The sequence below is a fragment of the Prionailurus bengalensis genome, chromosome E2 (genome assembly GCF_016509475.1).
Source record: "Prionailurus bengalensis isolate Pbe53 chromosome E2, Fcat_Pben_1.1_paternal_pri, whole genome shotgun sequence".
Lineage (NCBI taxonomy): Eukaryota > Metazoa > Chordata > Mammalia > Carnivora > Felidae > Prionailurus > Prionailurus bengalensis.
Window position 1 is genome coordinate 38,045,636 of NC_057352.1, and position 72,089 is coordinate 38,117,724.

Consider the following 72,089-nt stretch of genomic DNA (forward strand, 5'->3'; position numbering starts at 1 on the left):
CCCCTCCCTTGCTCATGCTCTCTCTCACTCTCTCTGAAAAATAAATAAATAAACTTTAAATATATACATTAAAAAAGAAGTGTTTCCTAAAGTCAGACCCAAATTTATTCATTTTTACCTTGCATCTGATTCATTTGATACAAACAAAACAAACACACACAAAAAAACTCACTTACTTTTGACTTTATTTGACAAAAATATCCACTATCAAAAGCCAAGTAGTGTGTTTGATAAGGTAAAGTTTCCTATCAGACTGAAGCAATGGACACTAACAAATACCATATACATTTTTTTCAAGTTTTCACCTCGTTGTTTTGTACACAATGCCAATTACACTTATTTCAGATACAAAGTCCTCAAAATAAGGAACTAAATCTGAGTTATAATGCAGAAGGATTCACTGAAAATTGTCTCAATGCTGGGAAGCAGTGTTTTGTCTCATCACACCTTCCCTGTCCTACATTTCTTTGTTGCTTTGCTTTTCTCCTCATTCACATTGTGCTTAAAAAATATATATGTATATATGTACATTGTTTGGGAATAATGAGAAAACTTTGCTCCTACCAGTTGGCTTGAAATTAAAAAAAAACACACATACAAAAGTACATTTTTCAGTTCATAAAAACCTCTCTAATGAGACAGATGAAAATATGAATTGCTTCTAATGAGCTCAGAATTGCATCTACTTCCCTTGGTTTAATTTTCTAAGTGTTCAGAGATATTTTTTGTTGTGCTTATTATAAAACAAGAAGTGGCCACTAGGCTGTGATAAACCAATTTGTGAGATTAAAGTGCTGAACTCGAACGGTTTCATTAAATTCTAAGTCGTGAGTTGAAATCAGAATTTTAAAAGCCTCCTTTACTTATTTACACAAGACCCACAGCATTTATGCAGGCAGAAAGTCGCTCCAATTAATACCAACGTTGTGTTGATGAGGTCCACAAGTACCCCTTAGGAATGCTGTCTTTTCACCATAGCTACCCTTAATCTTTCTGCACACCCTCCTCCCCAAAAGTGCAGAGCTTAAACTTGAATGACATTAAATCTAGACACCTCATGGTACCCCAAGCCTCTTTCCCAGTTAGCACTCACTTACGCATGTTTAAAAACAAGCTCTTATATGCCTTATTTAATATGTGACACCGGAAGAGTTTTAGAAAACTGGTTTCTCAAATTGAAAGGGCATTGATCATTGCAATGTGCTCTGTTTCTTATATAAAGATGAACAGAATTACAGTAACTATTATTTGTATGCAAACAGCAGCATCTAGTTAATTAGTGGTGCTACTTAGAAATTATGGGTTTCTCAAAAAAACTGCAGGGTGTAATAAAATAGAATAGAAGATCATTAGCTTTCAGTAATGAAGTTCAAGGAAAATAAGTACAGCCCTGACTTTCTTTAACCCGCAAGAGCCAAATTAAAATATATAATCTCAGTATAGGCGCATAACACTTAACAACATTAAACGCAGTATAAATTTTAACATATATATCTAGACACAGGAATATATTTAAAGGTTCTATAAAACACATTATCGAAATATCTTTGCATTCTCAATTTCATACATTACCATACTTGGTGACCACCAGTGTTAAGGGAAAGTTATTTGTATCACTTGAAATAATTGAACTGTCTTGATGTACTACTCATCAAGACCCCTAGAAGCCTGTCTTATTCTTACTTTTTCCAGAGACATAATTTTATATTGTCTATGTATATGTTTACCTAATCCCCTAGGAAACAGAGAATTGATTCTGTCTCTTTCTTTATGGTTTTCAAGTCCACTCTCTTTCCACACTCTTATGAAAAAACTAAAATAAGACGTACTGCACACCAGTGTTTTCTAACCTGATGTCACCAGTTGTTAAGTTAAGAGTTTCTTTGTCATCATGCTTCTTAATCCCAGTGTTAACGTATATAGTACAGGATGTGTAACCCTGGAGCATATTACTTAATTTCTATATGGCTTAGTTTTCTCATCTCCGAAGTGAGACACCCACTACACAGAGATGAATCGAAGATATAATTCGATAGGGATATAGAATGATTAGTACAGTGCCTGACAAGTCCCTGGCACTGGGCAAATGTTAGTTACCATCTGTTTCCTTCCCTAACCATGTTGTTATCTGAAAACCATAGGCTTCTGCTTCACATTGTTGGTGAGAAAAATGGTCAAGCAATTTGTCCTTCACTGGAGTCCAAAGTGTACCAAGTGTGTCCTGATGGATTATACACTACAAATAACTCACAAAAAATTTAAAATGAGAATTATTGTTTTCAGGAATGTGAACCACTCAAAGACAGACTCATGGAGGTTATTGTTTTGGTTTGTGTTTTAAAGGCTAATGGTGGTATTTGGTTCCCCAAGTATCCTTTAAATACACACCACAAACAAACATACAGTTTTGGAAAATGGTTCCAGAGAAGACACAAAGGGTTCTGAATGGTGAATGCATCCTCCTGACAAGGGCTGCAGTATTAAGCCTAGTGCAGAAGTGTCTTTGTGCCCTCCCCTTGGCTTCTGCCAACATTGCTAAGTCAAAGGCCCTTCACATAATTTCAACACTTGAGGAATTTCCCTCACACCTGGAGAACCACTAATAAGCAGGATAAAACACCAGAAAATGCATTTGCAAAGTCAACTCTGTCATGCTTCATCAGGTTATGTTATAATAAGCTCCTGCTATCAAAACTGCTGCAGTGGGAAAACCGTTGCAGAGTGAAATCCGGACAGCAAAGAGTGGTTTTCATATATAAATATAAAACAACTAGACAACTTAAAGGAAAAAAGGAAAAGTAAAACAAATAAATATTGAGCCTGAAAGATATATGGAAATGTCATGATACAAAAATAGCTTTTTTTGTTGTCGTTCCTGCAGAGGTGGTTGTTGTTTTCAGTAAACTGATAGAAGGCACACACACATCTCAGCGGGAAATAATGAGCCTTAAGACATTAACCTACATGTAAATCTGTGGTGCAGAGCAGAGGTCTTACTGATGCAAAAGAAAGGACAGGGGAAGAAGCAGAAACAGGCCCTAGACTTGTACTCTTTTTCAATTTGCTTTTATATATTCAGTTGTAATCTAAGAAACTATTCTTCCACCCACCCATAAGCAACTTTTCTATTTCACTTCCTTTAGGTTTTTTTCCCCTAATGATATCTTACTTGGGATATTCCATTAAGGAACATATGTCTGCCTCCTACACTAAATACTATATGTGCTTGGCTTTTAAAAACTTTTTAAATGAAGATTGTTGGCCAAACAATTAGCATTTAAAAGCTGGACTGACCTTACCTCTGTGTACCATTGTGATTAGTTTGGACTCTAACATCAGGTATATCACCGAGCTGCCTTAGATGCCAAGATAAAACACCTCTAACTGTAGCCCAAAGGACATTGGGTAATAGTGTGATACTTGGGCAGTGAAACATAAAGGACAAACTGGTGTGATTATGTTTGATTTGTGTTGACTTAGAAACTGGGAGAGGTCCCTCAGACCTGAGAGTACAGGCAAATTAGGATAGAAATGGCCTGTCTGGTTTGTCTCCTTTTAACTGCTGTGCTATTTAAAAACCTAATTTCAGTGCCGTCTTTCTCCCCAGTGAGATTCTCTTAAATTTTGTCAGTTACAAGGTTCATTTATTAACAATGGCAAAAACATAGAATGTGAAGAAAGAAATATTTGCTTTTGTTATTAAATAGGCTATTTCTGATTTTAATTTAAAGCATATATCATGAGGTTCATAGCTTTTCCAGACCCTCTGCTTATCACTGGGAACACTGAGATGAAAAACACCTTCTGCCTTCTGTGTGTGTGTGTGTGTGTGTGTACACGATATTGAATCAGAATATGTCATACCCAACAATTGTAGAACTGAATAGATATGGCTTACTTACCTGTGCACAGTGATATATATTTTATGATATATAGTTTACAATCTCATATCTTATTTAAAATCATATATATTGGGGCACCTGGGTGGCTCAGTTGTTTAAGTGTCTGACTTCAGCTCAGGTCATGATCTGGCATGGCAGTTCATGGGTTCGAGCCCCACATCGGGCTCTGTGCTGACAGCTCAGAGCCTGGAGCCTGCTTCAGATTCTGGGTCTCCCCCTCTTCCTGCCCCTCCCCCTGTCTCTCTCTTTCTCAAAAATAAATTTAATTATTTTTTAAAAATAAAATCATATATAAAAATTTTATATAAAATTTCATATTAGGGTAATGTAACAGGTCTATATGGTACTTTAATAGTGAGTACACATCATTACAAATTTACCTAAACCCATATAATGCAACACTAAGAGTGAATCATATTGCAAACAATGGACTCTGGGTTTTAGCATATCATAGGCTCACCAGTTGTAACAAATGTCCCACCCTTGTGGAAGATGTTCATCATGGCAGAGGCTATGCACATATAGGAGCAGAGGGTGCAATTCAAACATAGCTGTGGTGATTGATGTTTATGTTCCCATTAACATTGTTATGAACATCAACATTACTAGCTTGGAGTTACTGTTAACCTGTTTACAAAATGTGATTTCTTATTTTTATTTTTTTCTTCTAAATAGATAGATAGTTACAGATAGTTTAAAAAAGAAATACAGTGGAATACTTCATGAAAGCAAGAGTTTTCCTTCAAATTTCAAATGTAAATACAATTAAACTATATTAACAGAAGTTACTTTACCCATATAATCAGCATTAATTATGTCTGCTTGCAAATAGCTCTAATCACAAGGAAGACCTTAAGAATTGCTTTATTGAAATGCACTGACAGAAATGATATTAAAATCCAAAATAGATATAAATTGGTTACCTACTGCAAGAACTTCAAACACAGAGAGAAAAACTAGCCACATGTCAAAGGAGCTCATAGGGAGAGAAAGAAAGAGGAAGGAGGGAAGGGAGGAAGGGAGAGAGGGAGAGAGAGAGTGGAGGGAGAGAGGAAAGAAAAGGAAGGAAGAAAGAAAGAGAAGGGAAGAGGGAATGAAAGAGGGAAGAAAGGAGGAAAGGAGGAAGGAGGGAGAAAAAAAGGAAAGAGGAAAGGTAGGGAGGGAAGGAGTTATAATACAGTGTAATAAGTACTATTATAAAGGCTGGCAGAAAATGGCATGAGAGCAAAAAGGAGGGACATTAAGCTCAGTTGGTGATGGACAGGCAGTGAAGGCTATGCCATTTTGCCATTCTGTAGTAAGTCCCATTAGAATACTTGAAAATGAATTTAAGCTGTAATATCACTTCATAATTAAAATAAGGCTGCAAATAAAATACACAACCAGTAATAGTTCATGACTCTGTGTCACAAATGTTGACATCATACATGCTTTTTTAAAATTTTCTTCCTGATTTTTTGTTGAATTCCTGGTGGGTATGTTAGCTAAGGAGCGAAAAGCTGAATCCATAGTTTTTCCATGCTATATATTTTTCATGAACCTTCAGACTAGTGAGAGTCTTATAAAGAACCAGTATAGGTTAAAAAAGTAGTGTGGGTAAATGCTCCCATGTGATTTCTGGGGCCCAATAACCAATTTATAGTAGCCTCCCCTTATCCACAGAATATATGTTCCAAGACCTCCAGTGGATGCCTGAAGCTGCTCATAGACCAGAGCTCTATATACACTATGTTTATTTTTTTCTTATACGTATGTACCTATAATAAATTTGTAAATTATAATTGGTAAATTAGATACAGTAAGATTAACAGTAACTAATGATTGGGGTGCCTGGGTGGCTCAGTCAGTTAAGTGTCGACTTCAGCTCAGGTCATGATCTCACAGTTGGTGAGTTTGAGCCCTGTTTTGGGCTCTGTGCTGACAGCTTGGAGCCTGGAGCCTACTTCGGATTCTGTGTCTCCTTCTCTCTCTACCTCTGCACTGCTCATTCTCTCTCTCTCTCTCTCTCTCTCTCTCTCTCTCTCTCTCTCTCTGTCTCTCTCCTTCTCTCTCTCTCTCTCTTTCTCTCTCAAAAATAAACATTAAAAAAATTAAAAAAACAATTAATGACAAAATAGAGCAAAAATAACGATATACTTTAATAAAATTGATGTGAATGTGGTCTGTCTCCCTATCTCTCTCAAAATATCCTATTGTACTTATCATTGTTGTGATGATATGAGATGATAAAGTATCTACAGTGATAAGATGGAGTGAGGTGAATGACACATACATCTTGACAGAGGATTAGGCTGCTATTGACCTTCTGGTGATAGGTCAGAGGAGGATCATCTCTGTAGTTGACCAGGTGTAACTGAACTACCAAGGCAAAACCAAGAAAAAAGGAGGCTACTGTAGGCTAAAAACACTGACCTACCATGCAAAGGAAATGTTGCTGAATAGAGAACGAGAAAATCCCCAAGGTCTTAAAAGCTATGAATTTAACTATAATTTACTGATTGATTCTGGATTCCCAAATTAAAGTGTACATGCACATCTCTTTAAGCAAAATTTCCTAAAATTGTCTTTAAGAAAAATTCAGCAAGAAATGATTATTTTAATTTTATGGTTATCTAAATCACCCAATAATTGTCCCAACCAAAGAGAAAGTTCTAGTAATGACTGTACCAATGATTTTCCTATCAAGGAACTATGAGGCCAAGATGTAAAATACTTAGCAAGCAAAAATAGGGGCTTTTATTTACTCTCATGAAAATTTCATGAATTTGACAAATATTACTTAGGTTTCTTTTCTCACCCAATTCATGCAAAGCAAACTCACAATTTCAGCCAGCTGGAAACTTAATGAACATTCTGCAAAATTCTAAATTAGCAATAAACCCAACTTGGAAACAATTCAATAGGAAGACAAAGTGATGAAGTCAGCACAATTGGGTGAATTTCTTGACTGGTTTATATCATTTCTTTGGGGGGCATTTTGGAGGATTCATTGGTTTAAATTTGTTTTATTGAAATCTATTTTCAGCTACTACTAACAAAAGCTGGAAGAAATACCTCCTTAGGTATTTTTTAAAAAATTATCATTGTTTTCAACCCCACAGAGGATTTAATTACATTTGGAAGTCTAGGAACATTTACAAGGGTCAGGGGCATTTGGAGATCATGTGTATAGCTTTAAGATACTTCATTTTAATAATCTAATCTGTATATTGATACAAACACTTTTTGTAACAATAAGAAGAAAAGGTTTCTGTAGGTTCTGTGAAACAGTTATTGGTCCTATTAGTGATTATCTTTATGAGTAGAATAAGGGGATATTATAAAATAAAGTGCTAACTGGCAAACATTTTCAGGCTTATGGACTTCTCCAATGACAGCAAATTTGTTGAGCATCTAATGTGTTATTTATGTGGTATGTTCCCCTACGTTACATAAATAAAGCAGTACCCTGATGGGTAGAGTAATTTTTCCAAAGCTCTATGTTAGTTAAATGAATAACTTATGAAAAAGTCTCACCAATGTAAAAGAGCCATGATTAGAATTGAATCTGATTTTGAACATATGGATGTGAACACTACTCTGTACTTACCTCTATTTTATACTAAAATGATTAAGAAGAATCAGTTTACAGACCTTAATCAGGAAAGAAAGCCTTGGTCTAGAATTGGAAGAAAAGGAGCCATGAGTAAAATGGACACGCAAAGATTTTACATGAAACTTAGTGAGTGTGCAATTATTGAAAATAAAGAGAGAACAATAGATTTCTGTACTTCAGTGACTGGACACTTTTAATATTAAATCTTTTCACACATGGCCTCCATACCTAAAGCACTGTCTGAATTAAACTAAACTCTCAACAATTCAAATGAATCTATTTTGAGATAATTTAAATAGAAAGTTTTTCTTTTAAAATAGAAGTTCTTAGAGAAACTACAAGCTGAATTCTTCTTACAACTTTAGATGGAAAATCAGTGAAGCTTACAAATGTAAATGGTTTTTAAACTATATTTTTAGGAAGAGGGTACTTTCAGGGGACAGAACAAGGCCACAAACAGAAATAAACATGATTACTCTCCAGTAATGCTTTATCCTCAAAGCTGGGTGTCTCTGAATGGTGAGGCCAAGATCAATGCTTCATAAGCTAGATATTTCCTTAAAGCTGCCTTCTGGCTACTTGTTGCAGGGTCGGGTTAGAGGACCAGCAGGACACTCATATCTTTTGAAAACTTGGTGAATTCTGAACAGATCGTGTACTAATAAAAAGAAATCTTGTGGTACTGTGGGACTGCTATATTTTCTTAGCAAATTATTTGGCAAAGAGGATAGAGAAAACAAATAGAACACAGAAATTTCAGTTTTAGCTCTGGCCATACTCACTTACTGTCTGTAATATAAGCATTAGAACACATCTCTATGAAACTTGGTGTAGCAGACATCATCAGTGTCCCCCTCCCATTGTTCCTTTGGCCAATGATATCTTACTATGGTCACCCCCTGTTCTTTGCTTCAAGACTTTCTCTGGTGGAATCCTGACATTCTGAAGATTTAATGCCCAGAGAGCACATTTCAATCAATAACAATTGAGAGTTGATTCCTAACTGCCAAGCTTCCTGCCTGTAGGTTTTGCATACCAAAGATCTCAGCAGGAAGTGCCTGTGTCCTGCAGGATAAGACACACTTGGCTCTATTAAAAATCTGTTCATTAATGTACCCTATTGGGTGTTTCTTCCATCCCAGTCTCCTGTTTTTGCTCCCTTGCCAGAGCTTTCTGGGATCAACTTCTGTGTAAATTACGTAAACATGACTCCTTTTCTCAGGCTTTGCTTTAACCTAAGACATTTAGTTTTTTGTTTGTTTGTTTTTATGTAAAAATTTCACTAATCTGATAGTTCCCAGTTTCAACTCCCAACATGTAAAATGTTTGGAATTTGTCACTCCCAACTTTATAACAAGAGTAAAGATGAAAACAAAAACAAAAATAAAAGAAACAAACAAACAAAAAATTCAACTACTTTTTGGGCCTTTGAAAGACAGAGGTCTCAGGGTAAGCTGTTAACCCAAAGCCCTTACAGATAAGGTGCATTAAGTGAATTTGCTTACTTGGAACAGAAATTATGTAGCAATAACTGTAAAAACATTGAAGCCTTCATTTGAAGAACTGCTGGAGGAAAGTAAGAGACTCCTGCATGCTACAGCTTTAGGAGGGAACCTGCTCACACCTTTGTGAGTTTTACCTCCTGGGAACCCAAGAGATGCTCACAGAAAAGAACCAAGAAAAAGACCCTCTTGGAAAGATGGGAAACAGTACCTTGTGGAAAATGTCCAAGGATTCTCCATAACAGAAGCCCATTTTCCATGGGAAAAGACTTTACTGGAGCCTTATTCTACCTAAGAGAAGGGTATTTCTCCAGTTCCAAGCAACTTCAGAATTCCTGTCTAACTCAAGAGTAGAGGAAGCTACAAAACACGTGTAAAGTTCATGCCCCAAGGTCACAAGTTCACTAAAGGACTTAGACATCAAATTATATAATGTCTCACTTACCCCATGCCTCTCCACCCCAACAATCTGACTCCAGTATAATGATAGTGGATTCGTAAGACACACTGTCTCTGAGAAGGAATAGTTTGGGAAGTCAAAGTTCAAGAGCAGAGACACAAAGACAATAGAAGAAATTTAAGCCTCTTGTACCTAGGGTCACAAGTATATAAAAAGCATTTAATTGTGAATGGTCTCCATGCATGTTTTAAGAGACAAAGATTGTCAAGTTAGATTAAAAAAACAAAGACTCTGGGTGCCTAGGTGGCTCAGTCAGTTGAGCATCCAACTTCAGCTCAGGTAATGATCTCGTGGCTCATGAGTTCAAGCCCCATTTCGACCTCTGTGCTGACAGCTCAGAGCCTGGAGCCTGCTTCAGATTCTGTCTCCATCTCTCTGTGCCCCTCCTCCACTCATTCTCTCTCTCTCTCTCTCTTTCTCTCCCTCCCTCCCTCTCCCTCTCCCTCTCCCTCTCCCTCTCCCTCTCCCTCTCCCTCTCCCCCTCCCTCCTTTTCTCCATCCCTCCCTCCCTCTCCTTCTGTCTCTTTCTCTCTCTCAAAAATACATAAACATTAAAATTTTTTTAAAGACTCAACTACTTATTATCTACATGAAACCCATTTTAAATTTACAGACTTTGATAAATTAAAAAGTAAATGATAGAGAAAGAAATACCATGCTAAGAAATCATAAGAAAACTTCAATAGCTGCACTACTTGCAAAGTAGATTTTGTAATCAACAAGGTTATCAGAGATAGAGAGCGACATGTAAAATGATAAAGGGGCCCATTCCTCAAGAAGATGAAGTAATCCTAAAGGTGTATGTGTGTAATGATACATGGGGCAAAAACTCATGAAACTCTAAGGAGAAATATATAAATCCACTATTATCATTGAATACTTCTCCATTCCTCATGCAATAATTGATAGACCAAGCAGAGAGAAAATAAGTAAGGATATAATTGACCTTAACAGCACTGTCAACTAGCTTAATCTAATTGATATTATGGAATATTCCATTCAGTAAGAACAGAGTACAGTCTTCTCAAGTTCAATTGGAACATTCTTCATACTAGATCACATTCAAAGTTATAAAACACCCTTTCAAAATTTCAAACAATATAATTTATACACAGTATGTTCTTAGACTACAACAGAATTAAAATATAAACCAATAACCAAAAGATAGCTTGAGAATCCACACATATTTGAACATTAAACATATACTTTTACATAACACATGGGTTAAAGAACACATCTCAAGGGAGTTCAAAAAGTATGTTGAACTGAACAAAAAATACAACTTGTGAAGATTTATGTAAGGAAATGAAAGTATTTAAAGACGATTTTATAGCATAAACACATATATTAGAAATAAAAAGAGAAAGACCCAAAATCAATAACTTCAGCTTCTGACCTTAGTAAACCAGAGAAAGAAGCTTAAGCAAGCAGAAACAAGGTACTAATACAAGTTAAAGCAGAAATTAACTAAATAGAGAATAGGAAAACTGTAGAGAAAAACAGTGAAAACAAAATTTGTTCTTTGTAAATATTAACAAAATTGACAAACCTTTATCTAGATTAAGAATAAAAAATTCAAAAAAAAATTACTAGCCTGAGCGGTAAGACATCATTACAGGTGATACAGAAATAAAAAGGATTTTAAAAGAGCACTAGAACAATTATATGCTAATAAGTTAGATAAAATTAATAAGTTCCTACAAAGATGTATACTCCCAAAAAAGCACAAGAAAAAATAAACAATCTGAATAAACCTACAAGGTGGCAGATTTATTTAGTTATCAAAAAACTACCCACAAAAAAAAAAAAAAAAAACCTAGGCCCAGATGTCCTCTCTGATGAATTCTGCCAAACACATAAAGGAGAATTAATAACTATCCTGTATAGAATATAAGAGATGTAACACTTCCCAGTTCCCTCTGATGCCAAAATCAAAAACATAGTAATAAAATAAATCTGCAAACAGACTGATATCCCCTTGAATGTCAGTGCAAAAGTCCTCAACAAAACACTACCAACCAAATCCAGCAACATGTGAAAAAGAAGTTACACTCCATCTCCAAGTGGGATTTTTGCCAGGAATCAAAGGTTGGCTTAGTATTCTAAAATCAATTTTTAATACATTATATCAATATGTATTACATTGTATCTTAGTGTAATACATTATAGAAGTAGAATAAAAAACAAACATAAAATACAAATGGTCATCTCAATAAGCAGAAAAAGCATCTGCCAAAATCAAATATTCTGATAAAAACACTCAACAAACTTGGAAGAAAAATAAATTTCCTCCACCTGACAGAGAATATCTATGAAGAACCCACAGCTGACATAATATTTAATGATTAGAGATTATCTATTTTCACTTCAGATCAGAAACAAGACAATGATGTGTACTTATAATTTTGATTCAATTTGTACTAGACGTTGCAGCCAGGAAAATTAGGTAATAAAATGAAAAATTAGCTGGAAAAATGGATCCAGATTACAAAGAAAGAGGTAAAACTATTTTCACAAGTGACATGATCTTGTATATAAAAAATCTTTTAAAAAACTTAAAGACTCTCCTAGGAAACTATTCTAACTAATAAACAAGCTCAATGATGTTGCAGGATATAAATTCAATACACAAAAATCAATTGTATTTCTATACATGTGCAATCAACAGTCCAAAAATAAAATTAGGAAAAGAATTCCAATTAAAAAGCATAAAAAAAATATTTAGGAATAGATTTGTAAAAGAAAAAACTTGAACTCTGAGGAACTACAAATATTATTAAAGGAAATTAAAGAAAAGCTAAATAATTGGGGACAATCCCATAAAGCATCCCTGTTCATGGATCATAAGACTCAATATTGTTAGGGTGGCAATATTTTTCAAATTGATCATAAATTCAATACAATTCCTTTTAAAATCCTAGTAGACTTCTTTTTAGAAATTAACAAACTGATTCTTAAATTCATATGGAAATTCAAGGGACTAGATAAACTAAAACAATCTTGCAAAAGAAAAACAGGATTAGAGGACTCCCACTTTGCAATTTCAAAACTTACTATAAGGCTACAATAATGAGGAAAGTAAGGTATCTGTGAGAAAAAATAAACTGAGATTAACATTAACAGAATAAAGAGCCTAGAAATATATCTGGATAGTGTAGCCATCCAGTCTTTGACAAAGGAACAAAATTAATTAAATGGAGAAAGGAGAATCTTTTTAACAAATGGTGCTGAAATATGGTGTATATCCTAAAAAAATGAACCTTACACTTTTCTCAATAACTAACTCAAAATAGATTATAGACCTAAATGTAAAATTCAGAAAAGCCTTTAGAAAAGATATAGGTAAAAACCTAGGTGAGCTTAAGTTTGGTGATAAGGTTTTAGGTGCAATACCAAAAGCTTGAGATAAAGAAGATGGGTAACTTGGACTTTATTAAAATTAAAAGTTTATCTCTGTAAAAACATGGTGTAGACAATGAAAAGACAAACTTAGGGATAAAAGATTGGAGAGACACATATCAGATAAAGATCTTTTATCCAAAATATATCTAGGACTCTTGAAATTCCATTATCAGAAAACAAACAACCCAGTTAAAAAATAGAGAATGGATCTAAATAAGCATCTCACAAAAGAATATATACAAGAGGCAAATAAACACATGACAGTATGTTCAACATTGTCTGCCTTTAGAAATTGCAAATTGTTGGGGCACCTGAGAGGCGCAGTCAGTTGAGCATCTGACTCTTGATTTTGGCTCAGGTTGTGATCTCACTGTTGTGGGATCCAGCCCTGTGTTGGGCTCCATGCTGCACGGAGGCTGTTTGGGATTCTCTGTCTCCACCCCTGCCCCCGCTCGCTCTCTCTCAAAATAAATAAACATTTTAAAAAGAAAAAAATTCAATTTTTTTATTGAAGTATAATTGACATTAATTTTAGATGCACAACATGATTCTATATTTGTATGTATTATGAAATGATCACTGTAATAAGTCTACTTTATCTTGACCCATTTCTTGCATTTTGCCCACTCCCAGTCCCCTTCTCCTCTGACCACCAATCTGTTCTCTGCACCTATGAATTTTTGTTTTGTTTTATTTGTTCATTTGTTTTTTAGATTATGCACATAAAAGAAATTACATGGTTTTTGTCTTTCTCTGACTTATTTTATTTAGCAAAATACCCTTAAGATCTATCCATGTTGTCACAGATGGCAAGATCTCATTCTTTTTTATGGCTGAATAGTATCCTGTGTGTGTGTGTGTGTGTGTGTGTGTGTGTGTGTACACTATGTCTTATTTATCCATTCATCCAGTGATGGACACTGTACTAGAAGTGGAGTTTTTGGCAAGGCTATGTCTCTGCCTCTTCCATTCCTCTGGATGTGGGCTTTTCATCCTTTGTTACAGAGGAATTGTTTACGTAGTTTTCAGGTCTTTTTCAGAAAGAATTATTCTATAAATAGCTGTTGATATGCTGTCTCTGAGAGTCTAGTGTGTTCCTACTCTGCTATCTCGAACTGCCCTCCAGGAATAAACAACAATGATGTACCACCACCACCTATTAGAATTACTAAAATCCAACAGACTTACAGTTTCAATTTTTGGTGAGAAGATGGAGTAACAGGAAATGTCATTCATTGATAAGGGGATGTAAAATGGAACAGACACTTCGGAACACTGTTTGGCAGCTTCTTACAAAACTATAGTCTTAGCATACGATCCAACAATTGCCTTCCTAGTTATGTGTGTAACTAATTCTAAAACTTATTTGCACACAAAAACTTGCATGCAAATTTTTATAACAGCTTTATGCATAATCACCAAGAGCAGGAAGCAACCAATATATCCTTTAATAATTCAATGGATAAAGAAACTATGGTACATCCATACAATGGAACATTATTCAGTGATAAAAAGAAATGAGCTTCATGCTATGACAAGACATGGACGAAATTAAAGGCATGTTACTATGTGAAAGAAGCCAATCTGGAAAGGCTACATAATTATATGACATCCTGGGAAAGGCATACCTACAGATACAATGAAAAGACACTGGTTGCCAGGGCTTCAAGCAGAGGGAGGGTAGGGTTGAACAGATGAAGCATAGATTATTTCTAGTGCAATAAAACTATTCTCTATAATATTGTAGTGATGGATCCATGACTGTTGGCATTTGACAAAACCAAAATAACTTCACAGCGCAAGGAAAAGGAAAATTAAAAATTAGTAATAGTAGGAAGCAAATTGACATAGGTAAATTAAAAATATTCAGGAGGTTGAAGGAATTCACACTGGAATGTAGTAGATGACAAAACGGCAGAACTGCTTTACGAGTTTATGAAACAACCTTAATGAAGGGTGGGTTAAAAAGTTGCTTTGAAGGGTACCTGGATGGCTCAATCAGTTAAGCGTCCGAATCTTGTTTTCAGCTCATGTCATGATCTCATGGTTTACATGAGTTCGAGCCCCATGTCAGGCTCTGTGCAGATTCTCTTGGGATTCTCTCTCTCTCCCTCTCTCTGACTCACCCCCACTCGTGCTGTCTCTGTCTCTCTCAAAAATGAAAAAATAAAAGGTCCTTTGGAAATGAGTTGCGTCTATAAGACTAAAATTAAAGAAGTACATGTAAGCACCATACTCTAGTTAATGAAGATGTTTGCCACAGGGACGTGGGAAACAATTTGGATACACGTACGCACACATACTGAGATTGAACAATTAAGTTAATGGTTGATACAAGCCAAATTTCTCACTGAGTAACAGTTTACAGACAAGCAATGGTAGGAGACTAGAATGATCTATGTTGTAATGGCTTAGAGTTGGAGACATCATTATAAACCCATATTTAGCTTAACATAAATACAAATGTTTCCATACAAAAATATTCATAGATATGTGTATGTATATATGGGTCAGAATGTACATGTATTTTCTTGCTCTGTCTGCTGAGAGAATCTAGACAAAGTGTCAAACCAGTAGCAGTGAGCAAACCTAAAACCCAGACAGAATCATTCTCAAATAAAACAAACCAGAGCTTCTTGATAAATGTCTGCTTTTAGGACTGTGCAAGAAATATACAGAATGACTGTTTAGAAAACCTTCACATCTGTATTTTCGCCTTTACTCCCCACACTACTACCAAATTCACAATACCCTATAAAAACACATGTAGTGGGTTTTTCCCCACATTAGGTAATTCTCTGACAGCACCTGGGTATTCCAGTTTGTGGAAATATATAAACTGGTAGACATGAGAGATTTCATTTTGAGAAAAGCTCCATTTTTCTTTCTAAAACAAATGGCTAGTGACCTCTTGAACTGCACAAAAAGACCCTTGGGCTGGGCCAGAAGCAGCAATTGTTTTACAAACAATTATTCACAAAATCAGTAGAACAGTGGACATCCTGATCACAAAACTGGACTTTCTGAAGACAGAATAGTTAACTAATGCATACTAGGAATAGTTTCATTTTTACCACCAGTAAAATAGTTGATCAATGTGTGACCAAAAAGTAGCTTAGCTTCCTAGTTCCAATTGACAGTTTTCAAACTCTTTAATCCTTGTCTTTTAATTGCCCAACCCCACCCCACCCCCAAAACTTCTTTCTCATAAAAAAAAAAAAAACCTTGCTTTTACCCTGTGGTCAGGACACTTTTCTGGTTGCTCTTGGAATCTGTGATCCCCAAGCTGTAATTCTTTGACTCCACATCAATACTTGTTTGCTTCTATCTGTAGCTATTATTTACGGGTTGACTTACCCAACTCAATTCTGACATTATCTACCTGATCCCACGTTAGATCCCATAGGTTAAGGGCTCAGTTGTATAAGATGGGCCTGATTCCCCCACCCCCAAAACCAACCACCACTACGACCAATCTGAAGTCCCAGTTGCCACTCAAAAATCTAGTTTTTCATCCACAGGCTACAGATTGAAGATTCCCTTTCCTTGGCTTCAATTAATTTGCTAGAACAGCTCTTAGAACTCAGAGAAACATTTTACTTACTAGATTACCAATTTACTATAAAAGGATATATCTCATGGGAGCCTGGGTGGCTCAGTGGGTTAAGGGACAGATTCTTGATTTTGGCATGCATTCTCTCTCTCTCTCTCTCTCTCTCTCTCTCTCTCTAATCTGTTTAAAACATGTCTTCTCCCCCAAGAAATCCCTCATGGAAATTACCTGTGCATATCTTAACAGAAACTGTTATAAAGATTTTCACAGTAGATAATGAATGGGTAGATGAATATGAATTCATAGTTCCTGACTATTAGATGGTATAAGACCCACTTACTGGTTGTCCAGAAATTTGCTAGTTTCAACAATGAAAATCTTACATTCTGGGAAACCCCTTAGCCCTGGGCTAACTAGGACAGTTGTTCATGCTGGTGCAAGGTGTAACTACCTCTTGGGAAATGGCTTTATAAGTCTAAATGGAAGAAATGATGGAACCAAGGAAAGGAGGGTGAATATTGGCTGCTCAATTGCTGAGAATTCTATCTTATGAATCCTCACGTTCCCTGGTGGAAAACTGAAGCCAATATCCATGTGTGTGTCATATCTTATCATGCTATTCAGAATATCTTTTATAAAGAAGAATTTGAAACTTCCTAGGAAAAAAGTAGATATGACACAAAGAGACAGTGTTGTTTTTGCTACTTAGAGCATTACTAATTGAGTAAATTAACTGAAGATATTAAAATACAGGGGATTTCCAAATAAATTGTAGTTACTTCAGCAGATTATTTGCATTGATGAGCATTAATAAAGTCAGCTGAAGCTGATCATTGTTTTCTAATATAAACCATATTTATAAATATGTTTTAATTTTAATAAATTTCAGAGACTATATTCTGGCTACATAGATTTTTTAAAAATCCTTTGAAGCTAAATTAATATCAGTGGGCAGTACAATAAAAATATATGAGGCACAATGAGATTCTTAAATTTTTATCATCGTAGGAAAAACTCTTTTTTGAAAATGATTACAGAAAATTTAACTTTTTGGTTTTCCTGACTAAACAACATTATGCATATGCACTTGTTGTTTATGAAGTACATATACTATTACCAAAATTGCTGCTTGAGTTTAAGAAACTGATGAAAATTAAGCTCATAAAAATTTAATGCCATGAAACTTAAGTGCGGAATACATAGTTAGGATGTAGCTTCTCAGAAAAACTGCATTAAACCTTGAAAAAGAAACTACATTCATTTTACCCACTAATTTTGAATAGTCAGAGTTTCTTTTGAGCAAATATGTAGTTCTTCTGCTCTCAGAGCCAGAGTGACAGTAATTCTGTTATTAAAATATCAGGACAGGCTTCAGGTCACCAGAAAGGATGAGGCAAAAGTTCTTGAGAGGATTGAGGTAACTAAGCAGTTTCCTCCATGGCGATGCCATTGTGTAACCTCATTTTGGATGTTCAATGTGGAGTCATGCAGAACCGATAGAAAACTGACAGGATTTGGGGAATACGATCTTTTGTGATGAACCAGACCCAGACACTTTAGTTTTGCAAAAGTGCATTTCTTTCCTCCCACAAAATGCAAAATGCATGAGAAGTTAAACTCTTTGTATGGTTTTTCCATAAAATGTGAATAGATGAGTTGATAATTCTGCAGCCCAGTTGTGAAGGCAAAGTTGTGAAGAGTTACACAGAGGATTACTTAACTATTAATAACTATTAAGTAACTATTAAGTCCCGTCTATTCCATCAGATATTGGGTCAAAATGTTAAAGTAGATGGACGAGTCATATAATTGTAATCATAGTCATAAGTACTATAAGGTTTTGAGGAAAGAAATAGTAAGAAAAGAAGGGAAAAAATGTCCTGTAAAGACAAAATGTACTTCTTTGTCACTTATAAGAGATATTTTAACATTTAGAACTAATCAAATATATCTACTCCTTAAAAGTGATACAGCTCTCATTTATTCACTTTATACCATGGGCCAGATGCTATACTAAGCATATTATACACATTATTATGAAATATTCACAATAGGATTCAGATAAAAATATTAATATTTTTATTCGTCAGATTATGGAAGTATTTGGAAAGGTTTTCATTTCCTAAAAAATGTACAGTAGTAAATGGCAGACAAGGTATTTAAAGTAAGGTTTACTTTTTCCAGTGCAAACTCTTAGCAATTACATTCAGCCTTTTCATTGAAACAATTGAGACAATAAAATTCCAGGATGCAGATAAAACCATTCTTTCTTTGGATGCAAAGTGGGATTTGTTGACCTCCCAGTTTCTTAATACTGAATCGATTAAGTTCTGTGGCTGCTGAACTGAATGGATAAATTTTCATATGAAATAAGACTTACTATACTGCTGTCCTAATTTGTTTGCTTGGCCAAGGAGTGTTCTCTGTAAACTCAGAACTTCCCAAGAGTACAACAGCATCTAAGTTTATATCCACAATGTCTAGCATTATACGAAGCTCACAGTATATGCCCAACACATAGTTTAGAAAATCTCAACAACAAAATTTCTAAAATAAGACCATCTTGAGAAGGTAATCCAAGACACCTAGTTTCTTTCTCTACCCTCTGCTTGTGTTTCCCTTCCTCATCCTGTCTACCCAAGCAATCCCATTTACAGTTTAAAACCTTTACTTGTTATGCCTTCTTTTGTGAAGATTTCCCTGGGCATTGCTTGCTTTCTGTACTGCTTCTATAACTTGCACAGGATACAACTATTCCATGTGTTGTACTGTATTTTGGGTATGAGAAATACTATCCAGAAGTTGAGACCGTAAGCTCTGAAGACAGATATACTTGTGTTTGAATCCAGGCTCCATCACTTACTAGTCCTTGGATAGATTACTATGCTATGTTTACTGCAGCATCATTTACAATAGCCAAGATAATGAAGCCACCTAAGTGTCCATTAATGGGTAAATGGATAAGAAAGATGTGTGCACGTGCGCACACACATATATATACACTGGAATATTATGTGACCATAAAAAAAAGGATGAGCTTGTGCTGTTTGAGACAACATGGATGAAGCTAAAGGATATAATGCTAAGTGACTTAAGTCAGACTGAGAAAACATATACCATATGATTTCACTCCTAAGTGGAATTTTTAAAACAAACAAAATGTAGAATCCGATCTGTAAACACAGAGAAGAAACTGATGGTTGCCAGAGAGGTAGGGAATCGAGAATGGGCAAAATGGGTGAAGGGAGATGGGAAATACAGGCTTCTGGTGCTGGAATGAATAAGTCACAGGAGTAAAAGTCACAGCATAAGGAATATAGTCACTGATATTGTAATGGCAATGTATGGGGACAGATAGTAGCTACATTTGTGAACATAGCATAATATATAAACATGTGGAATCACTATGTTGTACATCTGAAACTGACGTAACATCGTGTGTCAAGTATATTCACTTAAAAAAATACTACTTTGAATCTTTCCCTGTTTATCCAACATTATTTCCTCATAAAGTTGAGGGTTAAACCACCTAGAACATGCTGAGAGTTAGCTGGAAGCATTAGGGGCAGCGGTAGCAGTAAGTTTAATATCTTAACCCTGACCCAAGTTTGATCTAAAAACTTCTAATGCAGGCTTCTAGTAGAACATTTGATGATGATAGACATATTCTATACCTCTCTGTTCAATATGATCACCGTGGCTAAATGAGACTAAGGAAGTGAATGTTTAGTTTTATTTAAATAGTGTATGTTTAAAGAGCTATACATGGCTACTGGCTACTATGCTAGAGAGCATGCTGTTAGGAGGACAGGGAGTGTATACTACATTTTATTTCTGGCACCCAGCATCATGCTATGTGATACAGAGCAGATTCTCTAGAACCCCCTGTGGACTGTGTGAAAGAAATGATATGTGTGATGATTAAGAAAGCATGACACTATCTATAGCAAACTGGATTTTCATCTTTTCTGTAAAGAGTCTCCTCAGTGGCCACCCCTTTATCAGTAAATTTAAACTGTGGTTACTGTTAACCTCTTTCCTGATTCTTTGTGTACTGTAATTGTCCTTCACTGAAGCAACAGGCAAATGCCATAAACAATACTGGGCACCTTATTATATAGTCTTTAAAAAGTAGAAGACCTAACATGGGTGGCTTCTCATGAGAAAAATATGTGGAACAGTTAGTGGCAGAATGTTTGCAATTTGCTGGACTTGGTTTGGAATCTAACTCAGGTACTTTTTAGCTGAGCAGTGTTGGACAAAATGCATCATAATGTGTCTGAAACTCAGTTTCCTCACCAGTAAAGTAGACACAATACCTTACCTATTGCAAGGAGTTTTAGCGAGCATTCAATCAGCTAAGTACTGAAAAAGGAAGGAGGACAGTACAAGAGGTAACTGATGTGTGATCTCTTTACTTTTCATTATTTCCATCACCAAGTTCTCACTTGAGAGACACTTAAAATATTTCATGTTTTATCATCCTTTTCTCTAATTGGCATCTCCTTCCCCATTCTCCTCATGGTCACATATATCCCCTCTCTCCTAACTGAGCAGTTTGGATACATCCCCCACCCCCAGCACCTGGTGATAAATTTAATGTTCCCCTTTGCTTTGTCCCTTGGCTTTAGACTATTGTGTTTTCCCTCTTCCTCTGAACAATGATTTTCACACTTAAAATCTTCTTCCGTTTAAATAAATCCCATTCATTCATTCATTCATTCATTCATTCATTTCTCCACCACTGCCAGTTCTCTTTGCCCTGATCTGTTTTTGTTTCTTTTCTAAAGTTTGTTATCTCCTTCCATTGGACAGAAGCAGCAGGGAAGGAAGGGGGCTAATACAATGAAAGAGGTTACCTTGCGTTAAAATGGTACGTGTAATCTATACATCAATTAAACTACAGTTCACACTTCAGGAGTAGCAAAGCCATTTTCTCCAGGTACCACAGCCAGTGGGGAGTGGAGCTGAGGTCTGAGCTCCATGCTTCTTCCACTTGGAAACACTGCCTTTTTTGTCCTCAGCCTCCCTGTACTGGAGCTGCTGGTCAGGCTCCCATTTAGAGTAGCTGCAGCAAGTCAAGGGAGAGGGAAGAAAGCAAAGCCAAGCAGCTCAGCAGGAAGAACAATAATAACCTGACTTAGATTTAAATAATGATGACCCCTCTGGGACAGATTCCTAGCCTGGAGAGTGATTATGTAAATGAACTCTCTGTGTATTTCTGAAAGTAACATTTTGAATGGAAACCAAACACATTCACTGACTTGTGTGTTGATGACTGTTTTAAGCTGGTTTCCATAAAAAAAAAAAAAAAGGCATCACACTGCCTGCCTTTTCTGCCTTTTCTTCAAAAACACACAGCCAAGGGGAAAGGGCAAGTGCACTAGCATTTAATGAATCCTCTAACATGTCAAACACTGCCTTAGGCACTTTTAAATATGCTGTTTTATTTAATCCTAGTAAACGCCCTGAGCACTAGGTTTTGTTAGTCCCATTTTTTTTTTTACCTCAAGAAACTAGATAAGAGAAACTCATAAAGGCAATATTGAGCATCTAATTATGTACCAAAGAGCAAAACTTTTATGTTAGCAATATTTAATATTTTTAATGCTAAAATACTATCAACACTGAGACCAAGTAAAAGACAATAGGAGCAAAGGAAAATTATACAGTGACTTCAGTTAGAAATATAAACACAAAATTCCCTTACATGTATCAAAAGCAAGTCTATTGATGTACTGGAATTCTAATGTATTATGATTTATTACTTTTATTCCAAGATAAATTCAAGCATGAATTATTTCAAAGACAATGTGTTAGTGTGATTTACTATACTGACCTCTTAAGATAATAAATTATAATCTTACCATACTTAGAAACATTTTCTTCATAACTTGTCAAGGATGCCCTCTTCACTGATTCTAATCACTGTTTTGCTGAAAGTCCTAAGCAACAAGATAAGAGAAAAGAAAGCAGTTTGCAGATTGGGAACGGAGAAACAAAACGTCATTACGCATTACAGACATGTATGGACACACACAAGTACACACACATATCATGTTTTCTTATTTGGTTCATTTCTCCTGTCGTTTCCTTTACCTGAAAATTATCTTTTGTGAAGTTTGATAATTTGGTCAGATTGCTACTTCTTCCTCTACATAGAATTCTAAGAAATTCTAAATTATTGTAACTAATTAGACAGTTCAGAAAGATTTTTGGAGACATCAATATAAAATAATCATTTTCATCTCTTATTTAGCAGCAAAAATATAATTTTGAAAATATGTTGTTTGATATATCAACAAAAATAGTAAGAACTTAGGAATAAATTTATAGGAAATGACTATATCTCTATACAGATTTAATAAAAGGCATAAACTAACACAAAAAAATGAAAAAAAAATTACAAATGTAAAGACTTTTTCTCATAAAGATGGGAGTGTTCTCCAAAATGATCCATACATTTTATTGTAATGCCAATCTTATATGAACAAATCTTATATCAACGTTTATTTATTTTTGGGACAGAGAGAGACAGAGCATGAACGGGGGAGGGGCAGAGAGAGAGGGAGACACAGAATCGGAAACAGGCTCCAGGCTCTGAGCCATCAGCCCAGAGCCCGACGCGGGGCTCGAACTCACGGACCGCGAGATCGTGACCTGGCTGAAGTCGGACGCTTAACCGACTGCGCCACCCAGGCGCCCCTGAACAAATCTTATATCAAAACAAATATTATATGAACTTGAATGATGGTCTTAAAACATCAAAAACAAAGAGACTTTAAAATAATAAAATTGAATGTTATCTTGATGAGTAACAAACATTTTTGTAAGCTATAGTATCAAATGTAATGATTTGGGCACAATAAGTGGAAAAGAAAGAATAGGACCTTGACATGGATCCAAGTACATTTACAGTCTCATTAAGGTCAGAGGGAAAGAATGAGCCATCACTACATGCGAACTGGGGCTTGAGTGTAGAATTTAAGAAAGAAGTGGGTAATAAAGGTGTAAAAGAAGGAGGAGGAGGAGACATGAGGAGAGAGGGCAAAGAGAAGCAGAAAAAAAGAGCTGTAGAAGAGGGAGAGGTAAGGAGAGGAGGAGAAGGGAACAATAATTGATTTAGTTTGAGGTCTCATTTATTTGAAACAAAATGGTTAGGAGTTCTTTCCTTAAATTCCCAGGATGTTAGTTAGCTGATAAGTAGGATAATCATTTTCTTATGAAAGGACCTTAAACATGAAAAGATTGAAATAGGGGCGCCTGGGTGGCTCAGTCGGTTAAGCGTCCGACTTCAGCTCAGGTCACGATCTCGCAGTCCGTGAGTTCGAGCCCCGCGTAGGGCTCTGGGCTGATGGCTCGGAGCCTGGAGCCTGTTTCCGATTCTGTGTCTCCCTCTCTCTCTGCCCCTCCCCCGTTCATGCTCTGTCTCTCTCTGTCCCAAAAATAAATAAATGTTGAAAAAAAAATTAAAAAAAAAAAAAAAGAACCTGGAGCCTGTTTCCGATTCTGTGTCTCCCTCTCTCTCTGCCCCCTCCCTGTTCATGCTGTGTCTCTCTCTATCTCAAAAATAAATAAACGTTAAAAAAAATTAAAAAAAAAGAAAAGATTGAAATAAGGACAGAATAGGACTTCAGTCCTGGTGGACAGTGTGAAAATAGATACATACAGAAATACAGGAAGGATAAAAAAATGATACATCCAGCTCAAGAGAAATACACTACAGAAACAAAACAAACACATATGATACACACACACCTATCATGTGTATAGCTGTTTTTGGAAAGGATTATGAAGAATACGGATGGGATTTTGAGTACCAAGATGTTTGTAAATGAGTTAACAACATGGTTCTAATTATAGAAGACCTAGAATTTCAATACTAATAATTACAACATGATAGTTAATTAAGAACATATTATGTGTTAAGTCCTTTGCTAAGGGCTTTATGTACATTATATCAAAGAACTTTCACAAAAACCTTTTGAGATTGGTGAAATTTTCATCACCATTTTATAGATGACATATTGATCTCAAAATAACTTACCCATTGTAAGTAAAACATTGGTACTCATTGGATTAAAAACTCAGGCTACGTGAATCTGGACAACTCTTAACCACTTCTCTAAATGCTTGTGGGATGGTTGGAAGTTCCTTGTGAGAGCTGCAGGTAATTAAAATATTTCACTCCAACGAGTGAATATTTCACTCTCCAACGAGAAATTAAATATTCACTTTGATTTGGCCACACAGATTAACAAGCACATCAAATGTATTTGCTTTGGGCTAGAATAATATCAACTCTTGGCAAAACATTGATAAATTAAATCAATCATGAGCTTGTTGTCAAAAATGTTTCTTTTGTAAGTAAAAAACTTTTATAAAGCACTTATTTTTCAGGTGACATCAGAGGTTCCCCACTTTTCTCTATCAAGTTGTCTCCTGGTCACCATATTTGTGATTTTTTTCTTCAAATGAGTATGTTAGTTTCCTAGTTCATGTACATATGCATGCATTTTAGTAATAAAAAATAAGCCACACACTACACCCTTTAAAGAAGAAATTAACACCGAATTCCAAACTCACATAGATAATACAATCCAGTCCTTTCCCTTTGATTTCAAGTTGCTTCTTGCCATTTTTCTACTCATGGGCAGTTTTCTCTCCAACCTAATTGTATATCAAATTTTAACACCTTTAGGTCTGTTTTAACTCCATAGTTTTCTAATTGTCTCATTTCCACTGTCTGGTTATATTGGTTCAAATGTTTTCAGATTGATACCTGTGTTGCACCATCTACAAATTTGATGACTGCACTATTCAGATCTATCACATTGTTAATAAAGGAAGAAAAGAAAACAAACAGGCTTACACTAGTCCTGCAGTGCCCTCCCCTACCCAGCACCCCTCAGGTCCAGACACAGTCATTTGTCATTTGCCCATGTTTATATCCCAGGAGCTGGTCTTTATGTGTGTACAGAACTGACATCCAGTGTCCCTCCATCTGTCTTATGAGTTAAGGTCATGAGGAGAGCGATATTGGGCACTTCAGTTAATCCAACCCTAACAATCTCTTACAGTTTTAGAGTGTTTAAGCTCAATGGTCGTATGGATTCACATGTACTTTCTTACTGTTCCAGAACCTACCATAGGCACAAATTTATATGCAATCTGATACTAGGAGCTGTGAATATGTATGAGTCTCCAGTAAATTTCCAGTGACCAGCACAGGGTTTGATATATACCTCTATTTAATATGTAGTTTGTTAAAATAATGGTACCAAAAAAAAGCCTATTCCCTTTAAGAATTAAAAGTCTAGTGGTTTGAACTTTATAAGGTGACATGATAATATTATTTAATGAGCAATTAATACTGTAACCCCCACAGTTAATGCATTCCTTGGTTTTCCCATCTGTAAAATGGGTAAAAATGACTTGCTCATGGTCATTCAATATTCCAGACACATGCATACTCATATACAACTATTTTTTTCCAATTCTCTTTTTTCAGTTTATTTATTTTGAGAGGGAGAGAAAGCACAGGTACAGGAGGGGCTGAGAGCGAGGAAGAGAGACTCTCATGCAGGCTCTGTAGTCTCAGAATGGCACCCCATGTCGGGCTCGATCCCATGAACCATGAGATCGTGACCTGAGCCAAAACCAAGATTTGGGTACTTAACCAACTGAGCCACCTTGGCACCCCAGCCATATTTTAAAATAATGATCTGAAGGTTACCTTTGCCTCCGTAGCTTTGGTAGTTTTCTGATCTGATCTATAGAATCTTGGTATACATTTCTGTAAGAGCACATAAGAAAAATACACATAAGTGATGTGGAGTCCAGCTGATCCTTGAACAGCTGCACTCCACTGACATGCAGATTTTTTTTTTCAGTAAATACATGTATATTTCTGTAAATGTGTTTCCCTTATGATTTTCTTAATAACATTTTTTTCTAACTTATTTTAAGAACATAGTAAATAAAACATGCTGCATGCAAAATATGCATTAATCTACTGTTTATGTTATCAGTAAGGCTTCCATTCAATAATAGGCTATTAGTAGTTAAGTCATGAGAGCCACAAGTTACACATGGATTTTTGACTGCATGGGATTGATGACCCTAACTGCCATGTTGTTCAAGGATCAACTGTATAATGTTTCCTCTGTTGGCTTATGAATGTAAGGAAAGTCCACATCTTCCTTGGTGTAATCGTTGGTGCCTTGGTGCCTAGGACATTACCTTGAATGAGGTTAACCACTGAATAAATGACTCAAATGGTTTAGTTCTAAGATTGGAGCTTATCTTCCTGTCCCCCTCCATCCTGTCACAATTGTCATCTCATTTCCATTTTACTAGTCTACAAGAAATGTTAAGTTATGTCCTTTTATGCCTCTTGGTTTTTTTCCAATTTCATCCACATCTAGCTTAGGAATTAAACTGTGCAATGTGTATTTTTAACTCCCTTATAATTCTGAGATTAATCAGCAAGTGTTTTCTATGCCTTGTATATGTTTCATACATTGAGCCTCACAATTAAGGGACTTCTGTGATGAGAGTATGCCTATTAATAAAGTGGCTTCTGGCCTGGACATACCTCATGTCCAAACATCAGTTCCCCATTCTTGTTCCCCTGGTCAAAATCAAAAAGGAAAATGTAGCTAAAAAATAGCCTGATTTCCAAATTTATGTTTAAATTATTGACAATAAACAATACTTAATGTGTGAAATGTTGAAACACAGAAGACTTTCATGAAATGATTTAGAATTAACTGACAGCTGTGTCAGTCAGGGATATTTATCTGCCATAGGTAGATTCTATTACAGAGTGATTACATTGCTCAACACAGGCCGTTTTTTATCAATTATTTGTTACCTGGATTTCAATCACTTGCTTTATAGGTTACTTCAGGTGGTTAGAATTTTGTGCTAAAGAACTTGTGATTAATACATATTAAACTCAAAGTTAGGCTGCTGGCAACATAGACAGGAATGAGAATATACATTCTCTGATCTAAATTCTAGAGATTCTATATTTTTGAACACTTTACAAATGATTATAATAGTCAAGCACGTTTGGGAGTTCGTAATCAATTCAAACGTCCTTCAACTACAAATGAGAAGATAGGATCTAAGAAAGTAGGGGTAATTTGTCCAAGGTCACAGTCTGAATTGGAAGCAGAACGAAACTCTGTCTGTGAAACTTAAAAAGTATAAGAGACAAGACCCATTAAGACCCATTCAATCAGAATTTCCTAGGGGAGGGGAGGCCCAGATGATTCTGTTTTTTCAAAATTTCCTAGTACTTCTAATTATCATTGAGGATTGAGACCCGCTGAAAAAGATCTAAATCTCTTGATTCTCATCCTAGTGCTGTCTGCACAAGTAGTATAGTATGTCCCTTTATCCTCAGCCACCTTTCTTAGTATTTTTGGTGACCAGAGCCTATAGATAAAAAGATAAGTAACATGTCTTTGGGTTTTATAAACCTACACGTTTATGTGCGAAAGTATGAGGGGAGAGGTGCATGTGAAGCCCTCCCCTCATACTCTGTGAGATATTGATAAGACACAACTGAAAATCAAATAATATTGATAAACAATTAGGAAGTCACTTTCCTTTAAATTCTTTTTCAATTTTCCGATGATATAAATGATAAAGTGTGTTTGAAGCTATTATGGTGTTGTGTGTCTTATTTGCCAATGTTTTCTGTATGAGGAAAAAAATGAGGAAGGGGAAGAATAAAAAGAGAAGGGAAGGGAAGTAGAAGTGGTGGGGGGAGGAGGAGGAGGAGGAGGAGGAAGAGGAGAATAGGAAGAAAACAAGAAGAAAAACAAGAAGCAAGAGGAGGGGAAGGAGAAAATGGAAAATATTAGGTTTAATAGACTTAGACACAAGAGCTAAGCTAGAATTGTGTGTGTATTCATGTGTCAGGCATTGTATTTATTCCCATAGCTACTTTCTGCTTCAAAGAGTTAGCATGGTAGTAATATAAAAATATTTTCTTTTAAAACTAGCTATTAATGGTGTACCTTGGGAAAAGTATTTTAATGGTATCAATATTAATTGTCTTCATGCCAGCTTTATAAGCATTGAAGAATCAGCAAGAATAATAATTATTATTACTGACATACTTGTCCATGCAATCAAAGCCTTTGACACTTCATTCAAGGACTGTCTGCTTATTATATCAAGGAGCATGTAAAAGACTCTTAAAGGGAATCTTCTGTTCCAGTGATTTTTGTGATAATCCTACCATATGTTACTATTTTAGAAAACTCGGTAGAGGGATGAAAATATCCAAGTAGGCATATGTTTTTATGAAAGTTTCAGAAAAGTGTGTTTATTTTGACTTATGTCTAAATTAGATTCCTAACAGCTGAATGAAATGTAAATTAGTTGTTTTTGTTGCAGAAGATAGACATCCCATAAAACATGGTATCAATCATCTGGGAAGTGCCTGTTTTGATTTCAAGCCTTGGTATGGCATGACCACTTTTAGAAATGAAACGCATGACCATATTTAAACAGTCCAGACGTACACAGAGTTAGCCATGCCCTTTACTACCTCAGGGCTTTTGTACCCACCATTTCCTCTGATGAGAATTCTTTCTCCCCATCCTGGCTCCTTCCCTCCTAACTTGTATTTCTTAAAAGCTCCTCAGGTAATTTTGATTGTCGGGAGGGTGGGAACTAGCCCAGACACCCTCATCTATAAAAAATAAGTCTCCCTTCCTCATTCACACTTCACAATGAAACCTTTCTGACACCTCTATGTCAGATCTCTCAGTGATGCTCTTTAGAGCACCCTGTATTCCTTGACTTTCACAGGGCTGAGAAAATAAAGCAATAATAAAGCACAACATAGCAAATGCCTGAATACCTATTTAAGTGCTCCAGATCACTCTTTTCACTGAATTTTAAGTTCCTTGAGGACTAGAACCATGCCTGCCTGAGTATCTCTTTATCCTCGGAGCCTTCCCAGAACAGTGTGTGATACATCCTCGACAAGCAATTAGTGTTTCCCGAATGAATTTCACAGGAAGCGTGAAAATAAAAGTACAGCATTATATAGGAAAGTTCTTTGGATTCCCTAAAATGTTAGAAAAACACCAGGGTAAGGCAAAACTTGTAAGTGGCTGCTGCAAAGAGGCAATAGTTCCTTTTCTTCAGTAGATTAGAGCCATGGATGAGGGAGGGTCACTGGTGACAAATATGGGCATTTCAAGGTATTACAGAAATCCAGATTTGTATGTAAAAATCTCACAATTTTAAAAATGTTGACCAAAACACAACGCTTCCTATTTTTATTTGTTTTGTTTTGTTTTTAATACTGTGAGGCTAACAAGGTGTGGTGGCCAACCCAGAGCATTTGTGAATTGGCTTTTGTCCAGATACTGGTGTGAGACCACAACCCTCTGTTCTGCTGAGCGGACCTGACCTGCTTTTTTTGTTTTGTTTTGTTCTGTTTTGTTTTGTTTTGCTTTTTTTGTTTTCCCCAACTTACAGAGGAGGTCTGGAGTTGACTCTATGCCTCTTTGAGAAATCCTGTCCGAGGATGCAACTTGTCCAGGGCCACATGTCAGCCCAAGAACAAGGCTGTCACATACATGCCTCTCGAGTCCCTGATGTGGTTGGTGGTAGAGATTTCATCTTTGTTTTCCTAATAACGGAAATCAATGTAGCCAAGTTGAGTGAGCCTTTTGGCCAATGTTCTTGTTATGTAATGTAAAGGAATTAACTCAGTAATCAGGTCATGCCAAAGAGCCTATTTATTGTGAACAGTAAGTATTCAGTGGAAGTAAAAAAATTATGCAATTTCTATTTAAAGTTATATTGTTTGGTTTTCTCTTTATAGACACAAAATACAAACATTCTGTGATTTCTTTAAAATATTCCGCACACTATGAGACATGGGCATTTGCTCACTTATTTCTAGCTTGAACTAACATCAGTCTAACCAGGAAAAGAAATAGGAATTGTTTTCAGCAGAGGGACATCATTCTAGTTGAGACTCATGTCTCAACTCTTGAAACTAACAACAAAGAAATATGCAACTTTTATCCTCCTAGGCAAGAGTTTCATAGAATAGAAAAGTCATGTTACTAAAGTCATGTTTGTGAAGATGTCTAAATAGTAAAGCCATGGTAATATAGATAGTAAGCTATGTCTGTGTCAGTGGTTATGGAGTTCTTATCCCAAATACCTTTCTGTGGCCTTTCCAATAACACCTGCAGGAAGGAAATCCAACTGAAAAGAGTGCTCTTCACATTTATAGTTTACATTGTCTACTTTTGGAAATGTTACAAAAACATAAGGTCATGTGAACATGTTGTTCAAGACCAAGTGAATGAAGAGTGTTAGGCTTAAATTTCCATAGCTTCATGGTAAACCCTTTTATCAAGAAGTGGATTCCTGGACCACTGCATCATCCCACTCCACCCGACCCTGATTAAATATTAAGCTTTAACCCTAGTCTAATGCAGGTAGATGGAGGAAGAAACTTGAACAACACTGCAATAGACCAATGAAAAGATCCTAAGGGAGCCTCCATCCTGAATTCTGTGAGGCTAAAGCAGAACTATCCCTTAGGATGGTTTCTTCTCCTCCTTTCTCCACCCCACCCCACTCCTTTAATGGGTATATTATTTTCTGGTAATGTGAGCACTTCAGTAATCAATGCCATTTGGTATGCTGAATAGATATGAGTAATTCCATTACTTATTAATGATGAAAAATTGTAAGATGAAACATGTTTTCCAGCGTATTTTCTGATTGTGTGTGAAGAGATTGACTTTTATTTGGCTACTAGAGCACCTCATTCATTTCCTGTGTAGTAGCAAGAGAGGGATGAAGTACACATACACATACCTGCAAACGCATTCTCCTCCTTTGGATTGGGTTTTATGATTTTTCTCACATAAATACCTACTTGCCCCAAGTCAAGTAACTAATATAAGTAACAATCTGTGCCATGCAATGTGCAAAATCATTTTTGTATAAATTTGCTTTATTTTAACTTGATATTTGCATATTCTTGTAGCCTAGTTCTCATACTTTTACATTTTATATAGGAAGACATCAAAGTTTACAGAATTTAATGACTTTGTCCAAAATGGGTATAAGGACTCAAAAGATCTGATTTTAATCCCTGAGTCTAAAGGCATTTACTTCCCAACATGGTAGGACTCCTTCAAAGAAAAATGTCATTACATATTTTGTAAAATTAAAATTGAAACCTGAGTGGGTTTATGATATATATATGTATATATATGTATATATATATATGTGTGTGTGTGTGTGTGTGTGTGTGTGTGTGTGTGTGTGTGTTGGAAAGTAGGATCATTTTTATCTCTTAGTGGGAATTATAAGCAAATTTGTATTAAAATCAAACTCTAGCTGTCTGGATGCTTTAAGTCATCCTGCTTGCTGGGCTCACTTTATCTTAAAAGATTTAAGTAAAACCAGCTTAAATCATCATCTATCATATGGTTGGAATATCACCAGGATTTTTAGAGAACTAGCCTTTTACACAGTCACCTTCTGCTCTAGTTTGTAGTTTTTGCTAAGTTCTTAAATTCAGTTACGCCTCAACCCCTGCTGATCCTTTCTAGCCTTCTGGTGATTTCTCAAATGCCCAAGTCAAAATTTTTCGTGTTTTTATAAAAACTCACACAGCATTTGTTGAGAACAGTTTGGTGTATAATTTAATGTGTACTAAAACTTTAATAATGCCATTGATGGTGATGTGTGCTGTGTGTGTACGTGTGTATGCGCATTCGCACGCACCAACACAGAGTTCGGGATGGTGAGTGTTAAGGAAGTGTTATAGTTTAGTATTGCAGAGAATGTTCACTAATTAGGCAACTCTGTCTAAAATTTTATGTTTTTTGACTCTTCACCCTATCACCCAAAACTAACTCACAAGCCATATTAACAAGCTTTTCTCTTTATTCTTGCTCATTTTCTTCTCATGCTAGTTACCTGCCACCAATTCCCTAATGTTTATTATATTATTAGGAAATTTTATGACCCCTTTTATGTCACCCTAACACATGGAATGAAGTGTAGAGAGATATCTGTAGCAAACAGTACACTGCATGAAGTAGTTGCTCTAAACAGAATTCTACTTGCCTCTGAGAGAAATTGTCACTTCTTTAGAGAAGAACACAGACTGTTATTTAAAAGAACACACACACATACACACACACACACACACACACACACTTTATTTGCACTGCAGGAAAGTAGAGAAGTAGAAGTCAATCTAGGCCTAATGACCACTGGATATAGTTGAATAAATCAATGTAATGCTTTCTTCTTTATGTCACTTTGGACTATTTTTTAAAGCACTACTTTAAAATAACATCAGTGTTAAATTTTATGTAATAACACTTAAGCACATTTATGAATAGCTGTCTCTCCTCCCATTGGCCATGTATTGGTTATTATCGTCATATCTCCATATCTGTAATACTCTTCCTTTCAACTGCAATTCTTTGTTTTACACATGCATTTATTTTCCAGCACAATAACTTACTGGCTACATGGAAACATATGGTAATCCAGGTGTAAGCTTGCCTGGAAAACTGCCCAAGCAGCTGAATCCCCACCTGGCACTCCGCTTTTGGCCTGTAATCAAACTCTTCCCAAACTGGACCACTTTTGATGTTGAGGAATGCATAATTGCGTGAAGCCTCTTCGTTAGTATTTCTTGGATCTGGATGACAATAAGAATCATTTGAGCTGTGAAGAAGAGGACTTCAAAAACAAAAGGGGGAAAAAAGGATTATTGGTATCTATCCACAGAGATTTCTGGGCTACACATTTGGTTTTTGAATCAGAGTCTAAATTTCAGAGCAAGTAATTTGACAACTAAGTATTAAGCACTTATTAGACACCTGGACTAGCACTGCTTCTACTCTATGGGTACCTGTCAAGTAAGCAATGCCCTTTCTAAGAACAGGAAAATAGGGGCACCGGGGTGGCTTAGTCAGTTAAGCGTCCGAATTCAACTCAGGTCATGATCTCGTGGTCCATGAGTTCGAGCTCTGCGTTGGGCTCTGGGCTGATGGCTCAGAGCCTGGAGCCTGCTTCCCACTCTGTGTCTCCCTCTCTCTCTGCCCCTCCTGCGTTCATGCTCTATCTCTCTCTGTCTCAAAAATAAATAAACATTAAAAATTTTTTTAAAAAAGAAAAGGAAATAATATTTATTGTTTCATCTCCTCAAATTTCCATCCAAAATTATTTAATACTAATCTCTTGCATTGAGCCTAATCAAGGTCCAACTTTAAGAAAGTCTCTCAATTATTTCCACATTCACTCTTTTCAGTTTTAAAATGAGGTAAAAATAATTTTCTCACACGTGATATATTTAAGGATTCAATGGAATTGCATAACCCCTTATTTACCCTACAACATATGTCTCCTTGTTGGCAGAAAGAGTTTTGGACAAGTCAATTACTCATTCCAGGGAGTATTAAAAAAAAGCCAGTTAGTATAATTCCTGAGCTTCCTAAGAGCTAAAAATTATACAATATTAAAATTATAGGATGTTAAATATGTCTTTTTGCAATTCCACACTATACCCATGAATTTACTTAATGTCTGAAAATATTAATTTCAGCTTTTTAAATAAGGTAAATAAAAAGTATTAATAGCTGTATTTCATAAATACTTATTATTCTTAAGTTTCTAATGTAAATACACCAATTATAGAAATTGTATAATCTTAGCTGCCAAAAGACACCAAAGGTTAAATGCCAAAAATTCTCAGGAAAAGAAAAAAAAGAATTTCCTTTCAGCCGATGCATTTTGGAAACAAAACTAAAACAAAGATAAATCAAAAGCAACAACAAAAAGTAATGCCTTGGGGAACATAAGTAATATCCTCATAAAAAAGCTGGTCTCCCCTCAAATTAAATAATACCATTAGGGCACCAAGTGGTATATTCATTATCTTTGACACATTTCAAACGTGAAACACTGAGTAAAGTGCAATTAATTCTTATCCATTATCATTTTCTCACTAGAAATTTCTGAGTCATAATACTTATGCAGTTGGTTGGAGGAATTTTAAGTTAATTTTGCTTTCTTACATACTACAGCGATGTTAAAAGAATCTGTTGTTCTTGTTGACGAACGAGTCAATTGATTCTTGGATTTAGAGTGCATATACCATTTTCTTTAGCTCATGATTCTGATTGATTTTATTTTTTAAGTATTATTATTTTAGAAAGAGAGGGAGAGAGTGAGAGGGGCAGAGAGAGAGAAAATCTTAAGCAGGCTCCACATTCAGTGCGAAGCACAGTATGGGGCTTGATCCCACGACCCTGGGATCACGACCTGAGCTGAAATCAAGAGTCAGAAGCTCAATGGATTGGGCCACCCAGGCACCCCTGGTTAATTTGATTTTTCAAAAATGTATGTGACCCTTTAGTTGTCCTAGAAACCAAAGAAAAATAATCCCTTTCCAGAAAACTTTTTTCTCTTATACATGTGAACACATAAGGAGTGCAAAGCAGGTGTTACCTATTGAGTCTTCATTCTGTCTAAGTAGTCTAGTTTCTCTGGACATCTGGGAATCCTTCTGTTCTTTGGCCTTTTTTCTCTTGTCTCCCTATAGCACCCAAGGTTTCTCTACCACTTTGCCACCTCTCCCTTCAGAATTGTACCTCCATTCTAATAGTAGATCTTGATCTCCCTGTCAGTTGATCCTCAGTTAATCCTGGAAATCAATAAAACATCCTATTCTGTATCCCTACAGAATTCACGGGTTTTATGCATTTTAAAAAAAAATATTAATGTTTATTTTTTGAGAGAGAGAGAGAGAGAGCATTATCAGGGAAGAGGCAGAGAGAGGGAGACACAGAATCGGAAGCAGGTTCCAGGCCTCCAGGGAGACACAGAATCAGAGCCCGATGTGGGGCTCAAACCCACGAACAATGAGATCATGACCTGAGCTGACGTCAGACGCTTAACTGACTGAGCCACCCAGGTGCCCCAATGCATTTTTTTAAGAGTACGCATTTCAAGAGTAATGCATTTCAAGAGTAATGCATTTCACAGGACGAATGGACCTTTCCCTCACTAATACTTCACACTTCTCAGATAATAACTTTAGTACCTAAGAGAACTCTATTTACCCTTTCATTGGTCTCCATTGGTATGGGGGAAAGAAAGGGGAATAGGGTGTGGAAGAAGGGTTAAGTGATAGTATATTTCTTGCTGGCAAACACCCATATTTTCTTTGAAATTCACATAACAAAAATTTATCTTAAAATGCATTCAATATCCGGGAAAAATTATACACACACACACACATATACATGCAGTGTTAAGTATTTTAGAAGTGACCTATTCCAAATTAATAGAATAGATATGGAGAAATGCTTAGAAACTGTGCCAAAAGGTGGAGAAGGAAGACACAAAGCAGAAGAGATAAAAAATACTCTGGAGCCGTACTCTTGCTTACCACGTATAACAAATCTAATAAATAATTTATTTGACTTTTTATGTTTCTAATAAATAAAACCTTCATTTGGAATGACATTTTATCTCCTATCCTCAAGCATTTGCCTGAGTCCCTATTTTTTGCCCCCCCCCCCCCCCGTGATTAAGGATATAGCCCCAAGGTCTGTGAACCAATTTGCATGACAAAAAATCACCTTCCAGACTGGAACTCTCCCAGGGGCTTTGATTAGGGAAGAAGGGAGGTTCATTCATAAACTTCAGAGACAGGTAGGTGAGTACAAAGCCAGTGTTAAGTACCTTTACAGGAAAGTTCTGAAAGCTCATCAGCTCCCTGTATTTGATAGGCTCTGTCACCATTGCCAACACAGCTGCTGGAGAAGGCTGCCAAGGAGAACGAGAATGAAAGAGAACGACAATGCCATGAAGGGAAAATATTTCACACAATTTGGCACCATCTGCCATTCTCTTAATCTGTGTTCAGAAAGGAGGGGATTGAATGTGGGAACAATGGCTCTGACAGCCAACTTTTTCTTCAACAAAATCATAAAAACGTGCCTATCGTATTTTACTAAAATACAATGAGACAGTAAAGAATATTTCACATATATTTCTAACTTTGTTTGCTTTGGAAGGGTCTTAAACCAAATTAAAAAAAAAACCTGACTTCTACTATTTCAATTACACCACTGTAATTTACTTGGCTTAAGAGTCTGCCAAGATAATGGAGGTCTATGGAGATTTCTCTGTGGGCAGAGGGGTGTGAATAATGCAATTGATTCTATATATGAACCTTCTCTGTGTGTGTGAACAGAGGAGACAGAGAGAAGTAGAGGGCAGATTCTACTGACAAACAAGGTCATGTTTTTGGCTTTTTATTTCTCTTCAAGTGTATTAATGAAAATGAACCCCAATATAAATGATGCTTCTTGCTTAACTTCTGCCTTATATAACAACATTTTGCCCACTCCTCTTCCAGCAGGTAAACTGAGTTAGAATAAGCCAAGACAAGTGGCTAGGGAATGGTGACATGTATTTGAAGGAGAGGTAGGTTTGAGGCTTCTGGGGAGAATGAGTCTGGAGGTTGGGGGAAGTCTTTGGCCTCTACAGATGAAGGAAGAGGAAAAAACTCTGTGTGCCCTGAATTTCTAAAGTAAGCAGGTGCTCAGATCTTGGCACTGAGACCCAGAGCTGGAGGAAGGAGCCAGAAGTTATTCATCCCTTCTACCTCCTGAGACGGTGTGCTGAAATGCAAGCAGGAAAGTGTCCATAGACCTGGACACCGGTACCTCCCACCCGTCCTGCCACATTGGTCAGCTCCAAGATTGCTCTCGTTTATCCTGGTCTCTAGGTCTCAAAGAAGTATATCTGATGCTTTGGCCTTCATTAACTATTGGTGCTCTTCTTCCCATGCCAGAAAAGGTAGTAGCCAGATTGAGTGACTGAGTCTTTGGAGGGTTCTTAATCTCATTTTTCTATCTTCCAAATATATAACCTTAAGAAAAATTAACTATACACCTAACTCTGTTTTCCTCTTGGAAAAATGAAATTAATATAGGATATGCTTGTCAGGAGTTTGTGTGCACGTGTGCACACTCATGTGTGTGCATATATGTGTGCATGTGCATGCAAGTGAGTGCTGGACATGATAAATGTCCTCTAGCTCTGGGCCTGGGTGGTTGAGATTTCAGGACATGTTCAGTGTAGGAGTCAAGGGCAAATGGATGATCCTTTCTTCTTCCCTAATCTGTAGAAGCCAGATAATTTAAATGTATGGATTAAAAATTTTAGTTTGCTACCAACTATATAGTAAAAGAGAAAATAAAGCTTACCTATAAATTCTATATGAGTAATAATTTAAACCCATTCACATCCCCATCCAGAACAGGCTCCTTTTGAGGACACTATTTCCCTAGCTACTTCCAAAGTTACCACAACACTGGCCCTGAGCGCCATTTTTCCTCACAGTTAAATGCTGTGATGCCATAACTCAATTTGCTTTGTTGAATTAGAGCTCATGGGCTTTAGGGAAAATAATTGGAGCTTTGCAACCAAAGCTAAAACTTAAAAGCCCTGAAAGATACATGGTCTTGATTAAGTAAAAGAACTCACTAAAATAATTTCCTTCTCTACCTTATTTCTTCTGTCCTCCCATGCATATTTGCTGAGCATGTGTGGTCTTTGTCTTTGGGTGAGTACTCAGTCTGCAGTGCTGACAAAGTGAAAATTAGACATAGCTTCTACCAAGGACATTATACTCCAACAGTATATGGGACTTAATGGTATCTCTTCATTGTGCTTCTACCTTTGAGACCATTTTCTGATTCAGCCTGGCATGCATATGCACGTGCATGTTTGTAAACAAATTATTACGCACATAGAAAATATGCTTCAGAAATCATTTATTCATTCAAGGTGCCCCACACCCAAATAGTTTCATTTAATTCTATTAAAACATCCTGATGAAATCTAGTTAGTTACTAACTAGCTTCCTTCCTTCCTTCCTTCCTTCCTTCCTTCCTTCCTTCCTTCCTTCCTTCCTCCCTCCCTCCCTCCCTCCCTCCCTCCCTTAATCCCTTCCTCCCTCTTTCCTTCTTGCTTGCCTGTTTTCCTTCTTTTCTCTTCTCTCCCTCCCTCCTTCCATCCTTCTTGCCTGCCTGCCTTTTTTCCGACCTTTCCTCCTTTCCTTCCCTCCCTCCCTCTTTCCCTCCTTCCTTTCCTACTTCTTTTCCTTCTTTTCCTTTTTTTCAGAAGGGAATTACCCAGTAACCAGTTTAAAGAGGAATTGTATCACTTTTATGAAAAAACTTATACCATAAAATCTCAGCAATTAATTTATGTGTAGTAGTTGACTCAAGCTGTTTTAGGAATAAGCCAGAAATACACAAATGAAATTCAGCAGCAGCCTAAGTCCAAATGTTTACAGTGGGCCTTCCTTGAACTCTAACATAGAGGCATTCAGTCATTCTGCTTTGATGACACAAAATAATTCTGTAGCAATATCATTGGTATATTTACATAACCTGGGATGAAATTATTTTCCTTCTCTAGACATTAAATTTAATTCACATATCATAATATTTAAATGCTTTATCAACCTCTTCAACCTCTCATTTTTAACAATTCTGAGGCATTTCAAAATTTAATGTCATGAAATGAGGACTAACATTGACTCATTTTTAGCCTATTTCTTTTCTAGTATACTGTTGAAATATACTGTATATTTAGAATGAATAGACCACAGCATCACCTTTTGTTTGATAGTAACATTATTTCACCTAAAACACTAGATGTTGTTCTGCATAGTTAATTGTTTATGTCATCAGCTGTCAAATTAGTACATTTTATGGAGCTTTTATCTTGATTAAATTTTTCTTCTGAAGATAATTAAAATCTCATTCACTAGTCTTTGTTGTAATGAATTATCCAACAGTCAAATTTACAAAACATCTCTAAACATTTCTGGTCTGATTGGCTTTCTTTATTTATTAAATGTCATAGCGACTCAATAATCCAGTATGTTCTGAAGTCAAAGAATTTGTTTACTAAAAAAAAAAAAATGCTTTTCAGAATAATCCAGATGAAGAACTGGAAAAACATTCCTTTCTCCTTTTCTCCCTGTTTCATGTTAGGAATCTATAAATGCCATTTGAAGTGGAAAAATTATGGTCATTATGGACATCTTAATTTTTGCTTGCTTTTAAAGGTAAAATATTAAAAGCTAGTAAGTTGTATAAATGGGATTAAATTATTTCATTTGTTTGTATATTGTGGTGCAATTCTTTCTCCAAATTTTCGTGCCTGCCATAGTCTTTGGTGAAATGGAGCTAGTACCTAACATGAAGAGATCACCACATGAGCTGATTTTGCTACTAAAATAATAAGTACATCAATCATGTCCAATATATATTGCATTTATAAGATGATAAATGTATTTTATATATTATCTCACTTCATTGTATCCTAATGAAGCATCCAAGATGTGTGCTTTTATTATTTATTATTTGCTGATGTTGAAACTAAGGCTCAAAAATATTCAGTTTTTGAATTTCCCAATTCATTGAATTTCCTAAAGTCACCCTGAAAGTGAAACAGCTAAGATCCAAACCACAGATGTGTGATATCAACACCAGTCTACTCATCAGGAACTCTGGGCCACCCAGCCTCTCTACTCTGCTGTGTTTAGGGCACAGGGTGGATACTATTTAGATTTATTCCCTCCGTTCTCATCCCTGGGAAATCTCCCCAACAGTTTATTTCTTTTGTTGTCAGACTTGTACAAGTTGCAAAAAGAAGGTTTCTATTTCTAAGACTTTGTGTTTTTCCTAGTTCCTTAGAATGAAGCTGTACATACCTTGCTCAGAGTGAGGCTATTTTAGACTATGTGAGGCACTTCCCCATCACCTACCCCCTCCTACCTTCTCTCCCTTTTTTTCCCCAACAAGCAGGAAAACGTCTTCTATCAATAGCTACTGTGGTATGATTGATCTTAAAATTCCACCTCTCTTCTTCAATATATGTAGCTCGTTCACAAACTCCTTTGCTGAAGAGTTTCCTATCTAAAAGAGGTTTGCTCTGTGCTACCTCTCAACGTCACATGTGAGCAAGTTTCTTAATGTAGGGAATATGAATAATTTCTATTCATTTTTAAGGCTCCATTACCCCAATGAGAAGCTCTTGCTCAGTCCTTAAAGGAGGACATTAGGAAAATAAGTTAGCAATTCTGTGTGTGTGTGTGTGTGTGTGTGTGTGTGTGTGTGTGTGTGTAAAGAAATGGAGCTATATTTTGAGCCTGGGAAAAGAAAGCATTTACAGATGGTTTCTATGAACAGAGAATCCTAAATACTTAAAATGCAAACTGGAGTAATAAAAACTTTAAAAATGCAGCACTGTCAGCAAATTAGATAAGACCACTCCAACCAAAATTTCTTAATCTTTTTTTTAAACATCTTCATTAAGATATAGTTCCCATAGCATGCAATTCTCCCATTATGTGGAAAATTCCATGGTTGTCAGTATATTCATAGCGTTGTGCAATCATTGCTAAAATTGATAAGTACATTTTCATCATCTCAAAGAGAAAGCCCTATACCCATAAGCAGTCATTTCCTATACAATGAAGAGTTAACTTTACCCCAAAAGAGCCATTGCCCTCAGCTACTGGGAGGTGATGTCTAGGTCCCCAAAATGTCCTGCAGGAAAAGAGCATCTTTTGGGGGACTTTGACCACTGGATAGTCTATTAATGTGGTTTATAATGAAGGATTTGGGATATGCCACATCTGTCCCAACCACCGGAGGAACTAGAGACTATAGGTACTAGTCTGAACCTTTAGGACGTTCTGGCAAATGAAGGTCAGTCATGCAGGCAGTATCAGCCATGTAGGCAGTATGTGATCAAACCCTAATAAAAACTGTAGGCACTAAAAGCTTAGGTGAGTTTCTCTGCTTGACAAGACTCAAATATTCCTTGAGTCTTGTCATCCACCATAGCCAGGAGAAAGTAATGCTGTCCAGGAAGCCAAGGAGAGGATGATGGAGACCTTCATATTTGGATCATTTGCAGCTCTTCCTTAGGCTAGTGCTAATTTACATCATTGTAATACAGCTTCATTGTAATACAGCTGTAATCATAAGTATAGTGTTTCCAAATTATGTGATTCATTTTAGCAAACTATCAAACCTGAGGGTAATGGTGGGAGCCTCCCAATTTGTAGACAGCTTTTCTGAAGTGACAGTGGTCCGGAGATTCTCCAAATTTGAATCTGGTGCCTGAAGTAAGACTCTTACGGGAACTATCCCCTCAAACTGTGACTTTGTCCCACTTACTCTACTTCACATTGCCCCTAAAGATCTCTCCACCCCTCAGTCCTTGAACCTTGAACCTCTTTCAAAGGTTTACAAATGAAATCATACAATTGGTGGTCTTATGTGAGCAGTTTCTCTAAATTAGAATAATATTTACAATGTTCATCCATATATCACTTCTTCATCCCTTTTTATGGGTAAATAATATTCCGTTGTGTGGATATACCACTTTTTGTTTATCCGTTCACCAGTTTATGGACATTTAGTTTCTTTGTACCTTTCAGCTATGGTGCATAGTGCTGCTATAAACATTTGTGTGCAAGTTTTTATTTGAACACCTATTTTCATATATATATAGAGAGAGAGGTTATATGCCTCTATGGTGAATTCCTGGGTTACAGGAGAATTCTGTGTTTGGTTTATTGAAGAACTGTCAAACACTTTTCCACACTAGCTGTGCCATTTTACACTCCCATAGCAATGTATAATGGTTCTTCTTCCTCCACATCCTTTGCAACATTCATTAATGTCCATTATTTTGTTTATAGCCATCCTAGTGGGTGTGAAAGTGGCATCTTGTGGTTTTGGTTTGCATTTCTCCAGTGAATAATGATGTTTAACATTTCATGTACTTGTTGGCACTAGTATGCCTTCTTAGGAGAAATGTCTATTTATATTCTTTCTTAATTTTGAACACTTTTAATGTTTTATTTTTTTGAGAGAAAGCACAAGGGGGAAGGTGTAGAGAGAGGGGGGTATAGAGTGTCAGAAACAGGCTCCATGCTGACAGCAGTGAGCCTGATGTGGGGCTTGAATTCAGAAACTGGGAGACCAAGACTGAGCTGAAGTCAGGCACTCAACTAACTGAGCGACCAAGGTTTCCCCAATCCTTTGCTTATTTTTAAATTGCGTTGTTTTCTTTTTGTTGTAAAAGTGTTTTAAACACTTGACCCTCATCATGTGTATGGTTTTCAAATATTCCCCCATGTTTTGTGGGTTACCTTTTTTCTTTATTCATGGTGTCTTTTGAAGCACAACGGTTTTAAATTATGAGGAAGTCCATATTTTTTCTTTGGTCCCTTTCAGTTTTGTTCTCATATATAAGCAGGCTTTACCTAACCAAGATCACAAAAATTCATCCTTATGTTTTTGTTTAATAATCTGATAGTTTTAGCTTTTGCCTTTATGTCTATGATCCATTTTAAATGAATCTCTGTGTATGATATGAGAACTGCATTCCTTTTTTATGTGGATAGCTAGTTGTCCTATAGCACTATTTGTTGAAAAGACTATTTATTTTCTCCCCATTATATTGTCTTGGCATCATTGTTGAAAATCAATTGACCATAAATATGAAGGTTTATTTCTGGACTCTCAATTCTATTCCATTGATCTATATGTTTATCTTTATTCTAGCACTGTGCTGTCTTGATTACTTTAGCTTTGCCGTAAGATTTGAAATAGGGATATGAGAGGCTAGCTTTGTTCTCTTTAAAAGTGTTTGGGTATTCTGTAAAATCTCTAAATCTTAACAGTTACGGAGTCCTTACCCTGTGGGTGGGCAATAGATGGAGAAGACATCTTGTTCTACCACATGCACACCTATCTCCTTCACTTCTTACACATACACAGTTCCAGCTAGACCGTAAATTTCAAGAAGAAAGGGATCACAATCTTGTTTGTTTTTAGATCTAACATTTGACCTACTCCTTATTATTATACTGATTTGTTTCTGAGTTCAAAGGGAGGGAATGTTACAGCCTAGTGGGAGATTCCTGAAGGTTTCATGAAAGTAGTAGTGTGTCATCTGCATTTTAAGACTACTAGGATTTTGGTGGGGTGAAAAAATAGCACAGGCCAGAAAATAGAGAAAGAAAAAAAAAAGATTATCCAAAAGGAAAAAGCAACGTTCCAATTCTTGGCAGACCCTAATAGGATGCCCTACTTTCTGACATTAACTACCAGGAGTTAGTGCAGACCCCACAGATTAAGGGCTTGGTCTCAAAAGACTGCCCCTGATTTTAGATATCAATCACACGTCCCAGGTTGTCACCTGGGCTTCTGACACTGGCTATAAATTGGGTATTCCCATGACCCCCTTCTTACATTCGAAATTTTGATAAAGCGGCTGATAGAACTCAGGGAAATGCTTTACTTACTATGACTGGCTTTTTATACATGATATTATAAAGGATACAAAAGAACAGCCAGTTGAAGAGCCACAGAGGGATGGTCCAGAAGGGACCAAGTGCAAGAGCTTTGATCTCCATGGAGCTGGGGGTGGGCCACCCTTTCAAAACTTGGATGTGTTCACATACCTGAAAGCTCCATAACCCAGTCATTCAGGTTTGTTTGTTTGTTTCTTTTATTTTGTTTTGTTTTATGTGAATTTCATGACATTAACTGACTGAGCCACCCAGGAGCCCCTAGATACATCTCTTTTAACCCACATCTTAACAAAGAGCTTGTGAGATGAACATTATCAACTTTTTACATATGAGGATGATAAACCTCAGAGGTAGTAAACTACACAAGGTCAGGAAGCATGAAAATGCCTGAACTGGGGTCATAATCCAAGTCTTTCTGGTCCTAAAGATCAAGTTCTTTCACATGATATGATATTTGAGAAGATAATCATTGGATGAGAAAATGACATAGAATTGTTGAGGACAATCTAATGTGGGAGGTATGGGTTGGGAATATATTAACCTAGAAAGTGGGTTTCCTTAATGGAACATCAAGGAATGGGGCATATAAATGGTACTTGATAGAGTTTTTTCCCGAATAGATAAAGGATGAATAAACCATGTTCCAAAAATTAGACAGTTCAAAACATAAGAGCTTTCAATTTTGCATTATATACGATCTATAGTATTTGTTTAGTTTCACATATTAAATCATATCCCCCTACTCTTCTATTCTACACCTCTGTTCAGTAGAACACATTGATTAGGAATAACTGAAAGCCTAGAAAAGATGAAATTTTAATATTGAAATGCTTTCCATTCTATGTGATCAGAGGAATAAATAGTTGGGAATAAGAGGAAAATAATCTGAAACCACTAAAAACTATACTCATTTAATTACTACATTGTTGATTTTGATGTGAAGGAGAATTTATTTTATTAAAAAAACTTAAATGCAGCTCATGCACATATTGCATAGATTTTGTCACTTCGGGGTGCACAGTAACTGTCAAGGTGCTAAAAGAAAAGTTGGTAGTGTGTTTTGACTTTTCGTTCCAAGAAGGGGAACAATAGTAATCACCCCTGTAGGTATTTTGATACATTATGGACTAAGAAAGTCTTTAGCAATTGTGTGTAATTTGGAGCATACCCTAAATTAACAGTAATCTATTTGTGGGTATATCTTTCATACTAAGGTAATTTCTCACTTCCTCAGTTATTTAATTGTACTTTGAACAGTTTTAGCAGGAAGCTCATTATGTATTCTCCTCACTATATTTTATTTTTATTATACAAAGTCACATTGAAATGAAATGGATACATGCATCATTGACTTTAATGGGATTTTGCATTGTAGGAATAATACACAGGTACAGTGTACTGCCTAGAAATATCTTGTGGGGTAAGAATTACAGGATTATTGTGGAACTCCACAGCCATATAACTCAACAGGCAGTCATTCCTACAGGTTATGGTTTCCTTTAGGGGGGAGTAGAAAACTGAAGGACAAGTGTTTTTAACAAGCCCACATATGAAATATTCATTTTAGAAAGTACTGTCTGGAATACTTTGCAAATGTGAAATTGAATTTATGTAATGCAAAAGAGTTAAGAAAACCATAAAAACTGTGTACTGTATCCAAAGTCATTTCTTGACAAGTGAGAAGGCCATTTAACGAAGATTTCTTTGTAACTACAGTTTCTAAGTGATTTTGTAATAATGCTCAGGCCTCGATAAAGTATCAGTTAGAAGTCTGAGCCAATTGACTTTCTTATGAGGCTAAAAATGAACAAAAAAATGGCCACCGTGAAGCAAATCAGTTATTCTGGGAATTATCACTTATTGAGCAACTTTTCCGCAGCTATCAGGATGAATGCAGAAGAGGTGGTAAAGAATCATAGCTCTGAGTCAGGTCTCTCTGGACCTACTTTACTTCACTGGCATTGCACAGGTCATTTTACCTCTGACACTCTTCAGTCACACCACAGGGACAATAATAGCATACAACCCATAGTGATCTTAGAAGGAATAAATAAGTTGTGACATGAAAAGTGATCAGCATAGAGTTGGTTATATAGTAGGAACTCCATATTCCTTATTATAATCCCCCAAATATACACCATAGAATACTAGTGACCCAGCATACTAGGTTGTAACAACACATGCGAGCTAGTAAACAAATAACAACATAAGATGGCGGCCAAATTAGCTTGTGAATCTCAAGTGGAGGATAGCATATGAAGGAATCACTCACATGCACTCAGATAGTAAATGCTCTGAGCATTTCTACTGTAATGGGAAGTGTTTACCTGTTCCAAATGAAATGTATTGAAATAAACATAAGGCAGGAGAATAAATATTTAAGTAGCATTTTGTCATCTTTTGCATGCCAAATTGCTGTTTACATAAGGTATCATTTATTGTTATATGTAGACTAACATTTTTCAAAGAATTTTCCCCAGACCCTTAGTTGGCAGGGTTGTCGTAAGAAAAGGACCACATGCTCAAACATTTCTGGGGAAAAGCTGAGTGAAATAAAAGTTCAAAGATTATTTTATATTCCATTTCCCAATTTCTTCCTCAGTATTTTTGTGACTGTGTTTCGACAGTGGTCCTTAAGCTGTAGGATCTGGGACAGAAAGAATGGAAAATAAGTAATTATGAATGGAAACAGGGAGGAATGCAGCTTTTATTGGAGATACTTTTTCCATATTGTAAGATAAATGTGGAATATTGCCTTATTCTCTGGACCCTGGTCCTTTAAGAAGCAGAAACAACATGGGGTGCCTGGGTGGCTCAGTTGGTTAAGTGTCCAACTTCGGCTCAGGCCATGATCTCCTGGTCCGTGGGTTCCAGCCCCGTGTCAGGCTCTGTGCTGACAGCCATAGCCTGGAGCCTGCTTCGGATTCTGTGTCTTCCTCTCTGTCTGCCCCTCCCCCACTTGGGCTCTGTCTCTCTCTCTCAAAAGTAAATAAATATTAACCTAATTAAAAAATTAAAGAAGCAGAAACAACTTGTTGTCAGTGGTGATGCTCTCCCAGCCTGTACTCATTTTTCTGTGTTTAAATTTTAGGTAAGACTTGAGAAGGAATCCTCTACTTTCACTTTTTCCACTTGTTTTTGGCCATCCTCTGCCACTAGTCTTCTGAAACTGCTCCCATTAGTAATGGGAGAGCCGCCCAATATGAGATTTGTGGACATCTTTTTAGTCTTCTCTTGATTTGAATTCTCCACCACACCATCACTTCTACTTAACAATGACTCATCAGAAATTTTAGTACTACACTATGTTGCTAAAATTCACTCTTTTGCTTTATCTTATCTTCCTGTAAGTATTTGTGTTCTCTAAATATTCTTGTGGTACTCTTCTCATCTCCAGCTGATACACCAAAACTTCAATTAATATCTAATGGCTGTTTTATCCCAAATCTACCCCTCTAGATCTAACCTTTCCTAAGAAAGTTAGACCTCTCTTCCACCTCAGGTTCCCAAGAAAACTTAAATTTAAGATGTCATCAGATGGGCTCATCTTTTTCACCTTGTCTCTTCCCATTCCAGTTGCTCAAGTAAAAAATGCACCCATAAGCCTGGTTTCTTAGCTTCTGTTACTCACTGGTCTGATCAGTGACCCAACCTTATCTGTCTCCTTGCTGTCCCCCAATCTCCTTGCTGTGTCAGTTGGACACGTGTTTCAATTCTAAGTGAAACCATTTACCTTATCCTTCTTTTATCAGTTTTAAAACTCTCTACAACATTATAGACATTTTTGTCAAATTCCCTTCTAAAACACATATTGAATTACCCCTCTCCTTCTTAACATCAGTCAGCAGCTTCACCTTGTCTGCAAGATAACATCAGAATATACCACCTAAGAAACAATGTCTTTGCTGTCTTTCTTCCTATCTTCTTGATGAGTCCTACCATCTACAGATTCTCCTCATCTTCCCAGACACATGTCTGGTTGCTCCAGTCATTTCACACAGACCAGCTCTCCCATTTCTGCACTTTTGTATATACTGCTTCTATGCCTGGAAAAGTTTTCCACCACCTGTTTACTTGACAAACTCTTCCTCCTCATCTCAATGTAAATTCTGTCTCCACTATACAACTCAGGAAATAGCAGCAGACTATGGGACTACTTTCTTTTGCACCTGTTACATACTCTACTTATACTTATGAAAATATGGTTTGCTTTTATCTCCACCAGGACATAAATGCTTTGAGGGCATGGACTGTTCTTTCGTAGTTCTTTTATTCTTGGAAGCTAGCATGACCACAGCAGAAATTTTTTAAAAGACACAAATAGGGAAGTCAGAAAAACTTTCACTGAAAAAGATATTTACATAATTGAAGAGAGCTGCTATGACACATTTAATATGAGGTGTGAACCATTCTCTCTTTTGAGTGGATTTTTTTTTGAAGAATAATTTTCCTTGCATGTGAGGAGTTCTATGTCTGTGGAGGTAATGATCAAGTAGACACTTGTTGAGGATGCTATAGAATTGATTGAAGTCTTTTCCAGTATATTAAAAATTCACTAAGTTCTATAAAAATTATGTTTGATGGTACATAGATGAAAGAATTTATGCATTTCCTTTTGCAGTTACTTTATATTTATGACAAGTAATATTGGGTCTTTCATTTACTCTAGTGATATTAAATTTCCTTTTCATATCAATCTATTTTCATATAAAAGCAAATCAATAAATAAATTATGAATTAATAAGACTACAGGTAGCTTGAGGATATAGAAGAAATATAAAGATTATATGAGGTGTACATGTTTGGATCACAGCTTGTTACAAATCAAATAAAAAATACAAAAAGATGACTTTTGAAATCCTTTAAACCATTCTGTGATTTTAAACTTAAATCTTTTTTTTTATATATTTTTAATGTGAAGTTGAACACAGTATTTTGCAGGTAGGGTTCCAACGTCATTATGAATATTAAGCTTATTATTTAGTTCAACCCTTATTTTCTAAACCCTTGCATTTGAATGCCTAATACCTACTTTAAGAAGCTTCATCTTGGGGTCCTTATTGATTCAATTCATTTTTAAAGATTTATTTTTTATTTTTGTAAGTATTTTTGAGAGAGAAAGAGAGAGAGCACTCATGTGCATGAGGGAGGAGCAGAGGGGGAAAGAAAGAGACAGAAAGAATCTGAGGCAGGCTGCACACCCAGCACAGAGCATGATGTGGGGCTTGATCTCATGATTGTGAGATCATGACCTGAGCCAAAATCAAGAGGCAGACGCTTCGTTGACTGAGACACCCAGGTGCCCCAATTCAAATCATTTTTAATAGGAAAGAAAAATTAAATTATTTTCCTATGATTTTCCTCTTGTCTAGTTATTTTTGTGAGTAATACATGGCTAGGAGTACAAATGCTCTTCGAATAGGTTGCATATATATTAAAATGCATGGAACAGCCTGTACATGTGTGTGCATGTGTGTGTGCTTTGGTGCATACACATAAATATTTGAAAAGGAAGTCATGTAACAGTTGTCATAGCAACATACCATTGTTTTCCCAAGAGCAAAGTAAATAAGCGCTTTTTGCATAACACCCGCAATTGTCTTGACACTGTGACTTTTCCCCCTAAAGCAAGCCCTTAAATCAGTATAAGTTTTTAGTAACAAGGAAGGGCGTTGCATGATTTATGTGCTTTGAGGTGTATCCCCACAAAAGCACTTGGATACTTCCATGGAATATAGTTATGTAATCAGATATGCCTCTGCTATCTAAATTATGAAGAGTTTTTTAATGGATGAGATCAAGAAGGTCTCACTTGCTCATTCATCCCTTTGACATTTTCATGGATTTTTATATGGATATTTTGCACAATAGTACAGAATGTCATATATGAGTAAACTATGAAATGGGTTTTTAATAAAATCCATGTAAAACCAAAAAAAGTTACAGTATTAAGGTTTAATGGATGTTGGAGCTGGAAGAGACCCTAAACATCATCTAGGCTAGTATTTCCTATACTTGCTATTGTATCACTTTCAAATTTTGATTCATATTTTTCTATCCTATAGACCGTGATTATATAGTTTTAAATGAATTATTTGAAATATTTTTTTAGATTAATTTAGTAAAAGGTCTAGCTCATGACATTTGCCAATCAAATGCTAGCTACTATGATTTATAACACATTTTCTTTTCTTTGAATCACAAGCCACTTATACTATCAGAGCATTGATTGATATGGGGAAAATTAAAATATGGACAAAATTATATCAACAAATCTATACCAAAAAGAGACACAAAGCATTGTTTTCCCTTCATCTTATATAAAACTATCCAGAAGCTCATTTTCCTCTGTAGTTTACTTGCCAATATAATATGTATTTAACCTAATTCTTACATTTTCCCTAAAATGTTTATACGGTTTAGAAAACACCATCATTTCTTTATCCTAAGTATTTTACTGAGTTAATAAGATAATATATGTGATGTGTGTGCTAATCTGATAGTTATTTGAACTTTGCTGCCTCTTTTTTTTTTTCCCAGTGACTAATTGCTATTTAGGCACTCTGAAGTATTTTCTGGGGAGTTTAACTAGCTGTTGTAAATTAAACTATGAGGCCATGTCCTCTTAATTGAAGTGGAAGTGCAAATAATTGACCTTAAACTTAAATACCTCATGTTCCAGTAAGGGCATCCTGTTCTAGCAACAGGAAAAAAAAATAGCCCTCCATCAATATACCTGTTACTAAAAGCTTAGTAAAGACTTCTGAAAAGGGAATATATAAACACATGCCATATTAAAGGTATTCATTTTATTCTCCCCTGTAAAACAGTACAACTTCTGCATCCCTGATAATATTGTTGAATGAATAGTAGAACATTTGTCTACTTATTGATTTCTCTTTTCTGAGCAAATAATAACCATTGGTGACCACTTTCGAAAACATAGCCCTTTCTAAAACACATTTGCCCTATGGAAAGCTCAAAGTGGTGCTGAAAGCATATTGTAAATATATGGGCAGAGAATTTTCAATTTCAATTAAAAGTAATATTTAAAAGTGTAATTGCTGTAATGATTTATGTATTTGACTACTCAGAATGGTTCTATTGTTAGCTCTGAAAATATATCTATTTAAATTGCAATCCTGAGCTCCTAAAGTACTTAATGAACAATTGGATTGTTGTTCATTATACTGTTGTTAATTTTATTTCAGTTTCTATTAAAGATGCATGTTTTATTTTTTTTTTTAATTTTTTTTTCAACGTTTATTTATTTTTGGGACAGAGAGAGACAGAGCATGAATGGGGGAGGGGCAGAGAGAGAGGGAGACACAGAATTGGAAGCAGGCTCCAGGCTCTAAGCCATCAGCCCAGAGCCCGACGCGGGGCTCGAACTCACAGACCACGAGATCGTGACCTGGCTGAAGTCGGACGCCTAACCGACTGCGCCACCCAGGCGCCCCTAAAGATGCATGTTTTAAAAACTCACCATAAGAGTGTGATGCTAAGTGAAATAAGCCATACAGAGAAAGACAGATACCATATGGTTTCACTCTTATGTGGATCCTGAGAAACTTAACAGGAACCCATGGGGGAGGGGAAGGAAAAAAAAAAAAGAGGTTAGAATGGGAGAGAGCCAAAGCATAAGAGACTGTTAAAAACTGAGAACAAACTGAGGGTTGATGGGGGGTGGGAGGGAGGAGAGGGTGGGTGATGGGTATTTAGGAGGGCACCTTTTGGGATGAGCACTGGGTGTTGTATGGAAACCAATTTGACAAATTTCATATATTAAAAAAAATAAATAAAAAATAAATAAAAAATAAAATAAAAAATAAAAAAATAAAATGTTAAAAAAAACTCACCATATTATAGACCATTTTTCTTGTCTCTTCTTTTCTTCCTTCCCTTCCTTTCTTCCTTCCTTCCCTTCTTCTTTCCCCCACCCTCTTTCTACCTTCCTTATTTTCTTCCTATTTAATGATCTCAACCATTACAACTCAAAATTTGCTTCCCAGTTTTTTTTCCATAAATGTTTTGTTGTCAGAATGCAATGAAAGAAGTACAAAAATTAAGAGTTTAGAAGCTTTTAGAGCAATTTGACATTGCTGTGATACCTAGGGAAGTCATCAGTGGTCCTTTTGCATTCACCAGTGTATACAGCAGTTTGTTTTTGTGGAACACACATGGTACAAGGTGGGTATTTCTTTAGGCACACTTGGACTATGTAAGATCTATGGTAGGCTGGAGAAGAGGAGATAGTTCAAGGAGTATTGGCCTAATAAACCTACTATCTTAAGTATTCACAGAGACTGAGTTATACAAAGATCTACATTCTAGTTTTATCTCTGCCCTTTCTCTCTTGGGATCGTGGAGAAGGCATATAATTTCTTTGGCTTTATTTCTTATATCTCTACACTTGGGATTTAAACTTGTACATGAAGAAGTCAAAAGGACTAGAATTTTCTTTGTATTATACCTCCTTTCAAATTCATATAGATCATTTTAATCAAAGTGAACATGCAGTTTTATATTCAGTCTTTTCCACTCACGACATTTAAATATGTCTCATACATTTGTTATGGTCTTCATACTTCAATAACAAAGTAATATACTATTATATTACTGTATGATTTATTTAATTATTAACCAATTAATTGTTAGACATTTTGGTGTATTTTAGTGTTAGAATTATTTTTGAATGTAAATCCTCATGGCTCTCTGCCGTGGGGGTGATTCTTTTTTGTTTTGTTTTGTTTGAAATTTTAAATGTAGATATAAATCACCTATGACAGTATAATATTCATACCATAAAATTCACATTTTAAAAGTAACAATTCAGTGGTTTTTATTAAACTCATAAAAGCCATGTCACCATCCCTTTATCTAATTGCAGAAGTGTTATCACCCCCTAAGGAATTTGTTTTTAATTCTGTTAGGTATGCATCTAGGAGTGAAAGACCTGAGTCCTATATTAATTCTGTTGAGCATTTTGAAGAACCACCAAACTGTATTCCAAAGTGCCCTCATCAATTTATATTCCCACCAGCAAATGATGAGGGTTGCATGTTCTCCACATATTCGCCAAAACTTGTTATAGATCACCTTTCATTTTAGCCATACTAGTGGGTGTGAAGTGATAGCTCGTTTTGTTTTTGATTTACATGACAACAATTACTAATGATGTTGAGCATTCTTCATGTGCTCATTCACCATTTTTATGTCTTCCTTGGAAAACTATCACTTCAGATCCTTTGCCCATTTTTAACTATTTTCTTTGTCTTTTTATTGTTGACTTGTAATACTTCTTTATATTTTCTGGATATTAAATCCTTAGCAGAATATTTTTTGGCAGATATTTTTCCCATTCTGTAGTTGTTCTTTCACCATTTTGATAGTGTCTTTTGAGGCACAAATATTTTTAATTTTAATGAAGTTCAGTTCTTTCACTTTTTCTTCTGTCACTTGTGGTTTTGTTGTATCCAAGAAGGCTTTGTCTAATCCAGGGTCATGAAGACTTACTCCTAGATTTTCTTCTAAGAGCTTTGTGGTTTGAGCTTAGTTTTTAGATCTTACATGTATGTTTATAATACAATTTAAATTAATGTATATATATATAGTATATATATACAATTAATATGTATATATGTATATATGTGTGTGTGTATGTGTGTGTGTATATGTATATGTATTAGAAGCCCAATTCCATTCTTATGCATGTGGATAAACAGCTGTGTCAGCACTCTTTGTTGAAAAGATTATTCTTTCCTCGTTGAATGCTCTTGACATCCTATTTGAAAATCAACTGGCTATAATTGTATAGGTTTATTTCTAGACTGTCACTTCTATTCCACTGATAGGTTTCTGTCCAGTCAGTACCACATTGTCTTTTATTTTTTTAATGTTTTTATTTTTATTTTTGAGACAGAGACAAAGCATGAGCAGGGGAGGGGCAGAGAGAGGGGGAGACACAGAATCCAAAGCAGGCTCCAGGCTCTGAGCTGTCAGGACAGAGCCCAACGCGGGGCCTGAACTCACGGAGTGTGAGATCATGACCTGAGCTGAAGTCAGACACTTAACCAACTGAGCCACCCAGGCGCCCCCACATTGTCTTGATCACTGTTGTTTTACAGTAAGTTTTGCAATTGAGAAATGTTAGTCCTATAACTTTTTTTCTATTTTAAGATTTCTTTTTCTATTCTGGATCTCTTGAATCCTGAGATCAAATTAAGGATTATCTTGTCAGTTTTTGCAAACAAAATAAAAACAAAAACAAAACAAGAAACAAAACAAAACAAAAATAACAACTTGGATTTTGATAGGGGTTTTGTTGATTAGATATGTGTGGGTAATATTGCCATTCCATCTATATTAAATCATTTAATTCATAAACATGGAGGTCTTTTCTATTTATGTCTTCTTTAATTTCTTTCAATAATATTTTATACTTTCCGTGTACAAATCTTATACTTCTTCAGTTAAGTTTGTCTTCAGGTATTTTATTCTTTTGATGCTATTATAAATGAAATTGTTTCATCAACTTTATCATATGGTTTATTGCTAATATAAAAACATTGCTTTTTTTAAATTTTTTATAGTAATCTTGTATCCTGCAACCTTGATAAACTCTAGATACTGCCCCTGCACTTTTGGTGGATTCCTTAGGATTTTATACATGCAAGAAAATGTCTGAAAATTGAAATAATTTTACTTTTTCCTTTTTTGTCTGGTGTCTTCTGTTTCTTTTTCTTCCCTATTTGCTCTGCCCAGAATCTCCAGGACAATGTTGAAACGAAGTGTTAAGAGCAAACATTTTTTTTTTTTCCTGATTTAGGGAAAAGTTTTAATATCTGTCATGTCTTTTCACAGATACGATGTTATCTGTGAGTGTTTTAAAGAAAAGCTTTATCAAGCTGAGAAACTTCTCCTTTATTCCTAGTTTGTTGAGTTTTTTTTAATCCTAAGAAGGTGCTTAATTTTTTGCCATGACCTCAACATTTACTAAAGTAATCATGTGGATACTTTCCTTTATTCTCTTAATATAGTGTACCATATTGATTGGTATGCATATGTTGAATATATTTTCCTATGCATTCCTGAAATAAATATCACTTAATCACATATATAATTATTTTTTTGTGTTGATGGTTTTGGTTTGCTAGTGTTTTGCTGATAATTTTTTCACCAGTATTTGGAAGAAATATTGCTTTGGGATTTTCTTGAGATGTCTTTGCTTTTGGTCTCAGCTTAATACTGGATTTATTGACTGGGTGAGATATTTTCCTTTCTCTTCTGTAATGTGGGCAAGTTTTAAAAGGATCATTATTAATTCTTTTCTTAAGTGTTTGATAGAAATAATAAATGAAGTCATTTGATTCTGGGCTTTTCTTTGTGGGAAGTTTTAATATTATTAATTCATTCTTACTTGTAACTTTAGGTGGATTTTGTTTTGTTCTGTTTTGTTTTTCCTTGAAACAGTATTGGTAGTTTATGTCCCTGGGAATATTCTGTTTCACCTAGTTTACTTAATTTGTTGGCCCATAGTTGTTCACAATATTCCCTTATAATCCCTTCTTACAGTCTTTCAGTGATACTGCCCTCTCTTTCATTCCTGATTTTAGTTATTTCTGTTTTCTCCCCACCCCCCCACATCTGTCTAGCTAAATGTTTAGCAAAATGATTTTGTTGTTCTAAGAACCAACTTTTTGTTTGATTTTTATGATTTCCCTATTCTTCCATTATTTACATCCATTTTAGTGTTCATGATTTATTTCCTTTTGCTTGTTTTGGTCTTAGTTTGGTATTCTTTATCTTCTTAAATTGGAAGTTTAGATTTTTGATTTGAGATCTTTCTTTTTAAAATTTTTTAAAATATTTATTTATATATGAGAGACAGACAGAGAGACAGAGAGCAGTGGAGTGGCAGAGAGAGAGGGAGACACAGAATCCGAAGCAGACTCCAGGCTCCAAGCTGTCAGCACAGAGCCGACACGGGGCTCCTACGGACGAACTGTGAGATCATGACCTGAGCTGAAGTCAGAAGCTTAACCGACTTAGCCACCCAGGTGCCCTGATTTGAAGTCTTTCTGTTTTTTTTGTTTTTTTTTTTTTTACTATAGGTATGTAGAAAGATAAATTTCCCTCTATGTATTTCTTTGCTGCATCCCATAAATTTTGACATTTTGGGGGTTTTTGTTTTTATTCATCTCACAATATTTTCAAATTTTTCTTGTGATTTCTCCTTCAGTTCATTACCACTTAGGAATGTGTTGCTTAGTTCCCATATAATGTTAATTTCCCAGATTTTATTCTCTATTGATTTCCAGTTTTATTTTCTTTTTTTTTAGGAGAACACACTTTGTATAATTTCAACTGTTTTTAACATATCGAGACTTGTTTTGTGACCTAACATATGTCCTTTCCAATGTATTCTCCTGTTGTTGAGTGTTCTATAGAGGTTTCTTAAATCTCGCTGATGTCTGTGTTGTTCAAGTCTTCTTTTTCTTTGTTGATTTTCTAATTGTTCTGCATATTATTGCAAGTGGGGGATTGAAATCTCCACAATTATCATTGACTTGCTTCTCCTTTCAGTATGTCAGTTTTGCCTCACGTATTTTGGGGCTCTGTTTTTAGGTGCATTTTTTCATTAGAATATAATGAGAGGGAAATGTAATTTATTGTGAAAGCACACACCGGAAGTCCTAATGGTAGTAAATGATTACTCAGGAGTTAAGCTACATTTCTTTCATGTCGAGCTTAAAGAAGAGTTGCTAGCATATCATCATGGAGGCCTGAATTTATCAATATTATTGCTAAAGTGGTGCAAATAATTCCAAAGAATCCTTCCCCATTCTCTCTGTTCTTTCTCACCAATACTATCTGCTACTTTTCTTTTTCATTCTGATCTCAAGCTTCTATTGCTGTTGGCTTATTTTACTGACAAATCGAGGGTAAACCCTCTCTCTGTATATTTTTTTCCTTCCTCTAAATTTCAAGTTCTTGCTTCAATGCATGTTTCTCTCACCTAGCTTCACCATTCACCACTATCTATCTACAGTCTCCAAAGAGAGGCTGAATCACATGCCGTGCCATTTTGAGACCATTAATGAACCAGCTTTGCCTATAATCATACACCTACTATCCTTAATTTTACTCTCATCTCTGACCATTCTAAATGGCTTTTTACCATGGTGTTTGCTACTTTTGCCTATACTGTTGGAATATTCTGTACTGTCCGTTGAAGATTTTCATTCACCCTTTTTGAGGTAGGGTAATCAAGCAATTAGAATCTCATCTTCTGAAAACCCAAATCTCTACTTATTAGCTGTGTGATTTTGACTAGCTTACTGGATGTCGCTAAGCCTTAAGATACTTATTGGTATGTTGGTAACTTTTACTTAATAAGATTATTGTGGTGATAACAACTGTAAACTCATTTAAAATTTTAACTTGAATATCGTAATCACTCAAAATACTATGAAATACTATGAAATACACTATTATTTTATTTATTATTTTGAGATTCTTTAGGAAGTATTCCAAATCAGTCTTCCACTCTGAGAGATGAATTTATGGTTTTTTTTTATTAGCTGATACTCTCAATCAACATATTTACACATATAAAAATAGATTTATAGCATCACATGAATCTTTTTTTTTTTTAACCTTTGGGCTGTGAACTCCGTAAGAGTTTAGATTGTATCAAATTCATTCTTGAACATTCAGGGACAAGTATACATAACTGTATAATTTGGCAATTTTATTTCTTTTTTTTTTCCAATAAGATTCTATGCTAAAAAGAATGAAAGTAGTCATCAAGGTATTCTCATCCTACACACCTTTCCTTGAATTCTGTCCTAGGGGCCATTTTTACACCAGTTTTACCATCTTGATCTTGGAAACAAAAGACTTTCAAGGTCTAAACCTTGATTAAGGATGTTTCAAATCTGTTCTTGAGTTCAAATGAGCATGAGATAGTTGGCCCTACTCTATTGAGTGTAGAAGTTTTTGTCACTGGAGCTTTCTTGAGGTAGAATGGAGAATTAAGGTCATAATTTCTGTACGGGTTCAGTTAAATAAACTAAACATAAATTCTTTGTACTCGTTAGATTGGAACTATTTTCTGAAAGTTAGGAAAAAAAATAAATACTGACCTAGAAGATCAAACTGGCTGACAACTAAGGAACCAAAAATTGATTTATTTTACAAAAGAGTCATTTTCTCTCTTTTGCTGAGATTTATTGTAAGATATCTTGGGATATATGGTTAAGAGAAAAAAAAATGAATATCTAAGTTTGGCACAGCTTTTTAAAAGCATGTTTGATGTGTTTGCAGAGATAATGGGAAAATATAATAATGAATTCTAATGAGTAGTATTATCTTACTATTTATCTGTAAAATGCTTATTTGTAAGAGTGTTTACTATGATTACCAAATATTTGTTTTTGATGATGCTTTCCTGAAAGAGGAATATTTATTGATTGCACATGTTCTGGGGAGAATTTTAATCACAGATTTAGTAAAGAAGTGTGACTGTCAGAAAAATCTCTGATTTCTCACTAGCAATTCCTCCCTCTGTAATATTAAAATACTTTATTTCCATCACAGCCTATGTCCTGTTTAACAGAAAATTGCACACTATAAAATGTTTTTGGGTGTCACTAGCTCTATTTACACATGTATTATCGTGCTTTTCCTCTTTTAGGTATATGGAAGGAATACCTTTTCTATAGCATACATGACTACATGAGTTAGTCTGATAATAAACTGAACTAAAGCAAACTGCGTTGCTTCTGAATGGATGAATTCACAATTAATCGCAATTTTGCAGGATAGAGAAAGCATATATTAAGATGAAATTTTCTATGCTGATAACAAGTCATCAAACACTTGCTGAAATCAATACATATTTATTGTCTCACTTTTTTTTTTTTGTGGATCAGGGTCCAAATTTAGCTTAACTGAGTTCTTTGCTTAAGATCTATCTCAGTAGTATGCAATCAAGGTTTCAGCTGTACTACATTTCCATGTGGAGGCTTGAGTGGGAAGAATCCATTTCCAATATCATTCAGGTTGTTGGCAGAATTCATTTCCTTGGCAGCTGTAGAAAGTCCAGGCTTCTTACTGGTTATTGACTAGAGGCCATCTTTATTCCTAGCGTCTGCCCACAGTTCCTAGAGGCTCCCCACAGTTCCTTGTGTGCTTTCCCAATATGGACACTTATTTCATTAATCCAGCAAAGAGAGTCTCTAGAAAGCAATCTGTTAACATTCTGGAGTCTTCTTGTAATAAAACATAATAGTGGGAGTACAGTCCTGGTCACCTTTTCCACATTCTGTTGACTGGTAAAAAATCATAGTTCTTACCTACTCAAGAGAAGAGTGTCACAAAGGTGTGAACACCAGGAGGCAGGAATCCTCTCATGGTAATTTTAGAGTCTAGAGTTCATCCACCACAAAGAAGAAGCAGTACCCCTATCGGATTCCACTGGACATAGAACCTAAGTGAGAAATAAAGTTTTGTTACATTATAAACTGGAGATTGCAAGGTGGGGGGAGAGAGTGGGGGGAGGGGGATATTTGTTACAGAAGCAAAATCTAGTTCATTTTGACTGAGACTATGGTATTAATGTAATCTTTGGGTTTCTTTTATTCTAGTTCTGACACGTAATTTCTGTGCATTACTGTTACATCCTATATACATCCCATTTTTGCATCTTTCGCTCTTTTGTACTTGATTTATTATGCCTTTCTTTCATTTGGTAGTGAACTGTACAAAGTAACGTCCAAACCTACTAACGTATATTTCCTCAGTACTTTGCAGATCGCCTGACATGTGATAGAAATGTTCTTTCATGTGTCCTGAAATGTTTCTGGAAATTAAACCTGTCAAGTGTCATGGCCAGCACTAAATTCAATAACCAAAATCTTCACTGAGTCAATCAAATTTTGGCATGATGCCATTAGCTATGTGGTGGTCCTTGATAAGAAGGAGCCTCAAGAAATCCTTGTATGTACTAGTGGGTGCTGTTGATGATTTCAGCAATTCATTCATTGCGTCTTCATTGGGTCTTCATTAACTAATGGATCATCATGAAGGAGAATTTTCACTTCCCACCATTGGACATAATTATATTTACCCAAAATATAGTTTTGTTTTACTTTTTTTCCCCCATATTACCAGCTGTAAATGTAGCTGATTCATATTCTCTCAATGATGTGACTATTAGAAATTATTTAGGGACTAATTTTTTACTAGCTTTGAGTAAATTTATTCGTTTCTATATGTTATATAGCATAGTAGCCTTATGTTAGCTCCATCTTTGTTAGTCACATTTAATCCTCTTCTAGTATATTTTCTCATTAAAAAAATAATTTTATGTCACTATGCTACATAAATCTTTGCTCTGAAGAGGAAGCAAGGCAGCTTAAAAAGGTGGCAAAAAATAGACACAGACAGTAGATAGATACATAAGAAGGCAGGCATATTTAATAGCACTTAGTGAATGTTTATTGAATTATTTAGGAAATAATTGCTTTATTCACATCTATAATGACAAAGCAGAATAAGATCCAGTATTTGTGCTTTGAGAAAAATATAGGCACTGGAAATAAATGCACTTAGATTCAAATTTCAGTTTTGCTACAAATGTGCCTTATTAAATTGGCTTTTTCTCCAAACCCTTATTTTTTTTATATGTGAAATGCAGATGTTTTGTAATTTAAAGGTTTATTTTGAGAAAAGAATACAGTAACATCCCTAACATAGCTAGCGTTCTGTCTGACAAGTATTAGTTAATAAATGGTAGCTATTTGGCTATACATATTACCATAGTCAACTTGTTTACTATAGTATAAACATAGAACAAAATTTTGTACCTAAAATCACCTTTTGTTTTTTTTTAATATCAAAACTCTAATTCAATTAAACAAATGATTCTTTGTTTAATAATCTGGATTTTCTCATTGCAAAGATAACCAAAGAATTATCCCTGATTAATAGAAGCTTGCAGTTTCCATAAAGGGAGATGGATATTAATAGCAAAGATCTCACAGACTGTACTGACTATTAATGGCATATGAGTATCTTCAATTCTTTCATATTAGAGACAAATATATTAACAGTGAAAACAACATTGCTAGTTCATGACCAAACTAAATACATTATATAAAATTTCTTACACTAAAAAAAGAGGTTTTCCAAAGTTTTTTTTCATCCCTTTCTTCTTCCCTTCCTCCTTTTCTCTTTCTCCCTTCCTTCTTTCTTCCCTCTTTGCTTTTTTCCTTCATTCTACAAAAATTTAGAAGGAAGAAAATACATTCTCTGATTTCCTTTCGGTTCATATTCCCTAGAAATGAGGGGACTGTTGATGACAGAGACATAGAATAGACAGGCAAATAAACATATACTATATCTAGTGATAAAAATGCTATCACAGAATATAGAACAGGACAAAGAAGAGAAAGCAGTTGCAGAAGCCAAAAGTAAATAACAAATTGCTAAGTGTGTAAGTTTGTTCCAGGAATAGCAAAGGAGGGTAACTGGTCCACAGCGAGGGTGTGGGAGAGTGGCAGGAAACAGGGTTAGAAAGGTAGAAATGATGGTCTACATTGCAAGAGCCCAGCATAATCCTGATGCCATGGCCTTTGGTGACTCTGAGCAGAGCCTCACTGTTTCCTATCCTTCCAGCAGGGTTCTCCATGCCTGGCTGACTCACTGGTGCACTGTGGTTAAGAAAATGTGTGGGTGTTCCTTGGCATTGTTGAGACCACCAGAAAAGTGCTGTCACTAAGATTGTGTTCAGATTGATGGATACTTCCTGTCACTCTATTGAGTATGGCATTAGATAACATCATTACTCATGCTTTTGTCCTGGCAAGATGGCTCTCCACCTCCCTTATACGGAGAGGAATAGAAATTAGGGCTCTTATCATGCAGGGTGTTTGATATGGATATGCCCCTCCCTACCTCTACCTCAGCCCCCATCTTCTTTAACTCACATTTTGATTGTGCTGAAATTCCTTCAGTTCTCAGTCCTGACTTTCCCGCTTGGTGGAGAGGTAACATATGCACTTTATGTCCTAAAATAATTTTCACAGTGTCCTAATCCTTCTTCCAATTCCCCATAATGTCTTCTTTAACTGTCTCCTCCACAACTAAATTTCATTTCCATTCTTTAATTTCCTTGTCATAATGCATTTAATGATGCACTGTAATTACTATTGGGGGGGACTTTATTTTATTTCCCAATGGACTGTAAGCGTATTGTGCACATGAACCTTATGATGTTCAGAGACTAGGACAAATTCTGGCATAGAAGTCATTCCACAAGTATTATTGAAGTAATGGAGGTCATTAATGGTGGAATAATAATTTACTTAGTTCACTGAATTGATCAGACATTTGGTTTTATTGACTCTTTTTGCTCGATCTCTGTTGAACAACAAATGGCATGAGTTTCTGAGTAACAGAGTAGGAAGTGGAATTTTGATTTCCTCTACGAATTTGTGCCAGGTTGCTCAGGAGAGAGCCATGCTTTCATAAAACACAAATGAATAGCTGAAAATGAACTTCAACCCATGATAATAAGCTAACACCTTGTTATACTCTCAGGAATATTACTTAAATTTTTTTCTTGTTTGTTTGTTTCTATGTATCACCACAATATTTTGTATTGAAGAAGAACTTTAGGGTGTTTAGCTAATAGTGCCATAGCCCTATGGCAGCATTTCTTAGCTGAAGCTAAATTTCTAAATTTAGTGTGAAGGAAGACTATCACTAGAAGATTTTTTTTTCATTTGGAAAAAAATAAAAAGACCTTGTTACTTCAGTATAATAAAAAATAAACATAGGCTTGGCAAATCAATTTGAAAAGTAAGACTTTGGAAATTTTCCAGAGAGATTTTAATTATGCTCAAACTATTTTTCCAAAGACACTCTCCTTTATATAAATAACTTCTGAGACATAGGCATATCATATTAAATAAGCCAAGTACAGCATTATCCTGTGAGGATGAGGAAGTATATTGTATATACCTTTTCAGATTTAATCTATTTGATAAAGTATTTATTTTTATGACTTCCCAGATTTTTTAACTAAAAATATGAATTCAAAAAAAATTTTTAACAACTACCCAAACAATGTAGATAGAACTCTATGCTTCATACTTTATAGTTATCTTACACATATAATTGTATTACAGAATTCAGAATATATGAGTTGATTCTAATGTTTTCTATTTCCCTAGTCACTAAAAAATTGATCACTAAAAATCAACTACTTTAATATTAAGGAATTAACTCCTCTGTCTTGTTTCTTTTACAGTTTCCAAGTTTTGCTCATTTACTTCTGCTGCCCTGAGCTGCTGGTATCCCTTGCTCATTTGCATTAGGATTCTGAATTCTGTATTCTTGTCAGGACTTATATGAAAGAAAGTTCAGCCTCCCTAATACTGTTACAAATACATCTTATCTTTAATATTTTGACCATCTTATTCCTAAGGAGACTTTCCTCAGCTATGTAGTTCTAAAATGGCTATTGCCCAGTACTTTTTGCAGGGAAACGTTTATGCCCTTGTTTGCTTAGTTGTTGAATTTTTACCTCACTGTATTCTGAGTGTTCTTTGTTCTTCCCTTTTCTACTGTGTTGGAAGGGATATCTTAACTCTAATCTTTTGGTCATGAATTTACCTTCCTCGTTGACTTCTAAACTTAAGCATTTGAGCAGAAATATGGCTATGGTGCCACTTCCTGTGTAACACCATGCCTTATCCTATGTAATCATAGCATACTTAGGGTAATATCATTAAATATTCCCCACCTGCTGGACTGTGACAGTTCACATGAATTTCATTTAATCATTTCCTGCCCAGCTCTGTGTGAACTGCCCTTTCCCCATCTTTTGTTAAGTAAGCTTGGTAGGCATATCATATACATATCCAATTAAATAAATTTTTAAAAAGGTCAAACTATGTCCATGGATAAACTGAACTGCCTACTTTAAAATTATTGGATACAATTTACTTACAATGCTTCAGACCTCCAAAGTAAATGCCAAGTTGACTTTATTTTTTCTTTTAATTTATACAGAATGGTAGCTTCCTCATTCTTAGATGCACTTTAAAATATGGTGAAGAAGTTTATTGTTATTCTAATTCTTCTTTTAATTTTTATTTGTTTTCTAATGTTAGCTCAAACATTCTCAAAATATCACTAGAAGAAGTGATAAATATGTGTAACACTGTATATTGGGGAATTTTCTGTGTTAAACATTGTGCTGGGCATTTTACGTAAATCAACTTACTTAATCTTCACAAAAGGCTCTAAGGTAAAAATTATCTTCAATTTTCTGGTAGAAAAGTTGATACTCAAAGAAGTTAAGTGACTGTCCCCCAAGGTATCCAAATACCAATGGCAAAACAGATTCAAACTATGATTAGCTGACTTTAAACCCCAGTTATTCCCACAGTATCTTTTAAAAGCCTACTACATAAAATACGTATTTGTTATTATGATAATGGAGTAGAGAAAGCTATTGTGGAGCTCAAACCAAAATACTGCAACAATAAACATACCACCAATCTATTTGTGTCCAAGGTTCTGTTACATAATGTAATTTTTCTATCAATTTTACATACATGAAAGGTAGAAAATAATGCATCGAATTAAGCTGAGAAAATAAAAAAAAAAGATAGCCTGCGCTAGACAGTGTGCTAGTATAGAACTTGATACACTTCGAATGTTCAGTCAAAGGGAACTATTAATAATATAGTTTTCTTCGTCATTCAACTACCATACTGAGCACCTTTGAAGTTCTAGACATTTTATTGGATAAATAAGGATATGGGCAAATAATATACCCTGTCCTCAAAGAATTTAAAATAGACTGAAGAAAGAGTATATTCTTAATTTATGTCAATAATACCAATTGTCAGAGTGATATTTTGGATTACACAATGGAATTATAACAGCCAAGTTTTATAATGAAGGACCCTGAAAGGGGAAATCTGAGAGAGTTTCTAGAAATCAAGGGAGGAACCTCCCAGGAAAGGAAACTTGAAGATTTAATGTTTGTCATCTACTGTTATCCTTTAGGACTTAGGGGGGCCTACTCAATAGTGTTAACTGTCCAACACTGAGGGAACACTCTTGGAGAGTGGGTGTCAGCCTTCAGAGGGGGTAGCTCTAACCTTATTTACTTTTTGAAAGCTTGCAGTGGGTCCACACTCCACATTTCTAAGTAACTATTTAGATTCCAGAATGTTCAGATCCGGCGTGCACCCATCAGCATGTTCAGTAAGAAAAAATATGCAAAAAATGTGTATATCTTCTAGTCTCCAGGTCCTCTTAGAAAGAATTTTCAGTGTATCATTAAAACAGGTGCTCAAAGTCGTTCTCTATTTTTGTTTTGGTTTTTTGCTAGTTTATTTTTAAATATATCAAGGAAGAAAAAATGGTGTGAAAGCCACAGAAGCCAACGTATGAGATTGGCATGTTCACCTTAAATGTGATGCTGTAATAGACTGTATAATTCTAAAGTCAGAGTTTTGTGTTCAACACAATGCCTAGAAAATGTGAAGAACTTGATAATTTCTTAATTTCAAATAAATTGAAATCATTAGAAATTTTCTTTTTCTTAAGCATAAGAGTTATGTAAATTTACCAGAAAGAAAGTTGAATAAGACAGTTAAACCGCTGATCTCATACAAATTCTTGCAATTGAAAGTAACTTGTACTTCTTGGTCCCTCATTGAACATCCATTAAATATTTTTGTCAGACATTGTGCAAAACCATACTGAAGCCATAAAGAGTACATGCCTTTTTTTTAAACCAAGATTTTCTTTTTTTTTTTTTTTTAGTGTTTGTTTGAGAGAGAGAGCAAACAAGCGAGCTTGAACAGGGTAAGGGCAAAGAGAGGGAGAGAGAATCCCAAGCAGGCTCTGCATTATCAGTGTGCAGCTTGAGACAGGGCCTGATACAAGCAAGTATGAGAAAATGATGTGAGCTGAAATCAAGAGTCCGATGCTCAACTGACCAAGTCACCTAGGTGCCTTATCAGCCCAGTTTTCAAGATTATTTCACTGACTTTTGTACTTAAGCTTCAGCCTCAAAACTTCCAGGAGGATAGGAGCACCTGGGTGGCTCAGTCGGTTAAGCAGCTGACTTCAGCTCAGGTCATGATTTTGCGGTCCGTGAGTTCGAGCCCCGCGACGGGCTCTGTGCTGACAGCTCAGAGCCTGGAGCCTGTTTCAGATTCTGTGTCTCCCTCTCTCTGACCCTCCCCTGTTCGTGCTCTGTCTCTCTCTGTCTCAAAAGTAAATAGACGTTAAAAAAAAAAAAACTTCCAGGAAGATAGGAGCATAATGAGCAATCTATAGTCTGGGATAGTGAATTAATGGAATTTTTGGAAATAGTGAATAATGGGAATTTGTACCTTACAGTTAACATACTCAGTGACAAAGCATCCATCTCAAGTATGACTAAATATTAATAAATCCCAATCTGAATAGAAAATCAAAGAAGCAAACAATTCTCTTATGCAAATAGCAGCAATTTATTGTGCAGTTAGAAAATAACGATCTCTAAAAATAAATGTTTGTAACAAACTATCTCATGCATATAAGTAGATCAACACAACAATTTATTCCATATTCCTGTGAGTCTTGCTGACAGACCTAATACACAGATAAGATTTCTTCTCTAAGAGTTATCTTCATTTGTTTTATTTTGTGTTAGTGCTAAGGTCATATTGTTATTGAAATAATAGATATCTGAGATTCCTGTAATATATATTTTCTTTATTCTGGAAGTTGATTCTGAAAAGTGAATATCCCAAAACTTTCTGATAGGATAATAAATCAGATACCTCCTGTTAAATGAAAGAGTGGAGTCACGGTATTTTAGACTTGGAGATCTCTTTCATATTGACATCAATTTCCCTGCCTCTTTCACTCATTCATTGAACATTTACTGGACATTGTTTTTTATTTGCCAGGACTTACACTGAGCATTATAGATATAGTATTGAGTAGAAACAGGTATAATCCCTGAAGGTATGATATGGTGGGGAAAGCAGAATTTAATCAGGTAATTATACACGTGGAAGTAAGTCCTCTTTGTGGCAAGTGCTCTGAAGGAGAGGAATATGCAGGTGCAGTAGGTGGCTGTGTCTTAGTCAGGAGTCAGTAGTGTTTCTCTGAGGAAGAAATGGTTTGAGTAGAAAGCCTTCCATTAGGTGGTGCCCTGCCCTCCCTGACAAATGAATATATTGAGGATTTTCGAGGAGAGTGGCATGAGTTTCTGCCACTAAAGAGGGCCCAGAGTTGTGAATTAATTCTGACAATGGAAGTCTGTTAGTGTCATTTCCATACCCTAAAATCTTAGAAAAAGCCATACATTGAGAAAGACTTCCCTACTCTTATAAAGTACAACCTATATTTTTATATGCCTTTTCCAGGTAGAGATTTTCTCTCTCTCTTTTTTTTCAATATATAAAGATAAATAAGGCTGAAGTATGAAGATCATGGTGATTGTGCCGGATAATGGAAGCCTGATGGATAAACTAGAATGTAGAATTTCAAAGAGGATATTAAAGGCTAACCTGGAAACACGTTCAGAGAGGATAAAATGGAAGCTGAGCAATTATTCTCAGCCTTCACTGCAGATAAAATAAAAGGAAATGAGTCAAAATTACATCACTTTTATTTTAAGAAGATAGCATGCATTACCAAGGTACATATGCAGTGCCTAGAAGTCATTAAACATATGTGTCTGCAATGGAAAGGATCATATCTACCCAGAACTATTCTTCCCTCCTTGTCTCTCCCATTTTTCCTTAATGGTCTACCGGCCTCAGGATCATCCCAGGTCAAAAACACAGACACTGTCAATGGCATTACTACATGGAATCACTGGCCAAGCCCTACCAATTCTACCTCAAGAATAACAGTCATAGTTTACCACCCTTATCCTAATTCAGGTCTGCAATATATCTCACATAGAGTATTTTAATAGACTTTTAAGTGGTCTGTTGGAGCTCAGACTGTCATTCCTGGCATCCATATTGCGTTTTGTGAACAGTGTTCCTTCCTTAAAGAACATCCACATGCGTGGATTTCTTTCACAGACTTTAGTTGGCAGACAATAGGGAATTGTCCAAAGTTTTAAAACCCTTTAGTGTATAATTCACAGTTTCTCTCAAGAACTATTTGTAACAACTTGTATTGTTTTTATCTCATTATGATCTATTCCTATAACGCATTTAATGAATTTTTAATAAATATTTATTGAGCAGCTACTATATGGTAGTAATTAGAGATACAAAAGTAGAAAAGAAAGTTCTTTGTCAATACTCAGTGAATAAATATAAGCAAATTTTGTATTTTATCATTCAGCAAGCTATGAAAACATATCATGAGAGAGAAGAGCAATTCTAGTCTAATACATTCTGTGATGTTCCTTCTTTTGAGTTTCCTCTTATGAGTATACCAGAAACTGTTGAAATTCTTTAAGGGACATTTGGATATAAAGGTAATGACTACAGTAGTTTACATTTGCAATTACTTCCCCATATTGTCTCTGACTTTGAACATGATTTAATTGTTTATGACAAATTACTGTATTGTTGTTATTCTCATAACTACAATGCATTCTGATGATGCTTCCTTTTGAGGACCTCAAGGCATTTTTATTTTTATTTTTTATTTTTATTTTTAATTTTTCTAACGTTTATTTATTTTTGAGACAGAGAGAGACAGAGCATGAACGGGGGAGGGTCAGAGAGAGAGGGAGACACAGAATCTGAAACAGGCTCCAGGCTCTGAGCTGTCAGCACAGAGCCCGACGCGGGGCTCGAACTCACAGACCGCGAGATCGTGACCTGAGCCGAAGTCGGCTGCTTAACCGACTGAGCCACCCAGGCGCCCCTCAAGGCATTTTTAAATGGCATTATTTAATACAGTTTACATCTAGCCTCTTTTATAGATGTACGTATGCACGTTTTGCAAATAAAGAGGTGACATTGTTTCTTCTTTGGCTTTTGGCCTCATTTGAGAAAGTTCACATTAAATTTGCTAGAGATACTAGATTTGTAGTGACAAATTTAGCTTAGTTTGAAGTTCACGACTGATCAGGTTTAAATATGAAAACAAAGGTATGTATATATGTACAAACACATAGCAGACTGAAAAGGTGCTTAAACTCAAAATAAGTGAATCTGATCCTTCTTTCATGTGACTGTTTATAAGCAAACCTATGAACAAATGATTTGTGGAATTTCCCATATAAGTTGGAGTTGAAATTCACATCTCTTGCTTGCAAGATATTCTATGTTACTGGGGAAGACCTCAAAGTAAAGGAGTGACGTGATCTCTTCCACCATCCTGCCCCTACCCCCATGGCAACATGATTTAATGCAGAGGGTATGGGTTTCAATCCAGGTAGACCTGAATTTGAATCCACTGTTTCTGTTCCTTAGCACTGGGACCTTTTTTTCAATGGGTAACTCTACGTCTCAGTCTGTTTTGGAAAATTTTCAGTGTTTTTGAAGAGTCACAATGTCCACTTGAAAGTTCTGATGTGTTGAGATGAAAGTTTGTAAAGCCCTTAACAAGTACTCGGCACTTAAAATAAACATCTCTTTCTAGCCTTCTTTCTGCTGTGCTTGTGTAAATCAGAGCTCATTTTGGAAATACTTATCCACCTAACATTTTAGCCAGATAAAATATTCTCCTTTTTCTTCCGGCCTCCAACAGTTTTCAATTCAAGCTGAGATAAGCAAATGGAAATGGAAGGGCAAAGGGCCAAGGACAAGGTCAGATCTATAAGGATAAACACAGAATAAAAATCTAAATATCCAGTGCTTTTCCCCATTCCTTAGATAATGTGTAAACCATTTCAGGAAGTTACACTGACTTCTTTGGTCACAGATATACCATTAGGTCTCTACAACAGACGTGCTCAAGTGAAGCGAACAGGTGATATTGATAAAGGTTTCCAAAGCACTGAAGAAATCGCTTCAGAGCAGCTCCCATGTTGGGTTAATGTAGCACAAATTTAACAAAATAAGAAAACTAGGACATAGCTCATGTAAGTCTGTAATTGCTTTGAGCTTCACCACAAGATTGTTGATCATATCAAAAAATACACTTTATTTTCTTTCTAAACGCTTCTCTCTCTCTCTTTCTCTGTCTCTGTTTATCTGTCTCTCTCTCCTGCACTTGACTGATAGATTCCAAAGACAGAAATACTAATGATTCTGACAGAGTTAAATCTGAATATATTACTTTCTCATATTTGCTATAGTTATGATATGGACAAGTGTTTTCATTTCCATTCATTTATTTATCTTTTGCTAACTTAATTGGTTTGAATTACAGAAAGATATGGTCGCTGAATACATGATCATATTGAGCATTTGCTTAGTGTTAATCAGGCACTGAAGCGATCAAGGACATAGCCCATGTATTTGGTAAAATTGCAGGCTAACTGGGGAGACTGGAGTAACAAATCTCAAAGAAGCAATGGGATTTTTATAACGAATGTCTCCATGCCACGAGCTAGAGGAGCTTGAAGACGAAAGTGACTATGCTTCCGAGGTGGATTAATTAGGTCAACGAAGCTGGCCCCTCCCATTCTCTTCCTAATTTTGGAGAGGAGAGAGAGATTTGCTAGGAAGTCACTCTCGAGTAGTGTAGGGGGGACATAGTGAGTAAAGGGAAGAGAAAGGCATTTCATGAAGAATATGCGGAGCATGTACGAAACCCATAGAAAGCAAGTGACTAAGTATTTGGTGGACTGTGGGAAGTTTACAACAGTTGGTGAGTGGACAGTGGTGAAGAGACATTTATATGCATCCCTGACAGCGATATTTGTGAAAAGCTGTTTATACTGTCCGCTTTTACTTCCTTGTCCCTTTTTTTCTGTCTCAGCTCACTTCCATCAGGCTTTCATTCAAGCTGCTCCACTGAAACCAAATCTGCCAAGATTATTAATGATCTCAAAGTTGCCAAGTCTTATTGTTACTTCTCCTCCTCCTCCAACTTTTTGACCAAGTATCTTCCTCTTAAAAGCAATTTTTCAGTTGGCTTTCAGGATGCACACACTCCACGGTCTCCTTCTACATACATCTGCAGCCTGCCTTCTGCATTTCATTCTACTTGTCTGGTTCCCCCATGTCCTCCTGACTCCAAATACTGGAGTTCCCCAGAGCTAGTCCTTGACCATCTTCTCTACTCGGTCATTACTTATTACCTAGGAAGTCTCATTCTGCTTTATGATATTTAACTTAGGTACTCATAAATCACATACTTACAGATGATTTCCTAAACCCCATACCCAGTCCAGAGTTGTAACTTTAACTGCCTACTATGGATGTGGATTTGAATATCTAAATAACATAGCAGAAATATCACATCAAAAGGCAACCATTGGCATACTTCTCCCTGTTACAGACACATGAATGTGAACATGCATACATGAATGCACACACATGCACACACATGCACAAAACCGTGCCCCTCCCCTGGTTTAAACAACTGTAGTGAATGATGATCAGATCAGAGCACTAGGCATCACAGTTGGCTTATTGTTCCTTTATACACTATTTGGTGTCAATTAACAGTATCTTGAATTCAGCCATTTATCATCAGTTCCACTATTACCAACCTAGTCACACAAATTTTTGCCATATATATCTCGCAGTAAAAACAATAAAAAAATCAGTATAGACCCTATTGTATATGCATATATATGTATTTAGTTGCATATGTATAATTAGCTAATTATAGATATATATTTTTAATTGTATATAATTGCTATATTATTACATTGACAATGAAGTGAATAGGATTTTAACAAATTTTATTAAAGTAGTATAGAAAGTATTCTTGCTCATAGTAAAAGTCCTGTTAATACTTTAGTTAATATTTTAGTTAATGCTTTAGTTAATACTTTTCACTAAAGTGGCTTCATTATACCTTGGTTTACTATTCTGAATTTAGAACTAGGCTTTATACTATAGACTATTCTGATCCTATTTTTGGTTGCTGCTGTAACTCCAAACGTTGTTTTTTAAAAAGATTGTAATTGTGTAAATGCATGTTTGACTGAGTTTCTTCCATCATGTTCTCCAGATTTATCAATTTTGTCCACCAGTTGTGAATTTTTGCTGAAATTAGGGTGCTAAATGTCAACTTCCCTTGTGAAATCAGTTATTCTTGCAAACTAATCACAAAAAG